The sequence below is a fragment of the Dioscorea cayenensis genome, chromosome 11 (assembly GCF_009730915.1).
Source record: "Dioscorea cayenensis subsp. rotundata cultivar TDr96_F1 chromosome 11, TDr96_F1_v2_PseudoChromosome.rev07_lg8_w22 25.fasta, whole genome shotgun sequence".
In the NCBI taxonomy this organism is placed as follows: Eukaryota; Viridiplantae; Streptophyta; class Magnoliopsida; order Dioscoreales; family Dioscoreaceae; genus Dioscorea; species Dioscorea cayenensis.
The window spans coordinates 20,963,553-21,018,567 of NC_052481.1; the positions used below are offsets into that span (position 1 = coordinate 20,963,553).

Consider the following 55,015-nt stretch of genomic DNA (forward strand, 5'->3'; position numbering starts at 1 on the left):
TAGTTGGGTGGGAGAAACCATGACTTCATTGATGATCTTGACCTTGAAAATAATTTCTAAGGTAACTTGCCTCTATTATCCAATCTCATGTCACTTCATAGATCTTTCCCACAACTTATTTACTGGAGCATACCACCATCATATGGCAACTTCACAAGCATGATAAATTCTAGTATGCATGGTGGAGCAAAGTTTTCCATTAAAATATCAGAAGTGCTTGTGGTTATGATTACCGTGTCAACAAAAGGAATGGAACTCCAATTTGAGTCACTCTTTCATCTCTCAAATTTATAGATCTCTCTTGGCAAATAATGCATCGAGGCCAAATCCCAAAAGAAATAGTCAACCTAGTTGGATTACAAAATTTGGATTTATCCATGTAATAATTTGTCGGGTGAGATCCGGATGATGATTGGTCTAATGCAATCATTGGAATCTCGATCTCTCTGAGAAATAAGCTCATCGGACCAATTCCTCCTAGAGTCTTTCACCATTTACATTTTTAGAAAGCTTAAATCTATCACACAATAACTTATGTGGAAAAAATCATATTGAGCCAATTGACCACTTTCAATGATCCATCTATTTATCTTTGGTAATATTAATCTTTGTGGAGCTCCTCTAAGTAAGAATTGCACAAGTGATGAGCCAAAATCAAATAGCCATGTTGATGATCAAGAAGATGAAGATGATAAAGATGATCTGCCTATTTGGTTTTACATTGGTTTGATGTCAGGATTTGTTATTGGGTTTTGGATAGTGTGGGGAATACTACTATTCAAAAAAGATTGGAGGCACTTTTATTTTAGGTTTTTGGACCACATGTATGATATGATGTACGTAAAAATAATAGTCACTGTATCCAAAATCAAAAGGGCTTTGGTTGTGATGAAATCAATGTAATTAGTGGTAGAGTACTATTTGCTTCTAAAGCTGTCATTTGTATAACTAGCTTTAAATAAAAGCCACTCTAGTTAGTGATAAAAAGTGGATAAACCAGCGATTTATTGCAGAAAGAAGGAATATGGAAACACAAAGGGGAAAAAGGCGACGAACAAAGAACTAAAAGAGAAGAGCGCGGAAATCCTCCACGAGATGAGTAAAATAGGCGGTCTGCGAACAACAACGTGAAAATAGAAGCTAAAAGAAAGCAAGCTGGACAGGCGAAGGCTACCATCTGGAGACACAGGCTTGCCCAGCTACAGGAAGGGAACTACTCTGGATCGGCGGTGTTCGCCCGAATCGCCCAGATAAAAATCTGAAGGTCTAGTGTTCAAGGGAAGTTGAGGGAGCGCTTGATCCTCTGCGAGGCCTCGAGATTTCCTATTGATGCGACTCAGAATTTGTTGAAAGCTAGGAAAGTAGCATATTAGCGGACTTGTATAAAATTGTAAAAATAGAAGAACAAGTAAAGTTAAAAATCCGATTGTTTAGCTCAAGCCAGATATTCCAGATGATGACTCTAGAACAGAGGTCCCACAGGTTCCTAAGAGAAGAGGTCGAAAGGGGATCGAGTCGGTCCAAATAATGGATCTTGAGGAAGGGTTAAGACTAAGTTGTGAGAATTTGTCTAAAAAGGACAAAATTAAGCTCTATGCATAAATACTAATCAAGAAAACAGGGTGTTCCCATCTGTTTCCGAGCTATTATGACAAAGAAAGCATGTGTCAGTAGCATTTGGATTGCAACCCTTATTGAAAATATTATCAAGGGTAAGAATTTTATTTTCCCTGACCAGCCAACAAAATAAAGTAATTTTGCTTGGAGATTTGATTTTCCAGAAATGAGAGTAAAGTTGGTTGCGAAGACCTCCATCAATTAAGAACATGTAGAAGGATTTAACAGAGAAAACACCTTTTTTTTCAAAAGGCCAGGAATAAGAGTTCTCTTGAAAATTGATGCATGATCGGAAGGAAGGTAGAATGGTGTTAACTCCTGCCCAAAAGAAGGATTTATTTCTTGGTGGGTGTTGAAATAAGAAATCAGGAGATCCGATAATAGGGTAGTTGGCCTTGATGATTTTGGACCAACAAGAGTTATGTATAGTTGTGATCTTCCACCACCATTTTCCAAGTAAAGCTTTGTTGAACTCCTGAAGATCAAGAATTCCCCAGCCACCCATATTACGAGGACGACAAATCCTTTTCCAAGCAATCAGTCTGATTCCCTTTGGGCCAAGATCCGGTCCTTTCCATAAGAAGTCTCTCCTAATCTTATCCATCTCATGGATGACCCAGGCTGGGAGCTTGAATACCGACATCCAATAAAGCTGGGAGTGTTGATAAGGCGAGTTAATGAGGGTAAGAGCGACCTCCAGAGAAAGGTATAATGATTTCCAGGGTGTGAGTCTAGATCGGACAACTTCAATAAGATTTTCCCAGTCAAGTCATCTAGGCCTTCTTCCAGAAAGAGGGACACCTAGGTATGTAATTGGAAGACAATCCCTACTGCAATTAAGAATTCTTGCAGAGGAAAGGTGTGGTTGAAAACTATAATTTGTGGAATACAAGCAACTCTTCGAATAATTAATAGATAGACCAGAACAACCTTCATATAGATAAAGTATTAGTTTGATTATTCGAAGATCATCGTGTCCACCAGCTGAAAAAATGATTAAGTCATCTGCATATTGTAAATGACAGATGCTATTTAACTGATCAATTTGGACACCAATCAACACTTTGGATTTGATAGCATGGTTGAACATAGCACTAAGGGTGTCATCTGCTAGGGGCAAAAAGGAGGGTGAAAGAGGATCGCCTTGTCGTAAGCCCCTTTTAGACAAATATACCCTTAGGGTAGTCCCATTGATAAGAATTTGTGTTTTAGCGAGTTGAGAATGGTATGAATCCAATTAAACCAACGATTGCCAAAAAGCCTCTTCTTTGCTAGAATCTCCAGGAGGAAATTCCAGTCTAGTGAGTCAAAGGCTTTCGCAAAATCGATTTTAAAAGCAAAGCCAAGAACTTTCTTTTTTTTGAAGATTAAAGATCACTTCTGGGCGGCAATAATGTTATCGACAATGCATACGCCCTTGATGAATCCAGTTGAGAATCATCAACTAGGGGAATTAATCACTTGACTTAATCTTGAGGCGAGAATCTTTGAGATGATTTTTGCAAGTAGAGTTTTATGAGGCTGATGGAGTCACGAAATCGAGAGGCCTCGAGTTGGAGATTTAGTTTTGGCAATAAGAGCAATGTGGACCCAATTAATGCGTTCAAAGTTAATAGAGCCGTTATAAAAGTCACCACAAAGTTTAATAAGGTCCTCTTGAATGAAATTCCAGTGTTTTTGGAAGAAGAATATTGGGAAACCATCTGGGCCGGGGGCCTTATCCGCATTAAACCAAACACAACGTTCTTAATTTCATCCGATTGGTGAAAAGGAATTTCTAGAGGAGAGAGATCAACTCTATCCTTGAAATCAAATAGATATTGCCAATTTAGTAAGAATCTATGAGTAATTGGGGTGCCAAGAAGAGCTTGAAAAATGATGCGGTAAAAACTTTCCCAATTTTCAAAATTGCCTTGATCAAGTCCCATCACTCTGAATCACGGGGTATAAAGCCACTCTAGTTACTACATGAATTTATATGTACTTCTCCGGTTATTTTCATTAATGCCATAAATAAAAATATCTTGTTTTTCTTTCTTTGTTTTTCTTTACCATGTGTATACTTTGTTAGCTATGTGTATGTATATTAGATGTATGTATGTATATACTTGCGTATACCTGTATACTTAGCTTCTATATGAAGCCCCTCACGATCACACTTATTCCATACATATGAAATGAGTATTGATCCACTCCTTCTTTCTTTCATTCATCCTTCTTCTAACATGGTATCAGACTAGGTTTTTCTCCGGCCATCTTCTCCGGCCATCTCTCCGACCATCTCTCACGGCCCGTCCCTTCCTTTTTCCTTCTTTTTCTTATACCTCTTCTTTTTCCATCCCCTCATTCATACATTAAAATACGAGGCCCTCGACTCCATAAAGCAGTACGTACCCCAGCTCCGCCCCCTCCAGCTCATGTCCCCCACCCCGTCCCCCACGTAGTACACTTTTCGCGACGTGCGTGCCCCCGACCCGGCCGCCACTCGCCCCCATCCCAGCTCGGCCCGCTGCGTCCCCCTGCCTGCGCCCCGCTCCCCCTCCCAGCTACACCTCACCCGCGTCCCCGACTGCCGCGCCCCGACTCCGCGACCGCTGCCCGTCGCCTGCGCCCGCCTCCCAGTCGCGCGGCCCAGGAGACCTCTGACTGCGCCCGGCCTCTCGACCTTCAGCGCCATCTCGACATCTCGCCGCCACCTGCCGGCTCCGACCTCCAGCGCCACGCCCCGGCTCATCACTCACGCGGAAGATGATCTTTGATCGCCGTCGCTCATGGGAAGATGATGTTCGGTAGGCAGCCATCTCTTCTCAAATTCCTTGAATCAAGGCTTTATGCCTTTTTCCAAGCATATGATGCCAAGATCAAGTGGCTCTCTGTCCTCAAAAGCAACTACATTGAGTTTATTGTTACTGTACACGTGTGACAATCTTATTATTATATATATAATTAATATGGATGACTATGGATTTAGTGGGGTGCCATCTGATATGCGTCGTCGCAATCTCCATCGATTCGATGTTGTACTTGATGGCACCAACTATATTGCATGGCGGCTCACTCTCGAGCGAATTCTCGATGGCATTCGCGTTCTTCCGTCATGTTTGACTGCAAATCGTATGCTTTCCCTCTGCTCCTTCTATTCACGACACCATCTCCATCCCCGAGGGCCTCTGTTCTTCTCACGGTCTTTGAAGCGGCCGGTTTGAGAAATGGGGCTGGCAGCGATTCTCTGACTAAGATGATGATCAGTCGGATCGATCGCTATTGATATTCGTGACTCGGATTAGCTGACCTTCCCCCTTTGCTCGGGAGATGTGGGATTATCTTGAGCGTCGCTCTTTCGTGGTTCGATCGAGTGCAACTTTACACTCTATATCGAGACTCTCTCTAGTCTTGAGGCGAGGATCTCGTCGACCCGGTTCTATAGTCGGTATTGTGCCTTATGGCGTCAGATTGATGCTTTGACTCCTCCTTATTGTGCTGCTCATGCTGCCCAGATCCTTACTTGTTCTGAGTCTTGCTCACGTCGCCGTACTCATGATGAGACACTGCGAGATGTATGAGTTCATTATGCGTCTTAGATCACGAGTTTGAGCAAACTCGGGCTCGATTCTTTGCACATGCCCCCTCGGTCTACTCTTTGGATGATGCTTTTCACTTTTTGTTCGTGTCTGAGGGAAACCCGTCTCGGGCTTCCATTACGAGGTAGTGCCCTTCTTGTCCCTCGCCTTCCTACTATCTTCGTTTTTCATCTCCCTAGACCCCGAAGCACCTTCTTCTCACCTCGGCCTTCTTCCTCTACGGCCCGAAAGCGCATCGTGATTTGTCGCTCTCGTGGCATGTTTGGTCGTCTTGGCGTGAGTGTCGGAAGAAAGCGGCGTGGACTTCCACGTCATGTCCTTCACCACCTCTTCTGCTGCCTCACTCCCGCTGCCAGTGCACATTACTGCTCAGGCTCTCCGATCGCTCCATCATCTTCTTCTTCTCTGTCACCTGCCGATCATCAGTTGTTGGCGATGTTTCGCATGATTTCCGCGATCTCATCTCGCAGACTCTCATCGGTCATGCAGTCGGTCATTCGAGGTTCCTCCTTCGCTCCAGGGTAGTTCTGTCCTCTCCGGCTTCTTGATTACGGTGCTTCTCTTCACATGACTCTCGATGCCACTTATCTTCGTCATTCCGTCCACCATTACACATATTACATGCGTGTTCTATCGATGGCACCTTTGCTTCTATCTCATCTCATGGCTATTTTTCTTCTACTTTATTCTCTATTCCATACGTATCTCATGTTCCTCGTTTATCTATGAACCTTATATACATTGAGTCGACTTCATCGATTATGGGTATCGAGGTTATTTTTGACTATACCTCATGTCGGGTATGCGGGATCAAAGTAGGGAAGGTGATTGGGTTGCCGCTGCCATGATGGAGTCTATGTGTTAGATACTCTTACCTATCTATCTCCCTTCTACTGCCGTTCATCACTGTCATACTACCGTCTTATCTCCTCATTTGTGGCATCATCGTCTTGGTCATTTGTGTCACTCTGCGTCACTCGTCATCTTGTTCGTCTTGGCGTCCCTAGGAGCCGTCTCCTCCTTCCTCTCGATGTTGTCTGTCTTGGTCGTAAGCTTGGTAAATGATTCAACGTCCTTATCCTATGAGTGTATCTCGGGACTACGCTCATCGAACTTATTCATTCTGATGTTTGGGGTCCCGCTCCTTTTGTTTCTAAAGGAGGTAACCGCTACTATGTTATTTTTATTGATGACTACACTCGCTTTACTTGGATCTACTTTATGCATAATCGTGGTCAGTTATTGTCTATTTATCGATCTTTTTATAGCCATGGTTCACACCCGGTTGCTTTGCCTCGATCAAGATCTTTCGATCCTGTCAGTGAATACATTTCTCACGCTTTTCGTGCCTTTTTGTCCTCTGAGGGCACCTTGCCTCAGTTATCTTGTCCTGGGGCCCATCCTCAGAATGGGGTAGCAGAACGCAAGCATCGTCATATCTTAGAGACAGCTCGTGCCCTTCTTCTTGGTGCTTTTCTTCCTCCTCATTTTTGGGCTGATGCTGTTAGTACGGCTGTCTATCTAATTAACCTTCAGCCTTCATCTTATCTCCATGATCGCAGCCCGGGAGAGTGTCTTCATGGCACACCTCCTCGCTATGATCATCTTCGTGTTTTTGGTTGTCGCTGTTTTGTTTTGCTCTCACCTCGGGAACGGACCAAGCTCACCGCCCAGTCTGTCTCTTGTGTTTTTCTGGGATATAGCCTTGAGCATAAAGGTTACCGTTGCTATGATCCTGTTACCCGTCGTATTCGTGTCTCTCGAGATGTCACATTTGATGAAGACAACCTCTTTTATACCTCTCCTTCTTCCACTGAGTCTCCCTCTCCTTCGGTTCCTCTCTCTTTTCTTTTCCCTCCTTTTTCCCCTGCAAATACTTCCCTTGTGCCTTCATCTCCTCTCCCTCCCTTCTCCGAGCTTCTTAGTCACTCTCTCTTGATCCTCCTTCTACACTATCCGATTGAATCTCCCATCCGTGTCTCACTCTCTTCTTCACTCCCTCCCCGCCTCACCCGCCCTGATTCGTTTCCTTTACCATCGTCGAGATCCCATCGCGACTCCACCAGTCCGGGTCCTCTCGACGCCTCCCCCACTATTGATCCGGCTCACGAGGTATCCTCTCCTCCTTACTTTTTACGAGATGGATCCACTTTACATCCACACTTTGCTGTTATGCTTCTTCTAGCACTAGTATCTCGGATAGTCATTGAGCCGTGCACCTCTGGAGAGCGGTTCGATCCCACGAGTGGGACCCGCCACGGCTGAGGAGCTTGATGCCTTATCTCGGACTCACACATGGGATATTGTCCCTCTCCCTGCCCATGCCATTCCTATTACTTGTCACTGGGATTTATCGGGTGAAGACCCGATTCGATGGATCTCTCGAGCGCTATAAAGCGCGTCCTTGTTGCTCGTGGTTTTCAAAGAAGAGTATGGTCGTGACTATGAGGAGACTTTTGCCCTTGGAGCTCACATGCACACTCGCTTCGTACATTAGTTGCTGTCATTGCTGTTTCGTCGGTGGGTTCTTCATCGCCTTGATGTGAAGAACGCTTTCTTCATGGGGACCCGAAGAGGAAGTCTACACGACTCCCCTCCCCGGCCTTCGTGTGCCTCCGGGATCCGTTTGTCGCCTTCGTCGCGCCTCTATGGTCCCAGCGTGCTCCTCGTGCTCGGGTTTGAGAGTCAAGATCTGATTGTTGAGGTCACTGGATTTACTCCGAGCATCCATGATCCGGCAGCCTTTTATTCATTCTTCACCCGTGGCCGGACCATTCTTCTTCGTATGTGGATGATATGATTCTTCATCGGTGATGATTCTCGCTCATATTACTTTTTGTGAAGCGTAAACCGTGTGAGACCTTCGATGACTCGATCTAGGGTCCGCTTCATATTTTCTCGGGTATCGAGATCACATCTCATCTTGATGGTTATCGATTATCTCAGCCAGTCATACACTCTTGATCTTCTGCTCGCCTCGGCTCGACCGACACTCGCATCTGCCGCACAATCGATGGAGTTGCATTTGCAGCCTCGTGCTTCGATGGGACTCATTACCGATCCTACTCGCTACTCGGGCATCTTGTTGGTAGCTTGGTATACCTTGCTCGCCACCCGTCCCGACATCTCTCATGCCCGGCACATTCTCGCCGACTTTGTTGCGGCTCCCACCCATCGCTCATTATGGAAATCTACTTCGGGTCCTGCGATATCTTCGTGGCACTGTCTCGCGTGGCTTGTTCTACTCACACCAGTCCACTCTTCAGCTACAGGCCTACTCTGATGCTACTTGGGCCAGCTCCCCGATGATAGGGTCTCACATCGCCACTCGTATCTTTCTTGGGTCTTCACTTGTTGTTTGAAGACTAAGAAACAATGCACTATTGCCAAGTCCAAAGTCTGAGGCCGAGGTTCGTGCTTTGGCTTCTCTCATGTGCAGAGGTGCTTTGGATTCGCTCCATTCTAGAGGATTTTGGTGACTCGATTCATTCTCCCTATACCTATTCACCGTGATAGTACAGAGCCCCTTCGATCATTGTCGCCGATCCGGTCAAGCATGAGCTAACCAAACACATTGGTGTGGATGCACACTTCACTCGTTGTCACCGCCCCGTACTCATCATCGTGTCGCTTTCATTATCTTCCTACCGAGGTTCGGTGGTCGATTTTTTTCACCAAAGCCCGCATAACGTGATCAAGATCTATTTATAGTTGTCCAAACTCAAGACACATGATCCGCCTTGAGTTTGAGGGGTGTTAGCTATGTGTATGTATATTAGATGTATGTATGTATATACTTGCGTATACCTGTATACTTAGCTTCTATATGAAGCCCCTCTGATCACACTTATTCTATACATATGAAATGAGTATTGATCCACTCCTTCTTTCTTTCATTCATCCTTCTTCTAACAGAATGATGGGATACTTGTTCCATTGAAGAAGTTGGCACTCAAGTCAAGATGATTCAAATGTTGAAGTTGAAGCAAAGATGGAGAGATCTCACCTCTCAGCTCCAAGAAATGTTCGATTGATGTCTGATCCGGACCCTTGAGCTCCAGTCTAACAATGTTGCCGGTGAGGTTATCACAATGCACTCCATCCCATGAGCAGCAGTCTTGTCCACTCACCCAAGATGAGAGTTTGTTGCTTGGATCTTGGATGTGTTTCTTGAATTCAAGAAGAGCTCTTCTCTCACTCTCAATGCAAGCACTGCATGAAGATCCACTAATGAGTTCTACTATCACTAGTATTACAAGTAGCAGCAACATATTCATGTTGCTACTTGGGGTTAATTTTTTGGAAGGTCACCAACCTTTCATCTTTTTGCAAATTGGTCACCCAGCTTTAATTTAAAGTTTTTTGGTCACTCAGTTTCGATTTTATCACACCGGCAGGTCACTCGGTCTTTTTCCGCCCACCTTTGCTTATGTGGCTGCCGGAGAGAGTGAGTCAGGCTTCTCCTGGCACGCTGGATGGCATAGTTGGACACGCCACGTCAAGTGAAGCTCGCCAGCTGAAGTAGCGCACGCCACGTCACGCGAAGGGGCGCCACGTCAGCTCCTTCTTTCCCGAGAGATGGACTGTGGACAAGACTTGACCAAATAGGCAGCTTTCTTCTCCATAGTTTAGGGCTTGCTAAACTCCATCCTAATATTGTCCCAACATTGAGCAATCACGCAACATTGCAACCATAGCAAGGTGTGATCGAGTGAAGTTTTCTTCACAGCAATGGCGGTGAACTGGGAAAGAAGACCAACAGGTGTTGATGCACTAGAGCACTATTACGCAGCTAGGGTTTTACAAAGGATTACACAAAAACTAAACTTCTCAGCTAGGGTTTTAACAAGGATTAAATGAATCCAATCTTCGTTCTTTCCAATTATTTACATTGAAAACACACGGGAATCTAAACTTCACAGCTAGGGCATAAAAAACACACACACACACACACACACACACACACGCTCAAGATTCACTCCCTAGTTAACGTACTCGATCTAGCCTTCACTTGTTCATCGTCGCTTCCCAATGTCAATCCTTGGAGAAGAAGAAGTCGACTTCTTCACTCTTTGTCTTCCCATTGTCAATGCTTGGAGAAGAAGAAGCTGACCTCTTGGAGAAGAAGGAGTCGACGCGGGTGCCCCTTCGCGATGACGTGGCGCAGCGCTGCATCACCGGCGAGCTTCACTTGACGAAGCGTGTCCAGCCTAAGCCATCCAACAGACGTATGCACCGACTCACTCTCTCCGGCAGCCACGTAAGCAAAGAGGGGCGGGAAAAGACCGGATGACCTGCCGGTGTGATAAAAATCGAAAACCGAGTGACCAAAAAACTTCAAATTAAAGTTGGGTGACCAATTTGCAAAAATATGAAAGGTGGGTGACCTTCCAAAAAATTATCCCTGCTACTTGAGATGGTAGGCTTGGTAGTTTATAAGGTAGTGAGTTTTTTCTTTTCTACTTCCAAATAATTAATGCATGATGGAAACCATTTATTTATAGACTATAAATAATGCTAATGGCTATGTGAATAAAGTATGTTGACTCAAGTTGAGAAAAAGTCTGTGGACTCAAGTGGATTGTTTGTTTTTGTTCCATGGGAACGAAGCGTTAAGAAAAAGTGTGTTGACTTAAGTTGATGAGTATTTGATTGATCTGCATGCTTCTCACATTTAGAATGTGCTTGCATCAACATCAACAATGTGATGCACCTAATTAATGGGGGAGAATTAAGTGGCCGAGGCACCACACGGAGTATTATGATTTGACTAAAAAATCTGAAAAAAGGGCTGCTTGATTAAAGATAGTGTTTGTTTGAAAGGTTTTGAAATTTCATGTAACTTAAATTACTGAGTTTTTAAAAATTGACGGTTTGTCATGTTTTAATGAATGTGGTTTATCCACTTTTTCAAAAAAAAAATTGACGGTTTGATTCACAAAATTCTAAAAGTCCACATGACTCAGAATATGAGATTTGATTTTACAGCTAGTTTGGCTATAAAACCAAATTCATTACTTTTAGGTTTCTTCACATGTGATCAATTAAGGAAAAAACAAGTATTTTTAAACATTTATGGATATTTTTTATTGAGTGAAAAATTATAAAATTTAATAATTAATTTAATAACTAATAAATTTAAAAATTACAAAATATAATTTTTTTTAATAAATATACTAACAAATTTAATAACTAATTTCATAATAAAATTAAAATTTAAATAAATTAACACTGTTCTTGAAATTATTAAAATGATATAAAAAAATTTGGTATATAAAAGATTTTCAATTGGGGTCCATCTCGTGGCGATATTCGGACTCCTTCAGCTATGCCCGCCACCTGTTGCTGTTTTCCTGCTTTTAGCGCTTTCTGTTCTCCACTTCTGATGGTTGTTTTGAACCTTGGTTTGCTGGAAATGAATTTTAAATGTAAAATGTTTTACAATTTAGTGTTTGCGGCATTTAAACTTACAACAAAATTTGTTATAAGTTAAAATGCAGTAATATAAGTAGTATCCACTCATCATCATATTCATCTCATATTTCATTATAAACATATTTAATAAAGTAATTTTTTAAAATTTAATTATAAAATATTTTTATGTAATAAAATTTAAAAATATTAAATATTTTTATAAAACAATATTTATATAGTTAATGTATGTGGTTTATTCACATTTTCAAAAAAAATATTTATATAGTTAAATATTGTTATTAAAAAAAATTTAATTTAAAATATTATATTATTTTAAAATTAATTATAATTTTTTTAAGTAATAAAATTAAGGGAAAATTATTTTTTACCCCTAACAGTTTCAAAACTTCCCAAACAGCCCCTCTGATTTCTGAATTTGCCATACAACCCTTCTGTTTTGTTTCACTTCAATTTTCCCCCTGCAACTCATTATGTCCAGCTCATTTAATTAAATTCCATCTTTACCCTTGGCAATAGTGGAAAAAAACACATCATCCTTTTGAAAATTGTATTTTTCACCATCAAATCACCCAGTTTTTTTTTCCTTCTTTTTAAGCATTTTTTTGGAAGACCTTAAGCCTTACCGTGCATCTCTAGTGGGCTTCGATCGTTTTCATCACCGCCTTCTATTGCTATGGATTCTTTGGATTTGCTTTCTAGTTTGGCGGCGGAGTCGGGTGGGAAAGGCTCGCTTGGCCTCGGCTCGGCCTTGAAGAGGAAGAGACCGGCAATGATCGATATACCGATGGGGGATGTGCTGTGCTTTGGAGAACCGAAGAAATCTGATGGGGCGGAAGGAGGATGAGGAGGGTGAGAGGTATGAGGTGTTTTGTAAGAGAGGAAGGAAGAGGCTTGAGATGGAGGACCGATTTAGGGCTTATGTCGATCCCCTTGGAGATTTTGAATTAGTACATGTGTGTGTCTTTTTTTAATTCCTATTCATCCGATTTATGTCCATTTTTTTGTATAGATAAATTTGAAATTGTTGGAATGTTTACCATGGGGTCGATTGTTGGGAACACGTTAGCTTAAAACACAAATCCAGGATAATTAAAGCGAAACAAGGTAATTTAAACAAAAAAATAATTACTATTAAACGAAACCAAGATTATTAAGCGGAAAGCGTGTTAACTTAAACGTAAACAAGATAACCTAAACCAAAAAAACTATTGTTAAATGTAAAAAAATGTATTCATAAATAGAAACCAAAAACTATTAAACACAAACTACTAAACTTAATCAGATACGCATTAACATATATTGTAAAACTATTGAAACCCAACAAATTAAAAAGTAAAAACATTTAACAATGTGCTTTAACGTAATTAGATAAATATAAATGAGTAAACTTAAACGATGATCGAGATTGTTACACGGAAAGCGTGTTAAATTAAACGGAAACCGTGATTGATAGAGCGGAAACAAGATAACTTAAAACAAAAAAACAACTATTGTTAAACGTAAAAACGTTAAAAATTTATCTTTATATTTAATTTACTTCTTCAACTTCTAACAACTCATATTCAAATTCACATTTTATTAAATCATATTTTAAATAAAGATAATTTTGAAACCCGAACAAGGATTAATTAAGAATTAGAGAGGATTTGAGAGGATAATAATTTTTAAATTAAAAGGGAAATATTGATAGAAATTTGTATGATTTAAAGGATTACGGTAAAATAGTCTAAAGTTTAAAGAACAAAAATTAATTGAGAATTAGAGAGGATTTGAGGGGGTAATATGCAAATAATCCGATAAATTAGATGATCATTTAATACTAAAGAAACAAAAAAAGAGAGAGATAGAGAAAGAGAGAGAGGTTGTGAACAAGAATTAATTGAGAATTAGAGAGGATTTGAGGGGTAATATGCAAATGAGCATTTAATTCTTCGTTTTGCAAAGCTGGGAGGCGGCATCATTTCTCTAAGCCGCCTCATTCAACTCGGAGCCGGAGAGATTGATCCATATATCTATGAAAAGGTAACTCTTTTACGTTTCGATTCCCTAAAGTTCTTGTTTTTGTTTTTTCTATTTTGTTTAATTGATTTGGTGATGGCTTTGGTATTTGACTTTGAAGATCGAATCTTTATTGGATCATTTTATTGATTTGTTAGTAATTTTGGTTGTTTGATTTTGGCTAGAATCGATTTGAATGGTTATTATTGCTTCCCATGTGATCGTTTTTATGTGATCTATGTTGCAATGGATGAGCGCGTTAGCTTAAACACAAACCTAGATTGATAAATGGAAACAAGATAATTTAAACAAACAAAAAAACAACTGTTGTTAAACAGAAACCAAGACTATTAAAGCGGAAAGCGTGTTAACTTAAACATAAATCGAGATTGATAAAGCGGAAACAAGATAATTAAAGCGTAAAAAGCGTGATTCGTAAACAGAGAACCCAAAACTATTAAAGCGAAAGCTACTAAACTTAATCGAGATGCATTAACATATAAGGTAAAACTATAACACAAATGCTTAATGACTTATTGTAAGCCCAGTGACCCATCAACATTGAACAAGGACTTGAAATCAGAATCCATCGAAGGTGGTCCTTCTTCCATTCCCATTGTTGGAGCATGGACTTGAATAGAAATCCATAGTTTCTAAAGCAAGAAGGAAGATCAGAAACTAGAAAAAGAAAGAAGCTTACCAACATGAGAAGGAAGTTAAGTTGACAGTGGAGGTCTAAGGTCAGTATTGAAAGCCAAAGAATGCATCCAAGACTCGGTAAGAAGGAGAAAAGAAATGAGCCGAGAGCAAAGTTCACCTCATTGCGTTCGAGGAATGACAACATAGGTACTAAGGAAGCTTGCTTCTAGTAACTATTTTCTCCATAACACAGTATCTTTGGGGATCAAACGCTTGGAGAACAAGAGAAAAGAAGTGCGGGTCCTCTCTTGCAAGTAGATGAAAGGCCGAAGAGAGGAAAAAAGTTTCGCCAATAAAGATGAATACTAAAAAAAACTTGTTTATTTTCTGGTTTTATCTTCTCAAGTGCCAAAGTGGTTACATGATGGGCATGATGGGCATGATGGTCATTTCGCATTGGTTGTCCACAACATCCCATGCAAGGGTAATATTGTCCATGAAAATTTTAATTGATTCTGTTTCTATCTGTTAGATGCATAATGGGTTGAAAAATCAGTTGAGAAAAAAGAAGGGGTTTTTTGAGGATACTAAAAGTTAGGAGGGGTAATTGTCCATAAAGAAAATTGTCAAGGGGTTTTTGGCAATTACCACTAAAATTAAATAAATATTATATTTTTATAATGTAATATTTATATAATTAAATAATTTTATCAAAAAATATTTTTTATAATTAAAAATATTATAAAGATAATTAATAGAGTAAGTGTTTTTAAAATTTAATTATAAATTTTTTCATGTAATAAAATTAAAGAAATATTAAATATTTTTAAAATTAATAAATAATTTATTAAATTAATTTTTAGGTAAAATATTAAATAATTAATGATAATAATAGATAATTTGAGTAATCTCACCATCTCACTTACATGATAATTATCAAACCAAACAAATAAAAGATATCTGCAGCATTTTTAGTTACAACAAACCAAACAGTAATGATGTAAGTTGAAATAAATCATTTCCAGTTACATTGTATTTTCACTTACATATGATTTTAATTACAGACAATTAAACCACCTTTTAATAATCAAATACTGAATTTAAGTGCACTGCATTTTAAATTTTTATATCTAGAATTACAAAAAACGTGTGTCGACTCAAGTTGATGAATATTTGACTAATTTGAATATTTCTCACTTTGAATATTCTTCAATCAACACCAAGAATGTGATGCACGTGATTAATTAGGAGAATTAAGTGGCAGAGGCACTACTCTGAGTATTATGATTTGAGCGGAAAAATCTTGAAGGCGTGCTTGCTTGATGAAAGTGAGTCACAAAGTCATGAAAACGGGAGTGATGCAACAAGTGTAAAAGAACCTCAATTTATTGGGAAAATTAAGTAATAGCCTTATAATGTAACTGAATATTATGATTTGATTTAAAAATATTAAAGACGTTTGGTTTGTAAAGAAAGTTAAGGGTTATAATTAGTATTCCCTTCCATGGTTAGGTCGGTGATTAGAACTGTCAATTGGGCCCAGCCTGCAGGGCCCAATTGTTCTGCCAACTAAAATAAATGAATGGGTTGGGCTGATTTTTTCTAGGCCCATTTGGAAGCCGGCCTAAACAGGCCAGCTCGTCCAGGCCTCATATTGGGGAGGGTTAAATTAATTACAAAGTTAGAAAAGGTAAAAACATGTTTATAGGAGGCCTTCTATGCAAAAGATATTGATTTTTTAACATATTAATTTTTTTGAAAGTTTTTTAAACTTTTCAAATTTAATAGCGGTGCTTCTATGAAATATAATATTGAGTGGAAACCATATTAAAAGATATTGATCTATCTTTTAATATATCTATGATAAACTTTTTGAGTGGCAATAAAAAATGTGAGTGTAGTTTAAAACCTTAATATTCTCACGTTGGTGACTCCAAAATATTTATTTTATAAAAGTATATATTAAAATTAAAAATGAGAATTTTCCAAATTTATAATAAAGCAGAAATGTTATAAATTTTAATTAAATAAAAAAATCACTTCAAAACAAATCCAAACACTCCTTATAATCATGTACCTTAAAAAAGTGGCATTTGTATGTGTAGGGGCTTAAGCTGGACTTTTATAATAAACTCACCTAACCTCCTCACTTAATCTATGTTTTTTGAGAACATTCGGTTGAAAAGAAATAAAAGTATTTTTAATAATGTTACAATCCACCCGATTTATTCAACTAAAGATTGATAATATGTTACTTCTCTAATTATCTGTGATCTTTGAACAAACAAAAATAAAATAAACTCATTTTCTTCTATCAAACAAAACCTCAGCTTCATTGATTCTTCTTATGTTGCTAGCGAGCCTAATAATACAAGAAAAGATCCCGTGAAAGATGCATGATACTATCAAGCACAACCTCAACGAGCTTCATTGATTCTTCTTCTGTTGTTTTTTTTTATTTAAATGTGGATAAACCACAAATTTATTGAAATAAAACGGAAGTACAAAGAAAGAGTCAACCCTCACTAGCAGTGATGGAAAGCAAAGAAACAACAAAACACCATAAAATAAAAAGGAAAAAATACAGATAAAGGCAAGGCGGGCGGAAAATACCGTCTGGCATCTCAGGCCTGTAAAGTAGGGAATCAGGGACCCCTACTCCTGTATATCGCCGTGGTCATGATCGCCAGCTGGGTTAGGAACTCTAGCGCTGAGAAAGTTGAGGGAGCGCTTGATATTGTGCGAGGCTTCATTGAGTGAAAGCTAGTGCCTATCAGCAACTGTTGAAAACCAAGAAAGAAGCATAATAACAATTTTAGAAATAATGTAATAATGAGGTGAAGCATTCATTTGAAAAATACGAGTATTCCGTTTAATCCAGATATTCCACAAAACAGCGCGGGAAATGAGGTCCCAAAGAATTCGGTGCTGAGCAATAAGGGAAGGCAGCCAGGTGGTCCAAAGTGAGGGAATTGACTGTGGGGGAGGAATGGAATCTAAAGCTTGGTGGAAGAAATCCCAGATACGTTTGGAGAACTCACAGTTGAGGAAAAGGTGATTCAGGTCTTCAGTAGCATTGTGACAGAGAACACAAGTATCTAAAGTGTAGTGAGATAAACACCCTCAGACAGAACTCCTGGAGGGGAGAACGAGCCTAATTATGAATTTAAACTTCAGATACATGATGCCTAAGTATCTTTTCTTGTAGTGAGATAATGACCTCCTGAGAATAATCCCCCGCCACTGCAACCCCTGGAAGGAGAGCGAGAGGTAATCCTCACACAGAACTCCCACAGGGGACCCTAAATATGAATTATAAACTGAGAGCAGAAGTCTTCATTAAAAAAAAAAAGTACATTGGAGAAATATAAATATATACAACATTGGAAACGTATATGTATAACCTTTATGCCCATTCTAATGATTCGTTGTTATCATCTTGATCCTCATCCTTGTGAAGCACAGTGCAACATAAACATAAATCTTGTCAAACGAGTTGTCCATGCAATGGAAATAGGCATACCTCCACTTCTTCTTGAATGCTAAAATACCCCAAACAGTCCAGAATCCCACTGCAAACCCTGATAAAGATCCAATGTACATCCATAGCATCCCATCGTCTTCATCCATTGCATCACTTAGTTTTTCTTTAAATATTCCACCATCTTTAGTGCAATTGTCACTTAAAGGATATCCACAAAGATGATTTCCAACATAAATGGAGGGATCATTGAATGTGTTGAATTGGTTACCTGATGGTATCTTTCCTGACAAATTGTTATAAGATACATTGAAGAGACTCAAGAAAGTCAAATTTGATAAAGTTGCAGGTATACTCCCTGAGAGCTTATTTCTTGATAAGTCTAATGATTGCAGTTGCTTCATTCTACCCAATTTGTCCGGAATCTCACCTTCTAAAGTATTTCCAGAGAGGTTTAAGCTTTGAAGACCATACAAATTTCCTAACTCTTCCGGGATGTTCCCTGATAACTCATTACTAGAAAAGTCCATGTAACTTACATATCGAATACGAGATCTATCATAAATAAAACTCAAGAACACTGTTCCACCATATTCGAGCAAAATATCAGAAGTTCCTTGAAGCATTTGCATGGTAGTCAAGTTGCTCAAACTCTTTGGAATAGGACCCGAGAGATTATTGCTTGACAAATCAAGTATTTGTAAATATTTGAGTTGAGAAATTTCCTGTGGGATGTGATTAACAAAGGCATTCCACTTTAACATGAGGACAGTTTAAAATGATAGGCATTCTCCCATCCATGTTGGTATGTCTCCAGTGAAGTTGTTGTGGCTAAGATCAAGAGCGAGCAATTGGCTGCTGTTCTTCATGGAATCAGGGAGCTCACCAGACAATTTATTGTGGCTCAAAAGTAGTGACTTTAGATTACGAAGATTAAAAATTGAGTTTGGTAAAGCTCCAGATAAATTATTGTATGCCAAATTTATATATGATAGTGCAGATGAATCCGACCAGCAATTAGGGAGTTCACCTGATAAATGGTTTATAGAGATATCAAGTGCTACAATTCCCTTCATTTGACACAACCAATCAGGTAAAGGACCTGAGAACAAATTAGCAGAAAGATAAAGGTGTTCAATGTGAGAGAAAGTTAAGAGTTTGGGTATCATCCCTTGAATCTGATTACTAGAGAGGTCTAAATGGACAAGGTTGCGAGTAGTCAAGTTCCACAACCAATGAGGCACTGTGCTTGAGATTTCATTTTCAGACAAATCAAGTGTATTCAACTTGTGTTGTGTCTGAATCCATGCTGGGAATTCAGGACCAACTGTGGAAGTGCTGATTCTTAATTCGTTGAGAAGAAAAGGAGGAACCCAATTAGAACTCACTCTGAAAACCAGTGCACTACCAGACATATCAAGTGTTTCCAATTTCTCTAGTTGAGTAAAGTGTTCTTCAGATATAATGCCACTCAACCGATTATAAGCAAGATTTATATATTCCAGCTGTGCAAGTTTTGCTACGAATGAAGGAACAGAGCCAGATAAATAAGTTATATGAGAGATCAAGAACCCTGAGATTCTTGATGTCCCCAATCCAATCTGGTATATCTCCGTTAAGATCAGTGGAGCTTAATTGCAAATGAGTGAGACTATGTTTAAGGCAGCCAGAGAAAAGGCCTCCAAGTTCAACAAGTGTCTTGTTGATATTTAACCCAGACAGATCTAGAGTTTGCAAGCTACAAAGACTGCCTATGCTTTCATGTAGGTTAATCTCACTCTGTTGGCTAGTATCAATATATCCATTTAGCATTCTGGAAGACCAGTACGTGGTCAGCTGATGAAAACCATTGAAACTGAGGTCTAGATATTGAAGGCTGTTGATGTTGAACACCCAGGAAATCCCCAAGAAATTGATATGGTTGTAAGAGAGATCAAGAATGGATAGAGATGTGAAGTTGAAATGAGGATAGGAAAGAGGAAGCTTTTCTAAATTACATCTGGACAGGTGCAGCTCATTTATGGAAGGAAGCTTGTTGAGAGCTAGGAACAAGCTAGTAGACATGTTGCCCAGCAAGGTGACACCACTCATATCCAAGTGTTGCAATGATGTAAGATGAGAAAGCCATTGATGAGCAGGATCATCAACATAAATTCCATGATTATATGAGAGGTCAAGAGTCTGCAAACTGGATAGATTTCCAAAACTTGAAGGAATTGCTCCGTGAAAGTAAGAATTAGAGAGATTGAGGTATATCAACTGTTTGAACTGACCAATGAATGATGGAATACTTGTTCCATTGAAGAAGTTGCCACTCAGGTCAACATGATTCAAATGTCTAAGTTGAAGCAAAGATGGAGAGATCTCACCTCTCAGCTGCAAGTAATGTTCGTTTGATATCTGATGATCCGGACCCTTGAGCTCCAGTCTAACAATGTTGCCGGTGAGGTTGTCACAATGCACTCCTTCCCATGAGCAGCAGTTTTGTCCCATCACCCAAGATGACAGCTTGTTGTTTGGATCTTTTATGTGTTTCTTAAATTCAAGAAGAGCTCTTCTCTCACTCTCCATGCAAGCACTGCATGATGATGTATTAATGAGGACTACTGACAATAGTATTACGAGTTGTAGCAGCACATACATGGCATAATCCATTGCTACATGTGATGATAGCTAAGACAATGGGCTTTTCGTGTCATATATAAATAAGGCTAATTACTTGCGTTAAGAAAAAAGTGTCTCAATTTGTAGGACCAAAGCATGTAACAAAAGCCGCCATTGATGAATTGACCGAGCTGTATATATCTTACTTTTCTTTTTCTTTTCTTTTTTTTTTTAAACAAAGGCCACGAGCTGTATCTTGCTGAATTAAAATTTTCTTCCATCAAAATCAGGAATGTGAAGCAGGTGCAAGAGCACTTCGATTTACTGGGATATTTATGCGGTAGAAGCATTAGACTCATGAGTATTATGATTTGAAGGGAACCACTGCACTATGTAGTGGTTCCTCACTTTGACCGTACGTAATTGGGTGCAGGTGCTGGTTTGAACTGTTTCACATGAGAAAGAGCGTAACTAGTATAGCAATTCATCAAACAATTAATGGACAATATCAAAAACACTTAGCAATAGCATAATAAATAAACAATACAAGAAGGATATACAAACATTCATGCAAAAACAATATTAAGAGATACCAAATTTAACATGATTCGGTTAAAAAACAAACCTACATCAGCGGGAGGACAATGCTTAACTATATTACGAGAAATAACAATAGTACAAGAAATAAGTACAAAGCTACAAGAGGATTACCAAGTTCTAAAAACTGAACTTCATCTCAAAAACAAAAATTTTATCTTATTTTAATGCAATCAAGCTAGAACAAAAGCTCTCTTCTGCACTTTTTTCACTCTTTCCACTCTCTACATACCTTATATAAACAATAGAGTAATGTAGACCGTTGGATTAAAAGACATCAAATTTTGGCTTCATTCCAATGAACATAGATATCAAACCAATATTTAACATGAAACACCTCCGTGTGGGACTATAATTAAATCATTGGTTATTCATTGTTTACTTAGACCAGTATTGTACATTGGGTCTAATTATAGGTTTCCTATAGGAGGAGTTATATTCTTCACCCCTCTAGGATTACATAGCAGAAAATTTATCATTATGGGGTTATAGTATTTTATATATCATATTAGGCGCACGTGATAGGCCCTGCGTTACCATGCATATTAGTTCAACACACATGGTAAATTTTTATAAGGTTATCATAACTGATACAGTTCCATATCTGTCTATCCTTTAACTCCTTTAAGTGAACGGTACTTATTGCTAGTTTGTCAATAAACTCAATATATTGGGAAAATTAAGTAATAGCATTATGTTGAATATTATGATTTGAGTTAAAATTCTTCCAAGGAGTTCGGTTTCAAAAGAGTCGTGTAGAGATGGAGTCCAATGTTTACTTTAGGAAAGTGTTGGGAAGGTGGAAAAATTCCCAAAGCCTCTGCTTCACGCTTTGAGTTTTTCTAAAAAAAATAAAATGTGAAAGTGCAGTGAAATTAGACTCACAAGGGTCACAAACTTCAATTCCACAACTTGTTCAACCAAACAACCCGGTAGGTTCTTCCCACTTTCCTCATGTCCATCACCCCGTAACCCCAAAGACTAATAAAACAATATTTTAATTATTTAGCAAAGTCCATGAAACATTGCACGTACAAAAGCGTAGTATTGAAGAGTAAAAAACAGAAAATGGAATTATTTGCAGAGAATGAGATTTCAAAGAATGTAACTAACTTTTAATTAATAAAACGAATGAATATATTCTCATTACAATCTGAGACATTTATAATAGCAATTACACTCTTTAATTGCATCCTTCTGTCAAAGGTTGCATTCATGAAACAACACTAATATAACTGCAAATAATTGACAACTGAAACTAAATTAATTGCTTCACAACATTCCACATTGGCTGTCACTTGGATAATTGCATTAACATATATCTGAAATAATTATGTTTGTGGATGGGGAGTGGCTTTGTAAATACACCAGCCAATTGTTCATCAATTCCACAATGCTTCAAAATAATCTTCCCATCTGCCACAAGGCCTCTGATAAAATGAAATCGTATATCCATATGCTTAGTTCTTCTATGCATTGTAGGATTTCTTGTTATGGATATTGCTAATCTACTGTCACAAAAAATCTCAGTTGCTTCAACTTGAACTTGGCCCATGTCTTCAAGTAATCTTCTTAACCATATTGCTTGGTATGCTGATGATGTAGCCGCTACATACTCTGTCTCCATTGTTGATAAAGCGCAGTTACCTCTTGCTTCTGAGAACTCCATGTAATTGCACTGGTACCTAGCATAAACACACTTCCTGAAGTGCTTCTTCAATCATCTAATAATCTTGCCAAGTCGCTGTCAGTAAACCCAATTAGTTTAAAGTTTGAAGTTCTTCCATACCAAAGACCAAAGTTAATTGTCCCTGCAATGTAGCGCAGCACTCTCTTGGCTACAGCACAGTGAAGTTTTGTAGTATTGCTCATGTACCTAGACACCATGCTAACAGAAAATGAAATATCAGGTCTGGTGTAGACCAAATAATTCAATCCTCCAATTAGGCTTCTGTACATCTTTGCATCTATATTCCCACTGCCATCTTTGCCTTGAATTTTCTCTGCATTCATCGGAGTCAAAGCCTTCTTACACTGTTGCATGTTAAACTTGTTTAATAAATTTTCTGCATACTTACTTTTACTAACAAATATTCCTTCATGCCCTTGTCTCACTTCCAGCCCAAGAAAATAGTGCATTGGTCCCATATCACTCATTTCAAAAGTGTTCATCATTCATGCTTTAAACTCATCAATTAACAATTGCGAGGATCCTAAATAAATAATGTCATCAATATACAAACAAACCAGTAACATATCATTGCTTCCTTTCTCCTTCTTCTTGTATAAAGTGGGTTCATTTACGCTTCGTTCAAACCCATGATGTATGAAATAATGATCTATCCTGCTATACCAAGCTCTTGGAGCTTGTTTCAAACCATATAAAGCCTTCCTTAATTTATAGACTTTATCTTTACTTCCTTCAATCACAAATCCCTCTAGTTGATCAACAAACACATCTTCTTGAACCTCTCCATTCAAAAAAGCACTTTTCACATCAAGTTGATAAATTGGCCATTGTTGTTGTGATGATATTGCTAGAAGAACTCTTACTGTTTCCAACCTTGCAACTGGTGAGAATAACTCCTCAAAGTCCACTTTTTGCCGATGTGAATACCCCTTTGCCACTAACCATGCTTTGTGCCTTTGAAGTTCCATTTGCATGAAATTTTGTTTTGAATATCCATTTTAAGCCAATGGTATCCTTTCCTTCTGGTAGATCACAAAGTCCCCATGTTTTATTTTTCAAAATTGATGTGATTTCTTCTTTCATAGCTTCTTGCCATTTTTTTTGAAGCAACTTCTTCATAGGTGATTGGATCCATGACAGTAAAAGCATAGCAACAAGATTCATATAATTCTTCATATAATTCTTTTAAAGTTATGACCTTTGAAACTGGAGTTTCTCCATCTGAGGAATTACTGTCGTTTGTACTTAATGAATTGTTGTTGTTTGGTGTGGTCCACCATCTAAATTGTTATTGTTTGGTGTGGTTCCATCATCTGAATTGTTAGTGCTTGATGTGAGTACAGGATCTGCAGCAACTTCGATTGAAATCCTCTCTTGTATTTTTGCTTATGTATTCCAATCCCATTTTGCACCCTCATTGAATACAACATCTCTGCTTATTATTACTTTTCCATTCACTGGATTATATAACTTATATACTTTTGATTCATTTGAATAACCAATGAATATGCATTTCACTAATTTATCATCTAACTTTTGTCTATTGTGAGAATTTATCATGGAGTATGCTATGCAGCTAAATATTCTCAAATAACTAACAATAGTCATACCTTTCCAAGCTTCAAAAGGAGTACGGGTGAAAGAAAATAAAAACTGGGTACCCAAATCCAAACTGGGTTTAAATATATATATTTACAAAAGCTAAAAGTATAAAAAAAAAATCCAAATCCTTGATTTAAACAATTTTAGAGCTATATATATATAATTTTAAATTTTACATGGGCTAAAAGTAAAAAGAATATATCCAATTCCCTAATATAATATCTTTAAAATATATTTGTTTTTCTTTTAATTCCTCTCTACAGGTCCTCATCAATCCCATCTTCTCTCTTGCTTCATTATTGATGAGACATTTGATGCTTCCGAAACTTTTTTTTTTTTTGCACCGCTTAGGATTGATAAAGTTTTTTTATTATTTTTTGTTGTGTAGAGTATACTATAATATTTTAATTTTTTTTGTAAATTATAAGTTTATTATATCTATTTTTTTATGTAATGTTATTATATAAAAAATTTTTATAAAAATCGATAAAACTTAAATTTGAATCCGATATCCAATATATAAGACTAATTTAAACCGAGGATGTGAGTCGAGTTTTTGCAATCCGAAAAACCGAGTACCCTGGTCTTTGCTATCCCTATATAAAAATTTTTATGGATATATGATTAAACAATTTATATAATAAACTATCAGATATCATCAATTTCGAGCAGCCTTATGAGATTTATCATGACAAAACAAATAAACGTAATTAAATTTTTCCAATTATTGATATTATAAAGCAATATAAACAAAACTTAAATGTAATAAAAATTTAAATTTATTCATTAAAAACACTCAAGAGCAGATTATATATTACTTTTAATATTATTTTTGTATAAATTGTATAGATAATAATAATAATAATAATAATAATAATAAAAATTCAAATGTTTATATGAAATCCTCTTGCCAGACACCAAAATCTAGCCTTGTCTGAAGGCGCCTCTGTCTTCTAGCTATGTTGTACTTGTCCCTTATTTCTAATAAATATGGTTTATCTATTTTGTAAAAAAAAAATCCTCTTGTAGACACCAAAAAATCTAGCAGCCTCTTTGCTTATGTTTCGATGGATTCCTTAGGATCAATGTTTTAAAATTCAGAAAAACAGAAAACAAAAACAAAAACAAAAAACAAAAAGGCAAAAGTAAAAATATTCAAAAGTCACGCAAAAACAACAGGGATGAGTTGAGTACGCATCTCCAACACCCAAAACCAAAGAAAAGTATCTTGTAAAGCACCTGATCATCCTCTTCTTAACAACTCTCTCCTTCACCTCTTCCTGATCAGTTCTCATCAACAATGGCCACAACCATCTCTGCATTCACCTTTCTCTTTGCTTTCTTCTTCATTCAAGGTAAACTTCTCAAACCTCAAAAACAACTTCACTGTTTCATTAAACTTAATTTGCATGCATAAATCAATCAATCCATATGACGCACATTTTCAGCAGTGCATGGAGCTGCCATTGGTGTCAACTATGGCAGGCTAGCAAACAACCTCCCACCACCACCCCAAGTTGCCCGGTTCCTTGCCCAAACAACAACAATAACTGGCGTGAAGCTCTTCGATGCAGATCCTTTCGTTCTCCAAGCTTTCGCCAGCACAAATCTATCAATCAACCTTGCCATACCAAATGAACTAATACCAAAACTAACCAACCTTTCATTTGCTCAGCATTGGGTCCGTGTCACAATTCTCCCTCACATTCCAGTAACAAATATTACCCGTATTCTTGTCGGCAATGAGGTCCTCTCCACTGCAAACAAGTCCCTCATCAGCAGCCTTGTCCCAGCAATGCAAAACATACACACTGCTCTCACAGGTGTTGAGCTGCACCACCGTATCAAGGTCTCATCGACACATTCCCTCAGCATTCTCTCCACCTCCACCCCGCCTTCTACAGGGCAATTCCGAAAGGGATATGATACACAAGTGATCAAGCCAATGCTGAGCTTCTTGAGAGCCACTAATTCGACTTTCATGGTTAATGCATATCCTTTCTTTGGCTGCAATGCTGACACTCTTGATTATGCTCTTTTCAGAGGAAACACTAGAGTGTTTGATGAAAATACAGGGCTGGTGTACACAAACATGCTAGACGGACAGCTCGATGCAGTGTACTCTGCAATGAAGCTGTTGGGATTCACTGACATCGAAATTGTTATATCTGAGACAGGCTGGCCATCAGTTGGAGATGAATCGGAGGCTGGAGTCGATATTGAGAGTGCCCGTGACTACAATGCAATGCTTCTTCAGCATGTAACATCTGGTGTTGGGACACCACTCATGCCGAATCGAACCTTTGAGACATACATCTTCTCACTTTTCAATGAAGATCTCAAGCCGGGGCCTATATCTGAGAGGAACTTTGGCCTGTTTCATCCCGACATGACTCCTGTTTACAACATAGGAATTCTTCGATCAGAGGTACGCAAATATAACAAACTTAGGTGAAAAAATGTCTACATTCTCAGATACTTAATCTCTAAGTTTTACAGGGAGAATTACCTATGCCTGTGCGCTCAACAGTGCCTCCAGAGGTTCCAGACCAAGGTCAAATGAAGCAATGGTGTATTCCAAAGCTGAACGCTGACATAAAGGCATTGCAGGAGAACATAGATTTTGTCTGCAGCCAAGGCCTTGATTGCAATCCCATACTACCAGGAGGAATTTGCTTCTCACCAGACATTACTCGAGCGCATGCTGCGTATGCCATGAACGAATACTTCCAGGCATTTGGGAGGAATTCCTATAACTGTGACTTTGGCCAAACAGGAGAGATCACCACCACAGACCCAAGTAATTTTGCGGTTCTTTGTCTAATGATTTATTTCACCATAGATTCTTGTCTGATTGAGATTGTTGGAATTTCTTTGCAGGTTATGGAAGCTGCAAATTCAATTAATAGGGAAGCATTGCCATAAAAAACAAAGCAATTCAAGCCGTAGCATCCATCACTTGTTTTCCTTTGTATTACTGTTGGTAAATAGAATGATGTATCACAGCATTTCTATTGGTGTCCTTCTGTAGTAACTCAGGTCGTTGTCCATTTTCAGAAACTTGGGTTGTAATGATTTTTTGTTTACCTTATTGTCATTGTAATTGAAACTTTTTTCTCAGACACAAATTTGTCAAGCATGATGCCTTAAGATCAAAGATTTCCGAATCATAGTTATGCCTTGCTAGTTAATTTGATAAATAAAAATTTTGCATATATATTGTATTGAATCAAATCTAAACAATATATGTTTAATTTGTGTTTTACATAGTTTACAAACTTGAAGATATAAAGATATAAGCCAGAGTATCACTCTATCAAGTTATGCATTTGCGTCGATTGAAGTCAAGATACCATGTATTGGCTTGCATCTGAAAAAAATGCATCTAAAATCATATATATTAATAAACTTGAAGACAATATGAAATAAAATCATATAATTAGCCAAAATATCAAGGATAACAAGTTTCAACAATTTTGACATTATAAGACAAGCGAGTGAGTATAAGTCTCAGTAAAAGACCTTATGCTACTAGTTTTGCTTCTTCTGAGTCTGGAACCACAATGTCAATCCGCATCATCGGCCTGTAAGCATCAGGTATTTGTGCACCTGCCTGCACACATAGCTCCACCACCGCTGGTGCTTTACCGTAGAACTTTTTTAGCTTGCTTGTCAATGGCGGGCCTTTGGGGTCCTGTACATGCCACACGTAATTAGGGAGGAATCACTTCATCGAGCGTAGCATCTTGCCATCCATGCTTCCCATCCCTCCACTGGTGCTTGAATGCACCACAGAGCTTGGCATTGTGTCCCCACGGCCCTACATGAACCTCTGTGCAATACCCACAAGCCTTCACAGTGTACTTCCGCATCAACTGTCTTACACCCCGTCTGACTGTGCTATACGCTTTGATGGTTGTCTCTGCAAGTTTTCTTTTCTCATTTTTCTGACAAGGGTGGCGAACATTATAAGCTCCATATGTATCGAGTTCTGCTAGCAGGGCCATGGCATCTTCTGATTGGCATGGCTTTGGATCCTCCATATAACCACCTATATCAACCACTTTCTTTCCAAGCATACGAATGGGCTTGGTTCTTCTACGTGAGGGGTATTGTGGTAAATCAACCCCAGCTTGGATACAAAGTTCAATAACTGCTGGTATCCGGTCATAGTTGAACCGTGTCTCATGTTTTTCATGCGGCGCCAAAAAGGATCAAAGAGATGGTATGATTCAATGGGAACAAGAACATCATTTATGGAGCCTCTGACCCATGAATGATAACTTCTGCGTTGGGGAATTTCCAGAGCCATAGCAATTCTGGATCTGGTGGCCAGCAGGACCAACATGGACATCGGAACACTTGCTGAGAAAAGAATTTGTCAACAAGAACAAACCAAGTGTCAACATGGTTGAATATAAGTCAATTATGATGCAAGTATATGCAGATAAAAGCCATAAACTGGAGTTAAACGCTAAAACTACTTGAAGATCAGATAACAACAAGAGAAAATGATGGCATTATGTCTCATCAACTCACCTACAACCATAGACAGGGACAACAGTCAGAAGCCGTGCCACACCTCTAATCAGCACCTTCCAATATTCTATTACCTCATAAGCAACAGGAATTAGCTCAGGGACTAGTAATCCATTCTTTGGTGGCTCAAGTGGCTTTTCTATCCCCAATTCTGCTAGCCTTTTGTCCTCCCTAGAAGCCCTTAACATCTTTTTGACTGGAATAGGATAAGGTTTCTTTTTGTTTTTCGGTAATATTGGTGGAAGATCAACATTTTGCTTATACTTGCGAAATTTCTCAGTTGATGGAAGATTGTCTGGTTCAAGAGAAACATTAACCGAAAGTCCAATTTTCTTTTGTACAAAACAATGGAGAGGTTGATACCCAACCTGCATCCAAAGAGAAAAACTACAAGATTACAGACTAGAGACATAAGATCTTTGACAAAATGTTCATATCTAATATATGAGCGACAGCATTGTCTTCCAAAACTTAGATAGGTAAAGGAAATGCCTTAACAATCATGGATGATTCATAGAACTTGACTGCAAACTCATTACTCATAGATGTGAAACAGCCACCAATGATTCACATGAGAAAACTGCACCATGTTGAAGACTCTTCCATCATTCCAGACTTCGCAAACAGAAATGCTAGTTTTAAATTTCACACACTAAGACTAAGGCACAGAATGTTACTTGATATAACCCACATCACACTTCATAGATCAGAAAGAATGCAGTCATGATTCTATTACAACCAAATAAGAGATAGGACAGGTGAATGGTCATAGTTTCATCACTACAATATTACCCACACACACACACACAATTAACTTTCATAAAAAATCCCTGATCTTCTGACAATGTTATCAACAACCATTGATCTTCTGATGAATGATTCATTAAAAAAACCATCTTTTTTACTCCTTCAGCCTCAACAACTTCTTTTCTAGCCTGGTGATCAGCTATTTCCAATTTTCTCACTCTACCTCTTCTCATTCAAGCTATCAACAAAACCACCAGTTTCGATTTTGATCTCAAACACCACCTCACAACCACAAACAACTACCAAGATTAATCTCCAACATTTTAAGATAAATCATTCAAAACCAACAAGAAACATGGAGTAAAAACACATGGCACTAATACCTTCACCAATCCATGAATCATGGGTCGCTTAAATATCCAAAACGCTCAAAAAACAACCTGTAAACAAATCAGAAAAGAAAGGAAAAATGAAACATAGTCTAATAACTAAAAAAAATTGGAAAAAGAAGCATGGGAGCCGAATCAAACCCTAGGAAAAAGAACAACAAAAAGGAGAGAAAGGATGATTTCTTCAATGAATGTAGGGTTTGAAGCTCTTCTCCTTCTTCCCCTTCACCAGGGGGCATTTGACGATAAAAAGATATTTATCGAACTCAACCTTCCTGAAAGTAACACATGGTCTTTATGATTCGTGCAAAGTATAAGATAATATATGATTTTCTAATTATATTAAATTAATTACACAATACTAATTAAAGTTCACCAATTAATTTTTAATAAACTCTTTTTTCGTTCTAGGTTATTAAAGACAATTAAATAGGGCAAGTTATAATCAAATCATTTAATGCAAAAATAAATAAATATATATATTTATTTTTATTTTTATTTTTGACAAAGTCGATGTCGACAAAACAGTGCACGTGTCACAGGTCACGCTGGCGCATGAACGACCTGAGCGATAATCTCCCCGCCTACGCAACCCCTGGAGGGAGAACGAGTGAATCCCTCGCACGTAACTCCCACAGTGAGCACTTAAATACGAATCAGAGATCGAGGTGCTCGACCTCGAGACCTCTCACTATACAACTACAAGTAGCTACTACTACGGGCCAGGCGGTTCCTAAAAATATATATATTTAAAATTCTTTTATACATTCTGCTCATAATTTTTTTATAAAAAAAAAAATTATATTCATCATACTAGTTTGGCCGGAAAAAAATAAAAACAAAAATTCTTATATTAAAATCCTTATATTCACCTATATATAAAAATTCTATTTTTTCAAAAAAAAAAATTCTATTGATTAAAAGCTCTACTACTTCAATGGGACATTAGAAAAAAAAAAACTAAAAATAATAAATTAGTAAAAAGATATATATGGTAAAATACTATAGATAATCATTCAAATTTTCAAATATTTCTATTTAGATCATTCAATTATAAAAAAAAAAAATTAATTCTGTCACCCAACTTAGGTTATTTTGATCACTGACATGGTGAGTTGACATGGCATTTTATATTAGGGGTGGCAATATTTTGTCCGGGCTGCCGGCCCGGTTTTGTCCTTTCAGGGTTTGGACAAAAGTTGTATTAATCCGAGCCAGGTTCGGGCAATGTTTGATTGTCCGAATTTAATCCGGGCCGGGTTCGAACAAAAAAATTCGGACAACCAGGCTTTTGTACATTTAAAAATTTAAAAGCCCAAATCATGAGCTCAATTGTTTTAAGCCCAATTTTCCAAAAACTTCAAACTCATGTGATTTTTTTTAATTAAGATTTGGAATTTTGTATGATTTGATTTGAGTTTTGGATTGTTGAATTTTTTTTTTTTTGCATTTAATGTAAATTAAATTATTTTTATAATTTAATATTTGAGTGAAGTTAAATGTAATTTATAGGATTCAGACATCTAGACAACTTAGTTTTAAAAGAAACGGAGTCCAAACAAGTTAGGTTTGTCCGGATTTAAAATCGGGCTCAGTAACAAGTTTATTTATTTATAGTAATAGTTGCCCGGACCCGGTTTTGTCCGTCACCCCTAGTTTATATCACCTAATTTAATAATCAAAAAACACATACTTAAATAATTAAGTGATTATTTAAATATTTTACCCTAAATATCTATGTATATATATTTATTTAAATTATTTTTATTCTTATATCTCAATTGCCCAATATGTTTTCAAATAGTTTCAAACCTTAATTTTATTCCATTTTAAACAAAATCCCATAAACTTTAGTAATTATCACAATATCTGAGAAAAAGCGCAATGTACGGAGCAAAAGGATGAACACGTGATCTCATGCCGACCCAGTCTTTCGCCGCACGTGAGATGGGATCAGCTTGGAAGTCACGCTCGACGACTCAGGTGAAGCACCCTCACGTGAGGGATCCGATCTGCGATAAATGCCAAAATGGCTGGTTAGCGATTATGACAAAACTTAGCGAGGTTTCTGCAAATAAAAATAAAATAAAATAAGTTTAAAAATAAAAAATATTAAAATAAAAATAATGTATATATACATATATATATATATATATATTAAAAAAAAAGGAATATTCAAAAGCATTAAGTTATATATTCTTCATCGTCTTTTGCTTTTTCCTATAAAAAGCGCTTTGCTTTGGTACGTCTTCGTCTTCGCATTGGAATTCCATCCTCGCAAAAACGAGGGGCCTCGTTGTCCCACGCCAACGCCCCCCAAATCCAATCTTCATCCATTGATCCTCCCTAGGGTTTCGATCCCAACTAGTTCAAGCTCTCTCTCTCTTTCTCGGTCGCCATGGGAGACTGGATGGAGCTCGGCCAGGCCGTCTTCTTCGGTGTCATTCTCTCATTCATCGTCGCTAAGCTAATCTCCGTCGTCGTGTCTTTGAACGAAGATCGCCTCACTGGAGCCGCCGACCAATCTGTACAACCGACCTCCGGCGCTTCTGAGGTTGCCAAGCCTAGGGTTTTGGAGGAAGATGCAGGGGTGTCGGTAAAGGAGGCGTCTTTGAGAGGAGAGAGTGATGGTGATGATGATTGGGAGGGGATTGAGAGCACAGAGCTTGATGAGGCGTTCAGCGCCGCCACGACCTTTGTGGCCGCTGCCGCCGCTGACCGGATGGCCTCCAAAGTCTCGAATGAGTTGCAGTTGCAGCTCTATGGGCTCTATAAGGTCGCCATTGAAGGGCCTTGTACAACGCCGCAGCCCTCTGCGATCAAGATGACAGCGCGCGCCAAATGGTCCGTCTCTTAAATTTTCCTTTAAATTCTTTTCTTTCATTCTTTTACTGATGCATTTGGCATTATGATATGTTTGGAGGAGGAAAATTAGAAACTTGATCCTTTGACATTGAGATCAATAGCAATTGTGTGTTTATTGGAAGTGATTTTGTAATATTTGAAGTCAATGTGTTTGTTGTTGTTTTGTTATCTAGCAGTATTGTGATAGAAAATATAAATCTTTGGTGACATGTACAAGGAATGCATGGCAGAAATTGGGTGATATGCCTCCAGAAGAAGCTATGCAGAAATATATTATGCTTGTCACAGAGCTGTATCCTAATTGGGCTGGCAATTCTAGTTCAGTGAGTTGGTTTATCCAATTCTTTTCTCATTTGTCTTGCTTGTGATTTTTTACAGTTTTTGAAATGTCTTTTGCTGGGTTGTGTTTTATGGTAATAGAAGGCTAGAGACGAGGGTGCTGTTGGTTCTGCGTCTAGCTCTGATAAAGGACATATGGGCCCGGTTTTTAGCAGCTTTATTTATGAGGAAGAGGTTGATAATGATTTGTAAGTTTCTTCATGCCCTTTCATTTGTGAATGTTCTATCTATCTGTGACTCAATAGTGCTTTACATGTCTATCTTGTCTATTTAGTATTTGGATACTTAATTAGTTCTGGCCCAATTCTATCATAATTTTGCACGGTTTAGGGTTTTTGTGATGATTGAGATGTATTATTTTGATTATTGTTCTTCTGTAGGTAGGATGTGGTGTGTTTTGCTGTACCTATGCTATTGTTTGAACATAGGAATATGTCATTTTCCGGAAGTCTGTAGTTTCTCTGTTTCTACCTGTTAGGAAATTTGAACTGCATGAATGATTTGATTTATGGTTCCATTGTTGTTTCCCTTTTATGGTTGCAACCAGTTTTGGTTATGAAATTGCATCTGTGCAATCTCTCTTTGAATTACTTTCTGTTGCTCTTGCTGTGCAATCTTCTCCCTGCATAGATTACTGGCAGTATACTCTGTATTTTTTCCTAAAATTGATCTGGACTTGGTTTTCTTTGATGCTAAATTGTTTGATTAAGGAAATGAATTGCGAGGATTCACAATGTGTTTAAAATTGATAAAATTAGATAATGGTGCACATAGACTGAATGAGTACTTAAGTTTGTGAGTTATAATTGTTGCATTTTGATGTTTCATGTTGTTTTGTTAACCTTTGAATTGGATCTTCAAAGTTGATTGACCTTTGAATTGGTTTTTGAAACTGGATTATGCCCTTAGGCTAATCACTCATTGACAGTTCATTGATGCTGCATCTGATATGATTATTCTGCTAATTGAATAGGGACCAGATCAAATGCTGTGTGCCCTTCATTTGTTTGGGACTTTGAGTTGTATTACAGATTTAGTTCTTATCATTCTTTACTGCTACCATATACTAAAAGTAGCGTAAAATTATTGAGAAGGGCAAGGATGCCATTGATATGTTATAAAGATATATGCCTTTTGGGATGCTTTCTGTTCTGATAAATTGATGCTCTCGCAATTATTTAATGTGAACATTTGATGTTGCGCTTATTTTCTTAATGATTGAAGGTTATGGATTGATGTCATGAATCTATTAATTCATCTCATTGATGCTTTTCTTTTTGGCTAATTTGCAGAAAGTTAGATGCTATTCATGTTTCTGCTAGGGAAGGAAAAATGGAAGACTTGCTTTCCTGCATTGAGAATGGAGTTTTCAATAAATTTGAGGGGTTTGTATCTTTTTTTTTCCCATCTCTTACAATTTATTTTACCAATGGCTTATACTATTTAGAACTAATTTAGCAATCTGATACACCCATATTAGAATCAATCAAATGATCCTGAAACAATTCTCTATTATTTTTTCCTTAGACCAGTTGCGTTACAAAACTCTTTTTAGTTAGCATGCTTGTAAAATCTTTTGAAAACCTTGTACACTGATGATGAAGCATATATCTCACGCTCTGCAGGTAAGTGTTTGGAGTTTAACAAATTTAGTGTTGCAGAGCTTGATTCCCTTTAGTAGATTGGAATAAAATTTAAGATGTTATTAGTTTGGCGACCCCTATTCGATGGTGTACCATGTGAAATTAATCAGAAGCTCCAAATGATACCCAACCTTGATTCTGATTAAGTTTAGCATTGTGTACAGATGAATGAACTAAATAGTCCCATGCATGAACATAAGAGAAACTATGAGACTTAGTCTGGAATGGGTCAAAACAGATAACTCTTCCGGTCTTACCTACCTTTTCCTCAATTTCTCAAGCTTGTCATAATATTGAATGAAAGGAAATAACATGCTTTTGTTTTAAGCAAGTTCTCTAAGGTGAGGCTATTATTGAGTTCTTTTTCCTTTCTGTTTCTGCTCGTGTATTTCAGACAGTGAAGAACGGACTCCTCTTCATTGGGCTGTCGATCGTGGCCATTTTGATGTGGTAGAGATTCTTATTCATAGGAGTGCAGATGTAAATGCGGAGGTAAAAGATAAATTCTATACTCTTGACCATTTTCCTTGTTATCTTGGTTGTGTTGATCTCATTATCGTGATCTATGATATATATTTTTAAGCTAATGGTAAAAAAACAAAAACCTATGAACTCTTAATTCGGCATAACTTGATGTTCTTTTGGTGGTGCAGGATCATGAAGGCCAAACTCCATTGCATTATGCTGTTCTCTGTGAGCGCGAAGCCATAGCGAAGCTGCTTGTTGAGCACAATGCGAATCTTAACTTGAAAGACAAAGATGGCAATACTCCGGGTGACCTCTTAGGATCGTCGTGGGTGTTTATGAGCTCTCCTAATTGAATGAACACAAATTTGATTGTTTTACTTCTAGTTTCATTGAAACTACGCACCAATTTCTTTTCCTTTGTATATGAGAAGCCGAGGGCTTTTTAGTATTTTTATAACAAAAGCATTCATACTAAGATGACTGAAAGCATGCTTCATCTAATTCTAATTTGTATTACTTAGTAATTTATTTTTGGAACTTAAGAAAACACAGGGAAAAAGGTTTGACAATAATAGACATATATATTCGTTTAAGAAAAAACAAAAATAAGAAATTTAAAGGAGAAAAAAAATTAGATATCTAATATAATAACATTCTTAAAACCGGCAAACCAGTCTTTCTTGGAAGACAAAATCAATGAAGTCCAGCCAAAGGGAAATTGGGTTGCATAGCTTTATGTTCCCATATATCATCAGTGTTACAAAAAAGTTACACAGTTCCTAAACAACTAAGTAATGCCGGCATCTTTAATCCTCTACCAAGGATCAAAACAGATGAAAGAAATATGAAGCCATAAAAAACCATCTAAAGCTCATCGTGGGAGTCATCTTCCTCCTCCTCTGAAGCACCTCCTGGAGCACCACCAGATCTCTGATACACTGCAGAGATAATTGGGTTGCACACAGCCTCAACCTCCTTCAACTTCTCATCATAATCCTCCTTTTCCGCATTCTGGTTATCGTCTAACCACTCAAGTGCCTCCTTCAATGCCGCATCAACCTTGTCCTTCTCCTCACTCTCGAGTTTATCAGCAAGCTTGTCCTTGTCATTGATTGTGTTCTTCATGTTGTATACATAAGTCTCGAGTTGGTTTCGGGCATCGATCTTCTCCTTCACCTTCTTGTCTTCCTCTGCAAACTCTTCGGCCTCACGAACCATGCGATCAATCTCTTCTTGGCTCAGACGACCTTTGTCATTGGTGATGGTGATCTTTTCAGACTTCCCTGTGCCTTTGTCTTCTGCCTTAACATTCAGGATACCATTGGCATCAACCTCAAATGTGACTTCAATCTGTGGAGTGCCCCTGTTCAACCAAGAGTTCAAGAGCTTATGTTATTTCCTTCATTCATGGACAGATACCACAGAAATCAAAGAATAATTCAGTAGCAATTAAGTAATGGAGGCAAACCTTGGTGCTGGAGGAATTCCAGAAAGATCAAACTTGCCGAGCATTCTGCAATCCTTTGTGAGACTTCTTTCGCCTTCAAAGACCTGAAGAACAAGTGATGATCATTAACTTCAGTCTCAACACAACGGCATAAGGCTTCAGTGAGAATAATGTGGAGATGTATACCTGAATGGAGACGGTGGTCTGTTGATCCTGGTAAGTGGTGAACACTTGGGACTTCTTGGTTGGGATGACAGTGTTCCTCGGAATCAACTTGGTCATTACTCCACCAACAGTTTCAATTCCAAGAGTAAGAGGTGCAACATCCAACAGGAGGATATCTGCGTATAAAATATTGACATATTAGCAGAGGTCAAGGTTATCAAGCTTCCGGTGTGTATAAAGATGGTCGGCTGATCTTTTTACCTTTGGTCTCTTCACCACCTTCTCCACTGAGAATGCTTCCTTGCACAGCCGCACCATAAGCAACAGCCTCATCTGGGTTGACTCCCTTGTTGGGCTCTTTGCCTTCGAAGTAATCCTTCAGAAGCTGTTGAACCTTAGGAATCCTAGTACTACCACCAACAAGGACAATCTCATCAATCTGATGTTTTTCCAGTCCGGCGTCTTCCATGGCCTTCTTCACAGGCCCCATTGTCTTCCTGAAGAGGTCATTGTTCAATTCTTCAAACCGAGCACGGGTCAGAGGCTCAGAGAAATCCATGCCATCATAGAGAGACTCAATCTCGACGCGGACCTGGTGTTGATTGCTCAAAGCTCTCTTGGCACGTTCACTCTCCCTCCTCAACTTGCCAAGAGCTCTGTTGTCCTTGCTGATGTCCTTACCATGCTTCTTCTTGATCAATTTGATGAAGTACTCCATGATTCTCTGGTCAAAATCCTCTCCTGCAGATCAACAACTAGTTAGTCCTTGGCCACAACTAAACTATACAAATTACATCCACCAAGTATAAAAGGCCATAGATATCTATAATATTTGTGTATCGAGAAGTAATAGGCTACACGCAGCTTAAATGAATTATTTAGACTGCATGTATTATTTTTATCAGATACTCCAACATAACCGTTCTTTTAATCTAACTTGGGCTTCAAAATTTGATGTGCAAAAAATTAGCTATGGTATCACATCACAATTCCTACCATCGGTGAGCTATGGATCAGATAAAGCAAGTGGTATCAACTGTATGTATAATGTATCCAATAATCATACACTTGGTTTGAAAACTAAATGGTTCTATAAAGGAAATACTAAGGCATAAGCTTATACCTCCAAGATGAGTATCACCATTGGTGGCAAGGACCTCAAAAACACCATTATCGATTGTCAAGATACTGACATCAAAAGTACCACCACCAAGATCAAAGACAAGGATGTTCTTCTCGCCACCCTTCTTATCAAGACCATAAGCAATGGCAGCGGCTGTTGGCTCATTAATGATCCTGGCCACATTCAAACCAGAAATAATGCCAGCATCCTTGGTTGCCTGTCTCTGAGCATCATTAAAGTATGCTGAAACAATTAAGACAAAATGGATGTTATTTTACCAGGAAAAAAACCCACATGACACTTCTACGGTAGACAAACAAATAAGGAATGGTGTCCACTTACCTGGTACAGTAACAACGGCATCCTTGATTTTCTTTCCAAGGAAAGCTTCAGCAGTCTCTTTCATTTTGGTTAAAATCATAGCACTGATTTCCTCAGGGCTGAAGACCTTGGTCTCCCCATCCTTAATCTTCACTTGGATGTAAGGTTTACCATCCTTGTTCACAATCTTGTATGGGACAAGCTTCATGTCCCGTTGCACCTCCTTGTCTTCAAACCTGTAAAATCAAAGAATGAACTGTTATCAGATCAAGGCCATCATGCAAGTAGGTTGACTTATGTCTGGCTGACCAAACATTCACTTACTTTCTTCCAATGAGTCTCTTGACATCAAAAACTGTCCTTTCAGGGTTCACAGCTGCCTGATTCTTTGCAGCTTCACCAATCAATCTTTCACTATCCGTGAAAGCCACCCAAGATGGGGTGATGCGGTTACCTTGGTCATTGGCTATGATCTCAACATGACCATTCTTATACACACCAACACATGAATAAGTTGTCCCAAGATCAATTCCAATAACCGTGCCCAACTTAGTGGCTTCTTCTTTCGCAATTGAGAATGCAAACAGACATCCTGCCACAGAAATATTCAGCATAAGAACATCTTTGATTCTATAAAATGTTCAATACCATAGCTGACTCAAGAGGGCAGAAAATGCTAAAATAATCGACCCACAACAAGCATATTGCTTAGTGGCAAACAAAAAGTAATTATGAAATATTATGATTTATTTTGTAGTCTACTGTCATCCGTCACGTTATAACGTCCAAAGTATGCAACATAGGGACCAAATCATATCCATAACAATATATTGACGTAAACAAATCACTCGGTAGTCAATTCATAGCAATTAGATAGCAGATATATTTTAATTAAGGTCATGTTGCATACATTGAGTTCAAACGAATTTCAGGCAAAATGGAAAAAATTGACAATTTTTATCAACTCCTGCACAAATTAAGCAATATATTCAATAAGACATACAATAAGCTAACATACAAACAAGATCAAAACAAGAAAAAAAAAATTTTAAACACAAGTACTCAAACCAATCTAAGAAAAGCTTTCGCCACACGTCAAAGCAATCTAAGAAAGGTTCTCGCACTAAAGCTATCAAAGTTAAACAATGCTCAAAAGCACAACGAGTTCCTGGATCCATACAAGAACACCAAGTTTCAAGCAAAACCGATCAAATAATCTCAAAACTCAAAATGAAGCAAAACAAAAAGAACAAAGATCAAAACAAAAAAAAAATAAAAAACACAGATCCAAAGGATCAAACCCTACAAACAAGATCAGATCCACAACATTCACAAAACCACACAATATACAACCAGTAAAAAAAGCTCACCAGCAAGCAAAAGCCCAAGAACAACCACGGCGCTACGATTCCTCGAAGATCGCTCCATCGATCCTCAACCGGAGCTCCTCCAAATGGATCTAAGATCTCTCTCTAGCCTTCTTCTTCTTCTCTTGAGCGCGCACTAAGAGGTTTAGGTTTCTAAATTCTAAAATGGTGACGAAGAGAGAGATGGTTTGATCGTAATTTATAGCAAGTTTGGAGACGAAACGGGGATTCAACCCCATTTGCAAACCAGGGGACATGTCATCAGTGATGACGTGGACCAATAGGAGATCGACCTCTTGAGTGCCTGGCCAATGGGAGAGCTTCTACTGTTGGGATGATCCTGGCCGTCCGTGTTTTTAGTTTACGGCTGATGAGAGGTCACTTGTTTTCTAGAGAGATCGGATGGCACGTTACTGATTCTGGGCCTTCCCGCCCAAACTTGATCCGGCCCAATTTTTTTATTTTAAAAAAATTGAAGCTTTTAAGAAAAATTATAATAATTGTTGAAATAGGAAATTTAGGACAAATTTACAAATAATTTTGTGAAAATAATTTATATACATATCATAACTAATTTAAAAAAAAAATGGATAAACCATGATAAATTAAATGGAAGGGAAACCAAAAATATAAACTGACAACAACCAAAACCAACAAAAAAGACAGAAAAGAAACTCATTATGAGTGGATTTAAAGAGTACAAACAAAAAAAAAGGCCATTAAAAATGGGGAAAAAAACAAACATGGTACAACAACTAAAACCAACAAGAATAAAAAAAAAACAAAAGGCCAAAGAGAACAAGGAAACGTCGGTGGGCAGTTGCACCACCCTCTATCTAGACAGCTCTTTTAGAATCGTCGCTCACCTTTATATGGTTCCCTAGGAACTCAAGGGTGACTTTGGTTATGGCAATTGAGTCCTCCAATTTCACCATCATAGTTTTTAGAGTTGCACCAATACATGAAAGCAACATAAGAATGACTTTAAAAATGATGGATGCGAGCGAAGAAAAATAATCTTAAAAAATGTGTGCATTCCATTTCAACCAAATGTTACAAATGGTGGCCCTAGCTATCAGATCCCTAATATCCTTTAAGGGTTGAGGAAAGCCAAGGTCTCCATGAGGCTCCACAATCCCTTCAAAGAGTCAAGAGGGGGGGGGGGCTAAAAGTATGAGAAAAATAACTCTATATGCAATCAATGAAGGGGCACTGAAGGAAAGGATGATCTGTTGATTCGATCTCTACATGGCAAAGTACACATATAATAGTTGGCAACCAATTGCTTCATTTAACTACTCGATTTTCTAAGGTGAGAATTCGATTGTCAAACAGATCTTACCACCTTGATTCATGAAAATGTAAAAGGTTTTAGTAGTGAAACACCCATTTGCTATGATGTACCAGAGCTTATTATCGCATGAATCTTACGTGAGTGTTGAGAATATGTTAATTATTTCTAGAACTACTGAAACCATATAGGATGAGAGATTATAAAGCAGTTATAAGATCCTATATTTTTATACTTTCTATGATAAATAAAAGCTTTTTAAAATATTTAAGAAAAAATAAAAATTATTAATCATGTGAGATTTGTTATAAAGTTAAAATTTATCTGGACAAATCGCATTTAACATACAAGCATTTTATTGCTTTAGTTATTTCAATGACTTCAACAAAATTAGGGATATATATATACATATGTCGCATCATTAATAAACAATCACTGATTCAAAAGCTATGAACATTCATAATAAACAGTTGGATTTCAATTAAATGGTTATTCACTCCACTAAATAGTGACATTGTGTTTTATAAATAGTAGAACAGTGAAAATTATGATATATAGTACTTTTATCTAAATTGTCTAATCTATTTGTATCTATCTCTTTTTATCACCGTATTGTTTCCAACTGTGGACATTCTACGACTTGTTTAATTAATTGAAGAGCAAGTAATTCCCTTATGCTCGGGTGTGGCATGTAAAAAAAAAATAATAATTTAACTATTTTTTAATAAGGCCCATAATTATGAAAAGAAGGCCCAATAACCTAATGACGAATGTGGGCCGTAGGCCCATATAAACCCATATCACAAGCAAAGCGGGTGTTCTCTATCCACTCTCGCATCATCTTCTCGTTTTCTCTCGCTCTCTCGAGCTCCATCATTGAGCCTTCTCTCTTTGCATGTTCGCTTAGAATTCCCAAATCTCTCGATCGATCAATCTCTCTCGCTGTGCAATGGCGGCCGCCATCCTCCAATCACTTCCCGCTCCTCACTGTCGTTCTCTCAGCACCATCTCTTCTTCGCCACGCGCCGCTTTTTCCCCAGTCTCGGCCGCTCTCGATGTCCGGAGTTCGAGGATTTTGCCGACGTTCACTGGATTGAGGGTTTCAAGACGTCCGCCTCGGTTTTTGGCAGCGGCAGTGAGCCGGAGAGTTGGTCGTCGTGGTTCAGTGGTTTGTGAAGCCCAGGAGACTGCCATCGAAGGTATTGTTTGATTTTCTTGAGTTTTCGCTTTTTTCACCCACTTTTCCGTGGGTTTTGATGTGGAATTTGGTATGGTTGAGTTTTTGGTGTTCAATCCCTTTGATTAATTCTTGCAAGTCGAACTTTTTTTGTTTCTGTTATTTGTATTTGCTAGTAGATCTGTGATTTTGAGGGGCTCTTCTTTGATTATTTTTTCATCTTTCTCTAAATCTGATTGGATTTTTAAATTTTTGCTTCTTTACTTGAATCACATTGTATGAACACTATGCCATATACCTTGTTTGTTGTTTTGATTTTTTGTCTTACCTCAGCTGTGTGTGACGTATCTTGTGAACCGGGAAAAGAGGAATTTTCCTACATCGGTATAACCTTCAGCTTGAGGCACAACTAACTGCACCTCTGCTTCGTTTGTTTCTGGATTTTATTGAGGTTGAAACAAGATCATTCCTTTAATACTAATGGTATTGCTAAGCTATAGGCATGTAGAAGCTAGATATCTGGTCTTGCACATCTCAGTTCTGAGCCTTATCCTTGTGCTGCCCAGACTAGATAAGCCTATTCTCAAGTTGGGGAAGTATTAGTAGATGTGTTTAGGCAAACCGGTGAATGTGTGGTAATCTGTTTGACTGTGGGAATGAATATTGTGCTGACTCTATTGTCATGTACATTTTGAGTTACTTTGTAAAGTAAATTTCCTGGTATTGAATTATTATATTTTTCTGGAGATAATTTCAGCAGATGAGAGGCATAATTGATGTCATTCATTGGCTAATATGGTCGATTCTATTATTTATTTTAACATATTCTCGTATTTCTTGATTTGAAACACCAAGTCTGTTGCCAAGGATGTTTGCTGAGTTTTTGAAAGGGGAAGTATCTCTTATATTTATCAGGGAAGCATCTATTTACATTTTTAGTTTTTGCTGGTTCATCTTTATACTTTCTTGACCATTTTTAACTCTGGTTTTGTCGCTAGGTGTAGCATGTAGACTATGCAGTGCAACCAAGTTAAACTAGATGTATTGATTAGTGTGAAATAGTTGATAGGCTACACTGTGACAAATCTATCTTCCTTTCTAATATGTTGGTAGAATTTTTATTTGAATAGCGCAAGTCCCTCACTCAGGATGTCAGCATAGTTGTTAAAAGACAAAAATATCTTTTATATGCTATGGTGGAAGTATCTCTGGAAACTTTTGACGTGTTCATCTTTGTACTTTCTTGTCATTATCAAGAAAGTACAGCTAAGTCCAACTATTTAAATCTATTACTGTCAATAGTTGACTTCCTATCAATAATTCTACGTTTCTTTTTGAATATGGCGGTGCATTTGTTAATTTGAGATCTAGTCCCTTACCAAGGATGTCAGCATGGTTGCTGGATCAGGAGCATATCTATTACATCCATCATGCACGTATTTCTTCACATTTTATAATTGTTATTTCATCTTTGTACTTCGTTGGTCATTGCTGACTCTGATTCTGTTCCTAGGAATACCACATAGTGCAGCTAGGTCAAAATAGATGAATGGATTGTTGTCAAGGTCTCATTAGTGAAAATGTTGCTTACACCTAGAAATTTACTTTATATGCTTTCCATGGATATTTGTGTGGTCTGGATTGGAATTTTTTTTTTCTCCTTTTTGGGGGCTCATTCTATTAGACACCCACTGCCACCACGCCTTGGACATTCTCTTTGAAGCTGGTTACCAGGGATCTTCATGGATTCCAATCGTTGCTGATGAGTTTGTGGTTCTTGATAATCTATATGCTTTTGAGGATTTGCCAACATGTGTTGCATTACTGAGAAGCTTGCACTTTCGGTGATCCTAAATTGAAATTATCTATAACCAATGCATCAAATGTGCGAAAAATATTTGTTTTTCATCCTAAAATAGTTCCCTTATACTTTTTTTTTCTGATTAAGTAGTTAATCAAGTTTATTACTCTAAATAGCTTTATTTTGCGAAACTTATTATTATATTTTGAATGGTCAGTTAAAGTTTCTTATTAACTAACTGTATCTATTTGTACACGAAATTCATTTAACTTCATGTCTGATGACTTCTCTTAATGTCCACGTCTCATAATATATTTTATATAGCTGCTTATTTGGCATTGCTTTCATTCTTTTCCTTGGCGCAAGATCCTATATTATAAAACTGTAGCTCCTTGCAGTCTTCTTATTGATATTTCTGTGATGGTTCCTTGAAAAAATTGGAAAAACTAGCTTTCTTGTCTCACTTTTTAAGCTTGGTATTTGTTCAGTATTACATCACATTTACTTTCTCGATGCATATCAATGTTTCTTCATGCAGTTCCAGATGTGACAAATGCCACATGGGAGTCACTTGTTTTAAAGTCTGAAGGCCCTGTGCTTGTTGAGTTTTGGGCTCCATGGTGTGGACCCTGCCGCATGCTTATTCCAACCATCGGGGAAAACTGTCAAAAGCTTACGAGGGTAAACTGAAATGCTATAAGATCAACACCGATGAGAACCCAGACATAGCAACCAAATATGGAATTCGGAGCATACCCACTGTCATGATCTTCAAGAGCGGCGAGAAGAAAGATACCATTATTGGGGCTGTGCCAGAAAGTACGTTGGTTACGAGCATCGACAAATTCGTTGGGCAGTAAGTGATTAGTTGGTTTCTTCAAGTTGAGCCAGTTCCAATTAGGTCTTCTGTTAATGACCCCTCTGTAACTTCTGTATATAATCATGGAGGTCACACTTTCTTTTCATGTTCTTGCAATAATTCTGTTATATTGCAGTTTGAAAGATGGTGCCACTGGTTGTACCGATGTTACATTGACCCAAACCTACCTACTCTGCTTAAGCTTGAAATATTGTCATCTCTGTTTCTGTCTGTCGATTATATTATAAATGATGAGATGTGAAAACAAAGCAATCTTATGCTTGAAATATTATTATCAATTCTCATTTTGATATTGATCTTTTGCCAGATAGCGTCAAAGCAGAATGCTTCCAAATTTTCTTGATTGCACTGTTGTTTGTATGATATGTATTGCTGGCTTATTTTTATGCTCAAAATATTACACTATTGCTTGTCATTTTACCTTGATCTTTTGCCAGAGAGTGTCAAAGCAGAATGCTCCCAAATTTTCTTCATGCTGCTGTTGTTTGCGGGATACTTATTGCCTGCGTATTCTCTGTAAACTTGTAAACTGTGTCCACAAATCCATGATATATTGCTATACAGGGCCGATGATACAAAGCTGATAACAAGAAGCGTCATCTGACCTGGTAACGCCATGAAGAACGAACTACTTTGTATCAATTTTGAATGGATGGTGCTCCTTATGAATTCATTTGCACAATTTTGTTTCTCAAATACAACTTATTAATGACTGATTTGCTTGCAGGACATTGAAAACATGTGAAACTTTGCAGGCCTGAGACGAAAGCTGGCATTGTTTTTTAGTAGCTATTTCATGACTGGGTGATATTCAGATGAAGTCCCTGACTTGGAAACAGACTCTATCTATCTATCTAAGGTCAGATAAGAATTTGTCTTTAGATCTTTTTCTTATTCTTAAGGTATTAAATGATGCTTATCTTCTTGACATCTTTTGTCCCCTACCTTGAATGGATGATTTATTGCTGTTATATGTCCTTTCCTTTTAGATATTAAATGATGCATATCGAATGTCCTTTCCTTCCAATGCATCTATTCTTGATGTTTTAGATGGAAAAGTAATTCGGAATTTGAAATATACAAAACTTCCCAATCACAATATGGATTGTTTCTGTTATTTAGCAATATGCTTATCTCATGCATTGATTTGTTTCTTTATAATTTTCTTATTTCTTGCTAAGAAGTTAAAAGTTAAAACATCACATCAAGTCCATGCTGTTAAGTACCTGTGACCCTAAGAAGAGTGTTTGTTATATGAAAGCCATGTGGTGGGTCTAAACTGACAAAACTTGAATGAAATGTAGTGGTACATTAATACTAGCACTGATGTAGCAGTGTCAGCCCTTGTTTGGTATCTATCTATTCACTTTGCCAGACAGACTTGCCTGGATAGCCACATCCATTGTTTAACTAGTGACTAGTATTTTGAAATTCAGATAAGTGGATAACTCTCACTACAACAATGACCTGGACACTGGTCCTTATCCTAGTCATTCATTTATATTTTTATACATTCTTTCATCTTGCAATATATATATAATAATGCTATCTTCACAGTTAACAAGCATTGTGTTTTGTAATTAGTAAATGGTAGTACAAATAGAGGGATCAAGACCTTTGATTAGGGGCACCATTTAAATTAGTTAATTATGTTTTGATGAAGAACAAATAGAGGAAATAAGTGTTAGATTAAGTTAATATCACATCCTTCACTTTTTATATGAAAAGTCAAAACACACATACACACAATACAAGTATACAACAAGTTTTGTTTGAATGTGAAATAAGAATAAAATCAAATTACTGTGCAAAATAAATTATATTATCATTAGTACATGCACTATGAAGAAAAGAAGGTGGTTAGATCCTGTTATAATCAGAAAGGAACAAAGGGAAAAAGTTTAAATGATTCTGAGCTCTCATAATCTCTTAGGTTTTGATTAAGATTCATTAAATTAAATTTAAAAAAACAAAAACAGCATTTTCTACAAACATTAACAACAAAAAGGGGTCTCATACTTTCTTTACATTTCTTGTCTTATATTAAGTTATAAAGCAAAAAGAATGGTTACAGATCTTAAACATTGTTACAGAGAAACAAAATCTATAAAGTTTCATATTTTTATTAATATTTTAAGTGACCGACCTTGTAGTCTTATTAAATTTATGCTACTCGTTAATCTTATTTAAAGTTGGTGTGTTATTTTAATGTATGGGTCCAAAGTCAATGAATTGTGGTTCACATAAATTGACCAATGCACCAACCTTGTTTGATGGAGAAATAAATAATATTGTTTGAATAGTCTCCATTGTAAGCTTAGACTAGTTGTTGAGTTCACAAGCAATGAAGATAGATCAATAATTGGAGATTGTTTGCGTATATAATTAAACATTAATTTTTTTACTCATGATGGAGCCCTCAGTGGTAGTGTGGGTTGTGATTCTTTTTTTCAAAAATATATATATATATATATATATATATATATTCATAATTAAATACTCATATATCCAATATTCGTTTGATTTTAATAAATTAAATCAGATAAAATGTATCTATTAGCATGTAAATAATCTTTTAGTCTATATTGAGTATTTTTATGTAGAGTGTTTATATTTTTCTTGAAAAATAATAAGTTTAAATCACGGGTGATATTAGTTAATATATATATATATATGATTAAAAAGGAAAAATTCTGTTACATGCCGTAATTTTTCAAAACTTACAGCCCCTCCTACTTTTACGCAGCACGAGCCTTAGATGGTGTTTAACTACCTTTTACCCCTGAGTTACTTGAAATGGGTCATGTTGTGAAATCCCATTTTTTAGCGAAAATAGTGGGAAAGGAAAGGCGCGAAATCACGTCAGTATTCCGACCTTTTGAAGGGACTTTACTCGCGGTTTCGATAGAGCGATGCCGAGGTTACATTACATCTTGTTATTCTCTCGTTATCATACCGAAATATATAAATCGGTTTCTCGAGCGAGAAAATGAAATTGATTTCCATCGGATTGAGTCAGTGCGCATCGTCCTCGAATGGTGCTGGTCGATTTTATTGTCGAGGCGAGGCATGTCGTATCGTCTTCTCGTTTATGGTTGTACAAAGTTGTATTACGACGCAGGAAAGAGCGATGATTCGACGACGAGTTCGTTTCGTTTAGTAAAGTTCTTCTCGTTTATGGTTATCTATTTGTATATTTTAAATAATGTTTAACTATTTGCTATTATCCGTTTAAATATTTTACTAATATGTTTAATAATTGTCATATCCGGGTTTAATACTTCCCGTCTCAGTTTAACATTATCTTTACATGTATAACTATTCATAGCGTGTAAATTCTCAAAGTCTCTGGCGTAAAGCGGTGATCTTTTTCGTTTTGATCTGAATTGTTGGCATGTGGCCGTGGCGGTGGCAGGGTTATGGTATCCGTGCGTAAAGTAGTGTCGGCATTAATTCTTATGCTGCGTACACTATATTCAGAACACGGGTCGTTACTCGTCGATCGATATGCGACCGTCTGTCGTTTAACTTTTTCTCGGATACGAAGAGTCGTCTGCTTGTGGACTTCACACCATAAATAACCCAGGGAAGAACCCTCACGTGGACAACCACTCCTCAGTCGTCCTCGTCGTCCTCCTCACTCCTCCTCCTCCTCCTCTTCCCATGGACAACCGCTCTATCGACGAAAGGATGTTTCGTGAGCCTTGCTTCTATCTTGAGAATCGATTAGCAGTAATCGCGAACTAGTTAAACTATCTTTTCAGCCTTAAGCCGAAGTCCTCTCATAATTGCACGAATGCGGAGGATTCTCCGTGAGTGGATGGCGGAAAGCAATTAAGAGAGCATTTCGACTTGGGTATGAAAAGAAAGTTTTCACATATCGTGATTGCGGAGGATTCTCTCAGAGGAGGAGATCGTAAACTATCGCTGAGCGAGGTTGACATTTACCACTGAGACTTTTACATTTAGCGTTTAAGAAAATGACGTCGATTGTACTATATTCGTTACGTGTTTAACTATCGGGATCGTCGTTTAAGTCCTACCATGACGCGTTGATTAATAGTCGTTTTCATGAATGTGTGTTGTTTAACCTTTTTAATGTTGTCGTTTTTGCGAGGTTCGAGTTGATGCGCTTGTTGCAGCCATGTTGTGAGCGATTGAATGTCTGAGACACTTGTTTAGATTATCACGAGGGTCGAGTCGTGAGTGTCCAAAGTCCGAGCCGGACGTTAGTAAATGTTGTAAATGTTTGTAAATCTTTGTAAATGTTGTAAATGTTGTAAATCTTTGTAAATGTTGTAAATGTTGTAAATCTTTGTAAATGTTGTAAATGTTGTAAATCTTTTATAAATAAAAAGCGAAACAATCGTGTTTATTTGTGAACTTGAAAATTTAAAGCGAGGACCTAGTAAAAACAATGTGGGAAACAGCGTCATTGTAAAGCAATAGAAAAAAGTTAAACAATACTCAAGTTACTCTTTAAACAATGACAGCGGTGTTTTGAAAATGCGTAAAATATGTTTAAAGCGATGACCGGAGGTACCCATCTAGCAGCGTTGTCGGGTGAAAGCATTCAGATTTAAACGATAACATATTATTTACATGATATAGACTTTAGTTAGGCAGATTAACCGTTATTTTTAAACACTATATGTGTCGTTTTAAACATAAAAAGCTTGAGCGTTTACCACGAGAGACTCATGTTGAGTTGAGAACTTTTCATTCGAAAGCGATGACGACATGTCTTCCTCAGCGACGATGACGTATATTTCCCTTTTTGCCCTTTGGGATGGAGGAAAAAATACCGCGATCACATCACGTCTAATCTAACCTCTGTCATACAGCTGTATGCTATTTCAGATTTAAGCAATAAGTGCATTCGTTTTAAGCAGAGAAAGTGTTAGTTTTTAAGCGAAGTGCTACCGTAATTTGAAATATTTAAAGCGATGTTTAAAGCGATATATACTATATTTTAAACAATGAAAGTGAAATGTACACAATCGCTGGCGTAAATTAAACAATGAAATAAAACCGAATGGAATTTAACCCGCTTTACTGATTCAAAACAAACAAAATTTACATTAAGATATACAAGTCATGTTCTTCGAACACGAAAACAATGAATTGAATTTGTCGAGTTACGTTTGAAAACAAAATTGTGATCGAGATATCTGAGACATGTTATTAAGCAATTTAACCCGCTTAGTGACGCCCCTTTGTCATGGGCCGTGCATCTCCCTCCTTAAGTATCACGGGTAGCATACCGTGTCGAGGGTAGAGGCGTCATGCCTGCGGTGGCCGTAACTTCTCACCCCACGAGTGGTGCTCGATAAACCGCATGGCGTGGGCGGTACCGATCGGCGCTTCCTTGTTTTTAGGCGTGGGGTTTTCACGTCATGCGTGCTTGGGCAGCGTGCTTTGTCGCCGACTCGCTAACTCCATATCGACACTAAAGGTCGAATAGATTCATTGTCGAGATATGCAAGTCGAGATTAGAATACCGATTTAAATACAAAAGCGAGATATTAATCGGACGTAATTAAAGAACTTACCATGTCAATAGCGTCCTTATCATACCGGACATGAAGAATAATGCACTGTATTCTTGTTTATCATTGTCGGGGACGGCGACGTGGAAGTGGCCATTCGATGATTATCGGGAGGATGAGCAATTTGAACTTCATGCGAGGTTGCGCACGGCATCCCCGATCATAGCCATGGTGTGTCATGTGCGTCGTCACGCTTTGGCGTAAAGCAGTATGGCGCGATCGATGATGGAGCGCGCTTCTTGTAGAGATATGGCTCTTTTGCTCGGTGACTTTTTGTATTATGCATCTGAGCGTCCATCACATCGTCGGTGACCATCTCCTTCCCCTCAGCGGCGTGTATAACACTGTCGCGTGTGGTCTTGGCTACGTCGTTCTTCCACTACAACGGTCTTTGGGATTAACGATAACGAGATATTAGAAGACCATATTGTAAATATTTAAATGATATTATCAGATTGTTACATGATATTATATATAATTAAAGCGGTAAAGGCGAAAACTTAAATGATAACATAATGGTATTAAACACTATTAGGTAATAGTTAAACACTATAAAAACTCTTTAAACAATATCATAAAAAGCGTTACACTTACCCCGTCCATAGGCGGTTGAGGAAGATCCTCATCAACTCCTGCTCGTGTTGTTAAAACGACTCGAGCCAACCCATTTCTTCTTCTTCGAATAAAAAGCTTTCCGAGTACCATCTGGTCGATTTTTGATTGGCCTTGATCATCTCTCTCGTTGCTCGGTCGGGGTCTTCGTGACATCTTCCTTCGATGCGGGGACGATGGCGACGATCAGCCATGCGAACACGTCCTTACATTTGTTGTTCTTGTTGTGGGGATTGTGTGCGGCCCGATCGTGAGGGACGGCGGCGGCTTGACATCAGACCGCGAGACACTTCCTTCGTGGTTCTTGTTGTGGTGGGATTGTGTCTGCTTGGGACTGCGATCTTGTCGGCGCGACGCAGCAGGCAGATCGACGATCTTCTCGGCGAGTGGCCATGACAGCAGACATCGTTGGGAGACACCCTTAACTTGTTCTTGACCTTGAGGTTTTGTGTCCAGTCTTGATCTGCTGATCTCGGCGGCCGGTTCCAGCGGGTCGGCGATTTCATCGAAGCAGTCGGCGACCTTCTCAGCCGCAGCGACGCCGCATCATCTGATGTCCTCCTAGCGTCGTAGCCGTGTCGTCAGCGGCGACAGACTCGATACTTGACATCGTAGCCCGATGGTGTTGCTTTATTGTTTCATCGTCGGCCCGACGGTGGAGAGCGAGGCGATGTGTTCTCCTCTTTTTCGCATAGTCTCTTGAATGTGGCCGCCTTGGAATGACCTTCCCGATGATGTCGTCGTAGTCAAATTCCGGCGCCTCGTTCGTCCCGGGTGCTTCAGTTCTTTCGAGGATAGCGCGGCCGGTTGTGAAACGTCCTTCCGAGCCTCCCGCGACGAGCAATGAGGAAACTTCGATCGTCAATATCGGCGTACTGCGCAAAGAGTTGCGGTGACATCTTCGCGATGTTACGGTGGGGACTGCCGCGGTCGGAGAGCTGCCATGGTCGGGGGCTATCGTTGTCGTGGTAGGGGGTTGTTGCAGTCTACAGGGGTAGGGGGAGGGCTTCTCCGGGTCGAGGGAATGCGTGCTTGGCGTGGTGGGTGGAAGTAGGAGAGCGGCGTCCAGCCAGCAGCGATGAAAAGTACGCCTCTCATCCACGCCTCGAGCGAGTGGTTGGGAGCGATGGCGTCCGTCCAGTCGGTTGGCGCCAACAAATATTTCTTCTTGACGTTCATGGGAACATTTCGAAACTAACATATGTAAACCCGAAACAATTTCGAGTGAGATCGTTCATTTTTAAACTATAAAACTATATATTTAAAGCGTTATAGAATATAATTAAGCGGAGAACAAAAATATTTAAAGCGGTTATGAATAATAGTTAAGCGGTAAATACTAAAGTTAAGCGCTAAATAAAATGTTTAAACATTAAAGACTTATGTTAGAGCATTGTCCATGATTTATTACCTCTTTTTCCATCGGCGATGATGAGCTTCGTTTCTACAGTCGCTTGCTTCAGGTAAGCTACTTTCGCGTAGCTGGCGATCCTTGGGATCTTCTTGAAAGCGGACTTTCTTCCCGTTCGGGTCATTTCCTCGTAAAACCAGGGCGTTAGCGCGGCGAGCGACCCTTAATGCACCACGTGTTGGTCTTCTTCCCGGGCAGCGTCTATCTTCGTCGACGCGGTGAGCTTGTGGAATATCCTCCATGCAAAGCCGCTGTAAATGCAGTCACTGCGCCGTGCATGTCGCCCCATGGGTCGGTAGATCGTCGGCGTAATCCAGCGATCCGGTTCGAGCCGGCGTGATGTATTTGGGAAGAGGATGTCCCCGTGAGTACGCCATCGGGGAGTTTGACAAAATTATCTTCTTCTCACTCTGTCGAACAAGGTTTGCGAGTGCTCTTGATGGAGTCTCCGTGTCTCTCGTGGGTCTTTGATGAATCTAGACCCTTGAGCCGCACTAGTTTTCTTCTTCGAAAGACCAGCTGCGTCGCCGTACTCGCCTGAGACCAGAGCGAGGGCCACGTCTTGGTCCGAAACTCGGCGAGCTTTCCCGATCCACGAATTTATTGGTGCGACCGTCGTGCGACTGCGAAAGAAGTCGAGAAGGGCCCTACTCTTGGTATATGGCTTCCAGGCTCGATGAAACACGCTAGCGGTGTCCTTGAGAATAATCTCGATGTCGAGGTCGTGGTTAACTTTCGATTCAGCTAAAGGTCTCACGGCCGGTGTCAAATAGCAGCGCCCGTTAACTAGGGTTGACCGCCCGATAATCCTGAGCTGCAGTATTGACAAAAGTTTTAGCGGAAATATAAGGTTTTTAAGCGGTAAACTCTCGGTTATTAAGCGAGAGATATAAAATGTTAAGCAGAGACCCATTTTGTTAAGCAGAGGCGAGAATATAGCGAGACAACAAATGTTAAAGCGTAACGTCTCATTTCTTAAACGTCATACTCGTTTTGTAAAAGCTGCAACTATGTCAAAGCGAAGCGAGGAAATGTACATTATAAATATTACAGAAATCATAGCAATCGAAAAAACTATTTCGATAGTGTATCACATCTACAAATCTAAAGCAAAACAAAACCCTAGCGAGAAATCTCCTGCCGAGACTAACAAAACCCCAGTAGAAATCCCTGCGGACTTGATATCTTCCAACAAAACGCAGGAGCACAAAACAAAGCAGAAAAAAATCTTTTCTATGTAGCAGGCAGGTTAACGTAAAACCGTACTCAATACGCTTAGATTGCAAGCGATGAAATGCCAACTAGTTTCGCGGGGGACTTCTCCTTCGAGGATCTGGGTGGAAAGGGAAAAGGCGATGAAATGCCAATTACGGAGGGCTTGGCCGGTGAAGACAACCGGAGGCGACTTGAATGGAAAAGGCGAGGCGTGAGTTGAGAAAAAAGCATTAAGCAGACTCGATAAATTAGTCTCTTGGGGTTCTACACTGAAAACCCCACTACTCTCGAATCGCCGAGATGGTATGCGTACGCGACTCCCATGCAGGGCGTTTTTCGTCCAAAAATTTGAAACTCACTTTCAGATTCGCATCAGATTCTACGGGGGTTTGGGGTTTGAAAAGCATGTAAACTTTTAAAAAGGAGGGTTTTTGGGGATTATATAGCAGGTGTTTTTAGCGATTTCTACAAACTTAAAGAGTTTTTTTGGCAATTTCCACTTAAAAAAATTAAAAACATGTTTATTAAAATAAAATCTAGCAGAAAAGCGTGACTGAAGATTAAGGAATACGGAAATTTTTAAAATTAATTAATCATTCATGCTTTCACTGTTCAGTCTTCGCCAGAAAGTGACATATTATTGTTGAAGAAGTCAAAATTATAATATGTAGAGTATATCATATTTTATTTATTTTTCAAATTTGTCTTTTTCGAACTTTTAAATTTGGAATTGTTTTCTTTTTTATTTTGAAATTTTTCATTTTCATTTTTTTAATTCTGAATCCAGTGAGCTAGACTTATTGGATGTATATTGTAAATGATGTAGCACTTTTAATGCCTTCCCACTTGCACCATCACCATCCAATTCTTTGGCTAAGCTTCACCAAATTTTCAATTTTTTTTTTTTATTTTTTATTTATTTATTTTTTAATAAAGTAGATCAACCACAAATTAATTAAGAAAGAGTTTGTTTTTTATTATATATATATCTATAACATTTAGATAGTATCCAATGGTTCTCATGCTTCACCTTTTTCTTTCCTCTAGATTTTTTTTTTCTTCTAAACCTCAATTTTATTTGTTCTTTTTTATTATCATATACCTTCGCAGAATGTCCGCATATGATGTATTCTATATATACATATTCTATACATATTTGAGTTGAATTAGACACGTGATAATGACTTGTAATGTGAATTGCACCACATATACAAAAATGGATTGAAGTTCCCTTTAATTAAAACTTATTTTCTTAAATAAAGATTTATAATCCAGTAATATATATATATATATATATAATCGTAATGATAAACTTAGTTTTCAAAATTTTAAAGGAAAGTATACACTGTAATTGGTAAAAAGAAAAAAAATCAATTGGATAAATTTGAAAGTGCAGGAATTACTGGTCATTTGAGACTAAAA

The 55,015-nt window shown here is 38.1% G+C and overlaps 6 protein-coding genes across 7 annotated transcripts; 3 read left to right on the plus strand and 3 right to left on the minus strand.

The window, feature by feature from the left end:
* Positions 1 to 18,524: 18,524 nt before the first annotated feature.
* LOC120271751 (receptor-like protein EIX2) lies at positions 18,525 to 20,406 on the minus strand. Its single transcript, XM_039278429.1, has 2 exons — positions 19,324 to 20,406; positions 18,525 to 19,256 (listed from the first exon to the last, which is right to left on the minus strand). Exons 1-2 carry the CDS (start codon positions 20,404 to 20,406, stop codon positions 18,525 to 18,527), a joined length of 1,815 nt encoding a protein of 604 aa, XP_039134363.1.
* A 5,029-nt stretch (positions 20,407 to 25,435) lies between these two features.
* LOC120272392 (glucan endo-1,3-beta-glucosidase-like) lies at positions 25,436 to 27,563 on the plus strand. Of its 2 annotated transcripts, none has more exons than XM_039279215.1 (4): positions 25,436 to 25,599; positions 25,693 to 26,672; positions 26,744 to 27,044; positions 27,125 to 27,563. In XM_039279215.1, exons 1-4 carry the CDS (start codon positions 25,545 to 25,547, stop codon positions 27,148 to 27,150), a joined length of 1,362 nt encoding a protein of 453 aa, XP_039135149.1. In that variant the 5' UTR covers positions 25,436 to 25,544; the 3' UTR covers positions 27,151 to 27,563. The 2 variants fall into 2 exon arrangements, with proteins under 2 accessions (XP_039135149.1, XP_039135150.1); XM_039279216.1 differs by having other exon boundaries at positions 25,696 to 26,672.
* A 100-nt stretch (positions 27,564 to 27,663) lies between these two features.
* On the minus strand, positions 27,664 to 30,093 carry LOC120272393 (APO protein 1, chloroplastic-like). The gene is given in 7 exon segments (XM_039279217.1): positions 27,664 to 27,962; positions 27,964 to 28,437; positions 28,440 to 28,538; positions 28,540 to 28,609; positions 28,784 to 29,151; positions 29,914 to 29,970; positions 30,061 to 30,093. Coding segments are annotated over 6 exon segments (1,227 nt in total). The 5' UTR covers positions 29,935 to 29,970; positions 30,061 to 30,093; the 3' UTR covers positions 27,664 to 27,767.
* A 2,144-nt stretch (positions 30,094 to 32,237) lies between these two features.
* LOC120271849 (acyl-CoA-binding domain-containing protein 1-like) lies at positions 32,238 to 35,665 on the plus strand. The gene is given in 7 exon segments (XM_039278528.1): positions 32,238 to 32,763; positions 33,002 to 33,107; positions 33,208 to 33,311; positions 34,416 to 34,491; positions 34,493 to 34,508; positions 35,161 to 35,258; positions 35,420 to 35,665. Coding segments are annotated over 7 exon segments (1,014 nt in total). The 5' UTR covers positions 32,238 to 32,317; the 3' UTR covers positions 35,588 to 35,665.
* A 222-nt stretch (positions 35,666 to 35,887) lies between these two features.
* On the minus strand, positions 35,888 to 39,835 carry LOC120271506 (luminal-binding protein). The gene is made up of 8 exons (XM_039278192.1): positions 39,661 to 39,835; positions 38,615 to 38,882; positions 38,312 to 38,526; positions 37,970 to 38,212; positions 37,108 to 37,587; positions 36,868 to 37,022; positions 36,703 to 36,785; positions 35,888 to 36,597 (listed from the first exon to the last, which is right to left on the minus strand). The coding sequence occupies exons 1-8, from the start codon at positions 39,716 to 39,718 to the stop codon at positions 36,099 to 36,101; spliced, it is 2,001 nt and encodes a 666-aa protein (XP_039134126.1). The 5' UTR covers positions 39,719 to 39,835; the 3' UTR covers positions 35,888 to 36,098.
* A 1,945-nt stretch (positions 39,836 to 41,780) lies between these two features.
* On the plus strand, positions 41,781 to 45,006 carry LOC120271507 (thioredoxin-like). Its single transcript, XM_039278193.1, is given in 3 exon segments — positions 41,781 to 42,147; positions 44,465 to 44,580; positions 44,583 to 45,006. Coding segments are annotated over 3 exon segments (570 nt in total). The 5' UTR covers positions 41,781 to 41,897; the 3' UTR covers positions 44,787 to 45,006.
* The last annotated feature ends 10,009 nt before the right edge of the window (positions 45,007 to 55,015 follow it).

Excerpts from the sequence above, each read along its gene's own strand:
- LOC120271751 (XM_039278429.1), bottom strand. The coding sequence starts at position 20,406 with ATGGATTATGCCATGTATGTGCTGCTACAACTCGTAATACTATTGTCA. Across the intron at positions 19,257-19,323 it reads GGGACATCAAGAATCTCAGG|CTGGAATATATAAATCTTGC; the intron begins GTTCTTGATCTC and ends AAACTTGCACAG.
- LOC120272392 (XM_039279215.1), top strand. The coding sequence starts at position 25,545 with ATGGCCACAACCATCTCTGCATTCACCTTTCTCTTTGCTTTCTTCTTC. Across the intron at positions 25,600-25,692 it reads TGCTTTCTTCTTCATTCAAG|CAGTGCATGGAGCTGCCATT; the intron begins GTAAACTTCTCA and ends GCACATTTTCAG. Across the intron at positions 26,673-26,743 it reads TAGGAATTCTTCGATCAGAG|GGAGAATTACCTATGCCTGT; the intron begins GTACGCAAATAT and ends TAAGTTTTACAG.
- LOC120271506 (XM_039278192.1), bottom strand. The coding sequence starts at position 39,718 with ATGGAGCGATCTTCGAGGAATCGTAGCGCCGTGGTTGTTCTTGGGCTT. Across the intron at positions 38,213-38,311 it reads TGCCGTTGTTACTGTACCAG|CATACTTTAATGATGCTCAG; the intron begins GTAAGTGGACAC and ends TAATTGTTTCAG. Across the intron at positions 36,598-36,702 it reads GGAATTCCTCCAGCACCAAG|GGGCACTCCACAGATTGAAG; the intron begins GTTTGCCTCCAT and ends TTGGTTGAACAG.